At 40.8% G+C, this 72,089-nt stretch overlaps 1 protein-coding gene across 2 annotated transcripts; it reads right to left on the bottom strand.

Moving 5' to 3' along the window:
* Positions 1 to 25,363: 25,363 nt before the first annotated feature.
* Positions 25,364 to 59,612, bottom strand: ELOVL4 (ELOVL fatty acid elongase 4). Of its 2 annotated transcripts, none has more exons than XM_054279880.1 (6): positions 59,312 to 59,612; positions 39,454 to 39,641; positions 35,581 to 35,661; positions 28,819 to 28,990; positions 26,486 to 26,613; positions 25,364 to 25,978 (listed from the first exon to the last, which is right to left on the bottom strand). In XM_054279880.1, exons 1-6 carry the CDS (start codon positions 59,409 to 59,411, stop codon positions 25,703 to 25,705), a joined length of 945 nt encoding a protein of 314 aa, XP_054135855.1. In that variant the 5' UTR covers positions 59,412 to 59,612; the 3' UTR covers positions 25,364 to 25,702. The 2 variants fall into 2 exon arrangements, with proteins under 2 accessions (XP_054135855.1, XP_054135856.1); XM_054279881.1 differs by lacking the exon at positions 59,312 to 59,612 and adding an exon at positions 58,914 to 59,059.
* Positions 59,613 to 72,089: the final 12,477 nt, after the last annotated feature.

Here is a 72,089-nt window from a genome sequence, read left to right as displayed (position 1 = left end):
CACTGGGAAAGGGTTTGGGATTACATGTTACCAAGTTAAGAGGCAACCCATGAAAGGGAAGCTAACCTTTATTCAGAGCCAACTTTAATTTGTCCAAAATAACACAGGTTTTAAGTTCTTAAGGCTCCTGGGTGTTTAATTTATTTAACACATTTTAATAGCTTGATGGTGCATTAAAATTCAAAGATTTTCCCTTCCTCATGGTGATGAGGGTCTGAGAGGAGATTAAAAGTTGGATCTGAGGCCATTGTTATGTAATTAGACTTGTTTGGCCTTTTGTCAGCCAGCGCAATTGCTCCCTTGCACCTGTCCATGCAGTGTGATTTATAATTCAGCACAGAATACACAGGTTTTCTTGTCTCCACGTAATTGCTCAAATTTTTATTTGTCAAGTATTGTGGATCACAAGCATTTTCAGTTCTGCACAGGCAGGCAAATGCTGCTTAAAATAACCCACATCCTGCAATTCTTCCCTCAGGAGCTTATCCATGAACATTTTCAGTGTACCGATTAATGAGACCAACTTGCACTCATCTGATTAAAATATTTAAAGGAATACCAGACAAATTCAAATTGTCTGGTAAGTACTGGGCATGCTCTTCTCTGTCTTAGCTAACTCTTGTTCATTTTGATAAAAGATTGTGAGGAAATCTCAATAAATCAGAAGACTGCTACTGTCTCTAAGTCAGGAATGCTCTTCTCCATTGAAGGGGACAAGCTTTACCAGGTAACAGATGTCAGATCAGACCAAATACTAGCAAACAAGCAAAGAAATCGGCAGCAAAGCTTTTATACAATGCAAGCCAAAGAAGTATCAATTGCAAGAGAATTAAAAAATAGAAATAATTTTGTCTGTCAAAATGGTCCAAAGGTCTGTGATTCAAATGGAAAGTGGGAAGACCCAGTATGAGAATCCCAGGGTTTGACATGAAACCCTGTTAACCCACTTTGTTTTGTAGTGGTAAGCATGGGAGATACTTGGTAATGGGATGTTAGAGCAGGCATCAGGTGCTCTCCATTTCAGCTGGTCATATGTGTATCACACAGATTCTTCTTGACAAAGTCAATGGACTCTCTTCATCTGCTCATCATTTCTGATAGCAGCTGCACTCTTAAACCCAGGACTAATCTATTTATTCCTAGGAGTGTTACAAAATTCATGAGGGTGCAGAGTGAACTGCATTCAAATGGGCCACTCAGGATAATAGTTAATAAAGAAAAACAGTTCCTCTACAACTATGATTTAGGAACCCCAGTATTTATATATATGAATATGAAATCAATGGGTAGATATGTCTCCTATGCTCAGGACATGTAAGCAGGGAAGGGATGAATAGAGTGACTTCTGTTGAAACTACAGCTCCCAGAAATACATATCAATATCCTCACTTTAAAATAAATGGATGTGCCTCTTCATCCTCTACAACCTTCAGCCTCTTGAAATTCTGTGATCACCATCCCTCTGTGAAGCTGTGAAATGCTGACAGTGACCTTTTGGAAATGGGTAAGAGGAAGGCTGGTTTCTGAGTCTATAGAGGCAGGCTGGAGCTGAAACACAACTGCTGATCCTGTCAGCAGCATCCATGTCATGTCCCAGGTTACAGAAACAATCAGGAGCTTCCTGAAGCCTGAGGCACCCCCTTGGCAGAAAGTAAAGTGCTGGGCAAGCCTTCCTGTGCTGCATTTGCAAGCAGATTGTACAGCTTTGCCCCAGTCCTAGTAACCTTTCTGTGAGGATGGGCTGGGTCTGAGGGGGGGCTCCAGCTCCTTTCCACCAGCCAAACCAAAAGCAGTGAGGCTGGAAAAGCGAGTGGTACAAAGAGCAAGAACTAGACTTTCTTATTGGAAAGCTCTTCCTTTGTTTTAAATATACATGTAAATATTTGGTACCTGTAGTAAGAAAAGGTACTGTGAGGTCTAAGAAGAGCTTTCAATCCCACGACTTTCCTCTGATTTTCCTGCTAAGACAGAAAAGCGGCATACGGATGGGAGGTGTTTCCGATGGAGTCAGTAGTGATCAGAAGGAGGATGCAGCTGCCCAACAAAAACATAATTATTTAATCTCACTATCAGGAGAAAAGCCTGGTAAGACAATACTGACCAAGGAGGGAAAATTTAGAGCACTACAGATGAGTGCTGAGTGGGAATGAGACAACTGCTTGAAGATCCCCATGGAAGGAGCCACATGAGATGATAGTGACATCCTGGTCTCACCACACACCTCTGGGGGCTTCTAATCTTCCTGTAGAGATATCCACTCTGCAGTGCAGCCCTGGCACCTGTGGGGCAGGAGGAGGTGGCAGAAGGACTATTGAAAATGTGGGGTTTGATCACAGCTATTTGAATATGACAGTGAAAGTACTAATGATCCTACCAGGTTTGGGAGCTTGAGGTGAGAACCTCTGCCCTGTTACCATGGCTGATGGGACACTGAGCCTTTGCCACCTGCTGCTGTCTGAGCTCCCCTGCAGACCCTCAGGCTGCCCTGGCTGGGCTTTCCACACTGCCCATCCAACCAAAATGGGTGGGAGGAGCAGAAGGGAAGGGAGAAGGAAGATGAGAAGGCCAGGAGAGATTCCTTGAGGAGGAAGTGCAGGGCAGGTAATTGAGTGATATGGTCACAAATGAGCAGGCAACTTAGGCATATGCATGCAAAGTGTCTGGAACAGCTCCTGTCCTTCCAGGTCAGGAGAGGCTGCTCTGAGTGATGATTTTGCCAGCATGTGAGGGACATGCTAAAGAAGTTTCTCTTTAACCCACAAGCAAGGCACAAATAGTTTCTGATGGAAAACAATATTAAAATTGTTGATTTTTACAGAAAAAACCCCAACATCATTAATCAAACAAATGGCACTCTTAGGAACTGAGCAGTGTGGGGCTGCAGATAAATTGCAGGAGTTGTCTGTTCCCCCTATATCTTATAGCATTTCAGAATGGACATAATACCAAGCTTTATTATTTGTCAGCCCGGTAGGTTGGACTTGAAATGCAATTAAAATAGCACTTGAGAGAGCCATACATTTTAATTAATGGCCTGCATTGCTGAGAAGTTGGAAAACAAAGAGAGCATTGCCCACTAGGAATGAATAAATCAAGACAGATGCATTCCTGGCTGTCCATACATCAACATGATGACATAATCTAGTAGAGCAAGAAACCCATCTCTGCTGTAATATCGCTCGTTTTGCTTCAAAAATTCAGTGCAATGGGCACGTATGATAAGAGGAGGGCCAGTTTAACAGCCTCAGGTTTTAAAATTGGGACAAAATATATCTAAGGGAATGCTGTTCTGCTGCAGAGCTCCAAAACCAACAGGAGTCCCCACAAAATTCTGCCTGTCCAGCTCCCCTCTCCACTCTGCTGCTTCTCCTTTTTGTTTCCAGATCCTGGAGCTCTGGCCCTGAGCTGCCAAACCTGTAGCTAAGATGTAGCAATCCCAGGTGTGGGTGACACCTAAGAGTGGTGTGAAAAAGGTGTGAGCACGGTGGTATAAAGTCTGGGATTTGCTCCAGCTCAACACCTTCGTTCTCTCCCAAAAGCAAGGACATTGCCAGGAAATATCTTGGCTAATCTCTGCTACTCCCAATGGCACTGCTCCCGTGGACAGCTGGGAGGCAGTGGTTCCCTTTTTGTATGTACAATGTGTATGTGTAAATATATATGTGTATATTTATGCCAAAGACTGGTGCCAGACTTGTTTTAAGCATAGATCTGGTCTTCCTTAAGTATTTTACATGATGATCATCTTGTACATAACATTTACTGAGAAACATATTGAAACACTGAAAAACCAGCAATGCTAGTAAGTTTTACTAAATAAAGAGTAAAATGGGAAATGGTGTACATGATATAAGTTACAGAGACTTTCAAAAGTTTGTATATCCACTCACACATCACACACCAGTTATGATTTTGGCTAAGGATCAGGAACTACGTAGAAGAGATTTCTTCAACTTTTTACAGGGGGAAAACAAAACTGAAGCAGAAAAAAAAAGGTGACACATATATTAGTAAAAGCAGAAATGGAAATAAGGGACAGGAAAAATGAAAACCTGTCGACATTTTTAACCACATTTAGAGACCTCGTAAGTACAGAGTGCAGAGTTAAAAATTTGAAGAGGGCAGTATTTTTTAGGTAAATCTGCTTTCCTGAACTATGGAAAGTCCAGGAAAAACTAGCAAAAGAAAGGCACTTATGAAACAAGATAAAAGAGAAAATTGGCTGTTGTCAGTATGAGATAATGAACTTCACAGAAATATGTTGAGTTGTCTGTCCCCTTTTTCATCTCTTTGTGAATCTGCCTTTTTTGGACAAAAATGTGGGCAATTTTTGGAACTATAATCAAACAGCAGGCTCTGATCTAGACATCTTCAGCAAAACACAGAAAGGACTGGGATGGAGAAATGAGAAAATGCCACTTCATTAGTCAGTAGTTCTTCTGTATTCAAATGCTTTAGACAGTTTTGGTCACCTAATCTTTAAATACAAGGTTAAAAATTATGATCTTCAGAAAAGGACCAGCAAACAAATGAACACAGGGAAAATCTTTTCTTACTTCTACCTCGAGCTAGAAGTAGCTGGAGGCTTTCCATTCATGTCGAAAGAGCAGTCCAGCATTCAACACTTGTTCTGTCATGGATACCCAGCAGAGCACAAACTGACCTTTCTTTCACCTCTGCAGAAGTGTGTCCTCCCCTGAGCAGCATCCCAAGAGGGACACCAACACAGATCAGCCACATCCAGAGCCAGGGACAAAAAGGGGTTTGAATGCTTGTGCAGACTTTGATAAGATTGTGCACTGGTAGAAACCATCTCAGAGAAGAAACTGCAAGGTTCTGGATATAAGGAAATATCCAAAAGCTACCAGGAACACCCAAATATTGAAAGAATCATGGAATGTGCTGAGTTGGAAGGGACCCATGAGGATCGCTGAGTCTTACTCCTGGCCCTAAGCCATCCCCAAGAGTCACACCATGTGCCCAAGAGTATTGTTCCAATGCTTCTTGGACTCTGTCAGGCTTGGTGCTGTGACCCCTTCCCTGGGGACCCTTTTCTAGTGCCCAACCACTCTCTCTTATGCAACTTAAACCTCCCCTGACACAGCTTCACGCCATTCCTTCAGGTCCTGTCACTGTCAGCACAGAGAAGAGATCAGTGTCTGCCCTTATGTTATACCCATTGTTTGAGATGTATGGATTTTATAGTGGGCAATTACCAACTGTCTGTTTTTCTCCTTAACCCTGAAGATAAAAAATCAGATTTTTATTTGTGTTTTGTTTTTTTGCCTTCATCTATTCCCCTCTTGGAAATACCCAGACAGTAAGTTACCAGTGCTGGCTGATGGGACAATGGACTCTTCCTGTGGCCATTGCTTCTGCAGCTCACTCACACCACATTACTGAGCAATCCAGCACTGTCAGCCCATTGAGCACAAATGTCTACAATGAAGTGCCAGAGGGGCTGTAGGAAGGCATAAGCATCCCTCTGCCTGATCTACAGGTCTCAGCTAGTCAGGAGATAGAGACCTGTCCCAAGGAAGTTGTTGGCACATACATTTTTAGGAGGGGAGTTACATGTGCAATTGTTGGAGGCACTGGGACAAGGTAAAAAGAGATTTTTGCAGCCTGCCTTCTATCCCCTCTGCCTTTTCATTAAACATGACTGGAAAACATTTCCCAAGTGGAAAACATTTTTTTGTACTTTTTTTTTCCTCAGCTTTTAATAGCTGTTTAAAATTGCATCACTAAGGCTTTTAGCAACTGGCATTAAGATGTGTCCACTTCCATTTATGCCTGGGATCAGAAAAGGGTGGGTGTCCATTAATCCACACCTGTGTATTCACTGGAGAAGCAGCAAAGATTAAGTTTGATGTCTTCTGGGAAGTCTTCTTGAGGGTGCAGATTCCTCCTGCCAGAATCTGAGCAGAAAGAGAAATATTGTATTGACACTAAGACCTGTGCAACAAAGTCCAGACAGGCACTTTATCAGCCCCATTTCATTTTCTGAGGCATCAAAAAGCAGGAAGGAGGGAGATGCACATGAAAGATGATTAATGCTGAAGCAAAGGGACCTAATTAGAGTGAAGGCAGGGAATCTACATGAAACAATAAGACACTGTGTAATGACTAAAATAACTAATGTGTTGCTTTATAAACCATGACGAGCCACACATTTAGTGTTATTCTGTATTCTGAATTTTGATTGGCTCACATAGTTGTGTTTTTATTGTCAATTTTTATAGCAAGTCAAATCAAATTCAGTCAATCTGAGCCTCCAAATCTACGTACAATCATTGATGCCAAGGAGAGAATCCTCTTCTCTATTGATCAAAGAATGAAGGTGAACTTGAATTTCCAAGAACTTGAGACAGTTTGAATGAGGATTTCCAGTGAAAGTGGCATGAGCCTTTGGATCAAGTACCCAAGGTGACACACAGAAAATACAAGAAGGATTTGTACTTACTAGCCAGCTTCTTTTGTCATCTGTCCATACTGCTGTGGGCATCAGACCTGACTGTGTTCCACCTTAGAGCACCATGCCACTGGCCACCTTCTGCACGTTCACTGGCCTTGCCCTGCCTGTTCTGCAGGTGAAAATCATCCAGGAGTGTAACTGGTGAAGAAATGACAAGTACACACAGCCAGTGTGCTAGAGAAATGGGGAGATTTCATTATCCTGAGCTAAAAGAAGATAAAAGCTATTCACCCACATTTACCCTAGGCCATACCTTTGCTTTATCCCTGAGTTTTGAATCTGATCTGAAGGTGTATTTCAATAGAGTATTTGCAATGGGACAAAATGGGGAGCAAGCTAAATACTGGTGGGGGGGAGAAGATTTCCTGTTTGATTATTGCTAAGGAGGATTTCAGGGGTGCAGGCAAGCCTCCTGCATCCCCCCAGGACCTTTGGGCTTGGTCCTCCTGACCCATGGCAGAGAATCAGAATTTCTTCAGCATTCTGCAGACTAATGTTAAAGCAGCCAAGGCTTGGGCTGCCCCCAGGAAACTTGGGCTTTTGGGAAAAGAAATAAAAAAGGATGCCAGGGTGATTTAAGCAATGGCCTGGAGGACTGACCCATTGCCAGGGCAGAGGATCCCTTTGCAGGAGCATGAACTATGTCAGTGAGACCTGAGGCTTTCCTGTGGGAAAGTTCAGGGCCTGAACAGGTTAACTCAGAAAAAACATATTAGATCTTAAGAAATAGAATTGGTGGGCAGCTCTGCTTTGTGAAACAGAAAGAATACCCAGTACATGGCTGGATAATCCTGTGATATTTTGGAGAAATTGTGCCCCCTGCTGATTTAATTAGTTTTTTTAGCCTCAGCTCTAAACCTGGTGAGAGCATTCAAACATACTGATTAGCAGTCAAGGTCAATAACTCAGATGTCCCGCTGGATAGTAAAAATCTTCTCTTTCAACACTGAAATAAGATGCTTATTATTGATTTGTTGGAAGCAGAAGGCAAAAGATGAATGGCATATCCTTGCAGGGCCAGCATTCTGAAGCCATGCCTGGCATTTTACGTGTCCTTTGTAGCATTTAATGGGGAAATAAAAGCCTGGAATAAAACAAGCAGAAATTTGTGACCAGGGATTTGGTGGGTTTATAAAGCCTCTGTGTCTTATTTGCATGGTAAAATTATCGCATTTTCTACCAAAAAACAACAGCCAGTGACTACCCATTTAAGCTGATAATGACTGATTAACAAACAAACAACCAAAAAAAAGATCTCTGTGGAACAATAATCACTGCTGTTTTATGAGATGGGTGGTTATACCACAGTATCCCACTTCAACTCTCTCAATGGCCAGCAGTATGAAAAAATGCACTTTTTCCCCCCCTAGGAAACCTCTTCTATGCCAAACCAGCTTGCACAGAGGTCACCCCAAATGCAGGTCAGACAGCAAAAGAAGGAAAGAAAGGAAGAAATCCCAGCAATGTTGTGTCACAGGTGTGTGAATTGGACTCCAGCCAGCCCCACATCCCGCAGAGTGGGGCTGGATATGAGCTCACATTTCCCAGGAAAGGGCAACAAGCCCCCATTTCCCATGGCCCCATTTCCATCTGGCAGCCTGGGGCCACGGGAGCTGTGGTACAGATGTGGTCCGGATGGATTTAAGCTCGTCCAACACTTGGTTCCTCTAAAGCCCTGCTTAGTGCGCTTTCGGTGCTGCCCTGTGCTATTGTTAGTGCAACCATCAGGGACATTTCTTTTCGGCTTCCCTTTCCCAGCCGCCAGACCGCGAACTGTCTCCGCTAGGAGGTCATTGAGTACCCTCTAGTGGATATTTTGGAAAATATACCTCAGCTCTTTATTGGCCCCTGGAGCCTTGGCAGCAGCCCTCGGGAAAGCCTTATGTTTATAGTTAAGGCTATAACTATAGCCTTATAGTTATAAGGCTATAACTGTTTGCATGTGCTGTGCTTTCTGTAATTCATCAGAATTACAGAAAGCACAGCACATGCAAACAGTTGCAAACCCCTGCAAGAGCTCCTTCTCTTTAGTTAAATCAATCATGAAGGGCAAACAAGATTAAAAATCAATACTTCCAGACAAACTGCTTGATTTTTTTTTTAATCTAGTAGATGTGTTCAAGGCCTAAAATACCTGTAAGGAAAATCAATCTGCCCATAGCATTCAATTTCAGTTTTTGGATTAGCCTGAGATGGTAATGGGTCCCTGACCTGTGGCATCCAAGGACAGGCTCCTGGGAGGAGCAAGAATATATCCCTACAATTGGCTTCATTACCCTTTATTTACTAGCTTTATTTATCATCTGGGTTTTTTTCCTAAATTAGTTAGTGCATTTGCTTTTTGCTTCCCATGTTCTGTATGTGGTGGGTTAACCTTCCCAAACAGCCTAAATCCCTCCTGGCTGCTCACTCACTCACATCCCCATCCTCAGAAAATGTGTGAGAAAGGTCTTGTGTCACAGGAAGGACAGGGAGCTTGGTAGCTTGCCAGTTAGCATCACAGGCAGACTACAATTGGTGGAGGTGGCCAGAAATATTTTAAGTTATTGCCAATTAAAATAGATTCAGGTAGTGAAAAACAAAGATAAACAATAAAACAATACCTTTCTTCTCACAGGCTCAGCTTCATCCCCAACTCTTCTACTTCTTTTTACCCCCAGGCTGCACGGGGAGATGTGGGAAGGGAAGCTGGGGTCAGTCCATAGTGGCTGCTCTTTCCTCCTCATGCTTTTCCCCTGCTCCAGCATGGGGTCCTCCCTGGGCTGCAGGTCTTCTGCACAAACCTTCTCTGGTGTGGCTCCTCCTCAGTGCAGTGGATATGTGCTTCAGCTCCTGGAGCACCTCCTCCCCACCCCCTTCCTTCTCCTCCTCTGCCCTTGGTGTCCCCTCTGCTGTTTCTCATTTTTTCCTCCTCCCCTGCCCATCCACAGTTATCTGCTTTTTCTGATACAGCTTACCAGTAACATTTTCACTGGAGTGTTGAGCAGCATCAGTTTCTGTTTCCATCATCTGTCAGTCCAGTCTTGTCAGTCAGCAGTCCTGTCAGTTTGTCTTGAGCTGATGTCAGACTAAATGTTGTGCCATTAGCATGCTCACCTTTATGCCTTTTATCAGTGGCTTAATGCTAATGCTCTGTAAGACTGCAGGAATTTCCCAGGTACACCAGGATGTTCTCAAAATGAAGATGAGTAGGTCAATTACATTGCTGGCAGATTTGCCAGGCCTCCTGAGTATGTAGCAAGATTTAAACCTGCAGATTCTTAATGTCCTCACTTATAACTTAGCAGCTAAAAATATCACTTCTTTCATTATGCTTGAAAATACCATAGTGCTTCTTTCTAAATATGTAAGAGAAATCTCTGTTTTTCTGTCTGCCTTTTCTTACCCTTCTTCTTGGTAGGATGTCATTGCTGCCTGCTGTTTTTCAGGTTTCTCTCAGGCTTTCCCCTTTGTATGCCCCATTTCCCTTCTGAAGCACAAGTTCTGTGCTGGTCTGTTGGATATTTCATAAAGAATACAGACCTCTGTATGCACAGCTTAAAAGGCTTTGGGGCTCTCCTGGTGGCATGTTGTAAATTTGCCTCCTTTTTAAACATCTTTTCTTGTGTAGCTTTTGGCCATGACTCCTGGAGTTGGGCCTCATATGCCCTGTTCTTATGCCAAATTCTGAAATTTCAATTTCTGAACCATCCTGGTGGATGAGATTTTGTTTTTGGTTTTGATTTTTTTTGGAATCGCCATTATTCCCAGAAAGAAGTTGGCTCTCAATTTGTCATGTTTTAAAAGAAAACCAGACTGTCTCTATGTGCAGGTAGGTAACAGATGGGCCAGCTGAGCCTCAAACCCTCTCCCTAATCTCTTATTTCAGATCCTCCATGGTTCACCCCCTCCAGTAACAGCTGAGACACCTCCAACCCCCTTCTGCCCAGTCCCTGGGTTAGTCAAGGTGTCCAAAGAGTGAATGTTTGGAAAGGCACATTTTCAGTAATGAAAAGGGGTTATCTGAGAAGCTTCTTGGTCATTAAAAATTGGTGCTGGTCTGAGCAGGAACTTGGGTCAGAAAGTCACCAAAGAGATCTCCTGGGCTATATTGTTCTATAATTCCATGCAAAAATATGGTATATCACTTAATAAACTGGCTGAAAGTATTAAAGAGGCAAAGATAGGGTACAGGATGAAACACATGACAAAATTACATTGTTGAAAAAACTTTATTCTTTTAAATTATATTTCCTGAAGTAAAAAGTCTAGAGGAAGTGTGTAACCATCCTCTAAAAATGTTCTATTCCCTAATCCAATGATAATTTCAGTTGCTTTGAAGGTTTTCAATTGATGACAGTCTGCAGGGCTGGTGCCCAGGGATGCACCCAGCACATGATGACGTACATTTCTTTGTGGGCTCCTGTGTTACACAGAACCTGTCCTCTCTGGTGAGTGAGACACTGATAACACTGCTGTTTTGGAAGGAGTGACTCACTTGCATTTGCTAATAATGCATTCAGAAATCTTTGCCATTTCCAGCTGGGTTTCAGCCAGGGCTCTGAGACACCTACCAGACACTGGGGCTGCAGGAAGAAGTTGTCCAGCATCAGCACATGATAAAGGTGCTTTTTTAAGGAGCAGGCCTCAAAATGCACACAGCCTTGGCTTGTCAGAGAGCTCTGAAAGTGCACATCTCCCACCTGTGCTGCCTCTCCAGAGTTACTGAGTCCGTGGGTTTGGCTTTGAGAGTGTAGTGGTCAATATAGGAGGATTTCTTTTCCCTTTCACTTACTCCACTTTCTTGTGGCATTGGAAAACAGGGTGTATTGTGTTTGCACAGCAAGGTTTTGGTAGCAGGAGTGTGTTGCCCTGTTTTTTAAAGTTTTTCTAAGCCTTCTGATGTTTACATTCTTGTAATGAACTTTCTCCCACACTTTATGTAAATAACTTATTGTTTTGCATTCTTTTATGGAGGAGAAGAAATTTGATGGACTGTTGGTTTGTCCAGTGTCATTGGAGAGGTGGCACTGTCACCCTCCTATCCATTGTCACTTTTGGAAATCTATAAATGTTGGAGTCAGAAATTAAACTTTCCTCTTTTTTTGCCTTGCAGAGCTGCATGTCTGCGTCATTTTATTTCGTGTCCTATAGCGACAGGGGTCTACACCAGTGGCTTCTATGACAAGTTGCTAGAAGCCTTCCCCATGCCCATCAGAGCCAATGTCAGCCTGCTCCAAGAGGGACCTGCTGCTGGCCAAACTGAGACCATTGGTGACCATGGTAGCTCTGCTGCAAGAACACATTTAAGGAGGGGGAAAATTTACTGCCCAGGAGCAAATTTTGGCCAGAGAGGAGTGAGAATATGGGAGAGGAACAACTCTGCAGACACAAATATCCATGAAGAAGTGAGGGAGAAGATGCTCCAGGTGCCAGAGCAGATTCCCCTGCAGCCTCTAGTGCAGACCGTGGTGAGGCAGCTGTGCCCCTGCTGCTCATGGAGGTCCATGGCTGAGCAAAGATCCACCTGCAGCCCCTGGAAGATCCCACACTGGAGCAAGGGAAGAGCGTAAGGAGCCCCGTTTTGAGGAGGAAAGAGAGGTAGAAACCGTGTGATAAATTGACTGCAGCCCTCGTTCCCCGTGCCCCTGTGCCACTGGGAGGAAGGAGGTAGAGGAATCAGGAGTGAAGTTAAGCTTGGGAAGAAGGGAGGGGTGGGGAGAGGTGTTTTCAAATTTGTTTTTATTTTGCATTTCCCTACTTTGGTGTTAACTGGCAATAAATTAAAGTAATTTCCCCCAGTTGAGTCTGTTTTGCCCAGGACAGGAACTGGTGAGTGATCTCTCCCTGCTCTTATCTTGACCCACGAGCTGTTCATTGCATTTTCTCTCCTCTGCCCCAGCAAAGGAGGAGAGTGATAGAGTGGCTTTGGTGGGCACTGTGTATCCAGCCAGGGTGAACCCACCACCAGGGATGTGCCAGCTCAAGCACACAGGCTATTTTACAGAGCAAACAGAAGTGGGGTTTTCCCTGTGTGATTTCAAGCATGAGCAACAAACACATATGGCAAAAAATAAATTGGCTTAGCCAGCACTGCAAAGGGTGTGAGCTGCCACCCATAGTAATTTCAGAGTGATTCCTGCCGACTTCCCCTTGGCAAAAGCTCTTTTCAGTGAGTCATGCTCTCATCTACTGATGTTCCTGGCTTCTTAAACTGCACCACTAACCCTTTGCCTTGGACCAAAAATTTTCAAATTGCTTTTAAAGGGGTGCTTGTGTGTGTGTGTGTGTGTGTGTGTGTGTGTGTGTGTGTGTGTGTGTTTGAAAGGCAGGCAATCCCAGCCTGTGCCCCAAGAGACAGATCTGGCAATGGAAAGTCACCATCCTCCCTGGCCTTACTCACCTCCCTCATTCTTGCTTTTCCCCTTGAAGGGATAGAGCATGTCCTCCCTACCCACAGGCACCAGATGAGACACAGAGCTGCCAGGAACTCTCCATCTCTTCCTGGGAAGAGATGCCTTGCCCTTTCCTGATTAGACTTATGATGCTGACCCAAACAGAAAGCCAGGATGAGCAGGCACTTCCTCCTCCTGCTCTACTGCTGGCCAGAGGAGGGAGGCACCATGTTTCCAAACTCTCCTTCTTCTGTATCCCCCCATACTAGCTCAGATGCTCCCCATTTAAAAACTTTCAAAATCTTTTCTAAAATGCATCACCATTTTTGTTTTTCATTAGCACCGATGGCAATGACTACTTTTGAAGAGGCACAAGGAGCTCCCCATCTCTCCAGGCCTGCAAGTGAAGCTGCAGGCACTGGCATGGTGGGTGGCAGTGCTTTCCATGGCAGCAGCCTGTGAAGCCAAGCTTTCCCAATGCCTCCAGTGACTGATCCACTTAGGAAAGCAGCTCTTCTGGTTACATTAACTCTTTAATCCTTTTCTCTCCCTTTCCAGAAGTGACAGCTTTTCTGTTTGCACCTCCATTGCATCACCACTCCCCTCTACAGCTGCCCTGCATTTTTTTTTGCCTAACAGCATGTAATTAATCAGCTCAGGTTTGTAATAAAATATGACGCCCATTTAATAGACTGAGTCACTGGTAGAGCCAGGCAGAAAGAGCTGATGGGAAGGATGGCAAGGGAGATAACACAGGGCTGTCAGCAGGCGAGGGGCAGGCCTGCCTTGCACTGCCAGTGCTCTTCAGACGCAGCCTGGGCGACACCAAGACCAAGGCTGCTCACGTTTCCCTGTTGCTTGGTGAGGCTTTGGCATGTTTTCCTGCCTGAGCCAGTGCAGCAGGAGCCAGACTGGTCGGTCCTTTCCATAAGAGGTGGGCATGAGCTGAGGGTTAGGCTGGGAATGAGGAAGCACAGAGAATGGGTGAAGTGGAGAGGTGACTGCCAGCCCTGTGGGGCACATCCTCTGGACAAGGTGAAGGGGTTGGACCCCATGTGCTGATGAGCCACCAGTCCTATCCCTGAGCTGTTGCTGGCTTTTCAAAACACTTCCATATGTAGTTTTTTTTGTTGCTGGCTGTGGTAATATCACATCATTAATCTTCATTAGAGGGTGATAAAATACTTACATAAAACACCTCATAAAACCAGCTGATCACTGGCATTGTGCTATTCCAAGTGCTCTGGAGTTTCAGGACAGAGGAGTTCTGTGACCCTATAAAAATCTCCCTCCTGTGGCTCAGAGACAGGCAAAGCTAAGGAAGAGCTGAGCTGTTGTGCAGCTGAGAAAGGCTTTTGGGCCTGAACACAGGGAGCTAAACTGGTGTATCTGGGAATGCTCCTGAATAACACCAGAAAGATGCTGGACATTTTACAATTTACTTTGCAAGAACTGTAGAAAAAGTAAAAAGTGCAGCACCATGATTGGGAAGGTGGGTGTCTGTGTGTGTACATCTAGACATACATAGCAAAAATAAACTCTTTTTGGTTTTCTGGCTAACACAACTGCTGCTATGCTAGAAGCTTTTTAAGCAAAATGGTTTTAGCTCCATTTCCAGGAATTATGAATATTTCCATGTGATTGCTTTTCAGCTGTTCGTTAGAAAATGCTTACCTAGACTTTTTTAATGATGTAAGCTAATTACATCCCAAATTAAAAGAGACCTTATTAATGAATAAGATACAGGGATTTGGCATTTGATTTCAGCATTCAGCACAATTCCTGTTTAATGCTGTGCAAACGGATTCAGTCTCTTATCCCAGACCAGAAGCTGCAAAGCCATGACGGTACAAATCACGCGTTGCAGCACGTTCGCCGCACGAGAAGGTTCAGGGTGCTCTGGGCATGGGCAGGAGAGCAAAAGCTCTGCCAGTTCTCGGCGTTTCTCCACACCACCGTGTCCCAGGAGGCAGCAGTGGCTGCAGGATCTCATTTTCCAGCCCTGCCGTGTGACAAGTCCTGCACTGTGCCTGCAGATGCAGCACTAGCCCTGTATTAGCCTGCCACACTGCAGAAGGAACAGGATCAAAGGAGCGAGTCATCCTTACCCAAGTCCTTGCAAGTCTTGTTTCTGGTGGTTTACCAGGTATTCCAACCACTTTGTAAATGTCTCTCTTTTTTTTTTTTTTTTTCCCTTGGAAAAAAAAATTAGCAAAGAACTAGGGCTAACACAAATTACCTACTTTTCTTTTTACTGTTGAATTAATAATCTCCTTACTTTATAGCCCTGCCAGGAGGGATAACACTATTGTTAAAGCATGGCACCACATTGCAGAAAGGATGTCTGCTCAAAACTTGTTTAGTCCTCTCATCCTTGCCTGTAAATCACTGGAAAACATACAGAACCTCTCAGAGTTTGCACAGTGGCCATTCAAAGTAAACTGTAAGTCTTCTTATGGTCTCCTTTCCCTGTTAAGGTAAGGCAGAGCTAAACAACTGAGAGTGGTCTTTTACCAATGTTGAGGAGCTCTGGAAAGATCAGCTTTTGCTTTTGTGGTAGGCACCTGCCAGAAAAGCCATTTTAAGATTGCCCATCAGTTAAAGCTCTAAAGCCGTGGAGGTGGAGCTGCAGAAACGCCCTTCCTATTGATGCCAGAACATTATTTAGCTCTACCTTAGAAAACATCAGCAGTTAGGAAGGGCTCCAAGTTTTCCCAAGGAAACACTGTAATGAAATGCATCATCCAGCTGTCTGTGCCTTCACCACCCCTCACCTGTGTTCATCCCTTCATCCTGCAATCTGGTGACAGCTCACAGGTTGTGCAAACCTGCTGAATTCAAGTGCCACCCAAAAAATGTTTTGCAAGTGGATGCAGTTTCCAGCTATGGAAATCTTCCCTTTCCCCACTAAATCACCTGGAACAGATATTCAACATCTGCTATTTTTATTTATTTACATATTTAAATTGCTCCTCAGTCAATTCCATAAGTCCTCAAAGGTACACCAGACCCAAGAAATAGGATTGACCACTGATGAGAATCTTGAAATTTTAAAAGTGGTTCAAGGCCAAGTATTGCTATGATTTCTTATTCTTTCAACTTTCATAGGACAGCAGGGCCATCTCACTGGGAGTGGATTAATTCCTCCTTGCCGACATAAAATGTTCCTTTTGCTATGGAATTTCCAGTTTCAAGACCTGAAATTCTTGCATAAACATTCAGATTGCATTATAACAGCTGAAAAAAATAAATTAAGTAATATAGTTAATTAGCCCACCCTCACCTCTGATTGAGTGTATCATCAATCTCTTCTCTAAAGGATTCTTCACAAATGTAATGGCTACTTTATCTAAGCATCAAAGAGAAACAAGGTCCAGCTGGGAATTTAAAACCTGATACTTATTTTCTTAATATAAATAGCATTAATAAGCAAAAATGAGGGCATTTCTTAATTCAGTTGCTTTAGCTACTGAAAAAGAAGAGGGCACAAAAAGAACAGTAAGTAATACCCTCAATGAGCAGAGTTCAGGGATTTGTCTTTTCTTTAACTTATTCCTAAATGCTGAAGAAAGACATGACAAAGTTGTATTGAATTAAATTACTTTTAAAACTTACTTAAATCAGGAAATAGAACACAAACAATCTGTTGATTTTTTAATTTATTTTTCTGAATTCTTAGTTCCTAAACATAGCTTTGGCAGCTAATAATTTCTATATCCTGGCCTAGTCACTGTGCTGAAAAAAGCTGTTAACTATATTGACTTTGTGTCAGATTATAGAATCCTTTTAAATTTCTAATTTAGATCCAGAATGGACTGCTCACCAGGTCACAATGATGTTGAGAACTAATCTTGGTGTCTGGCATTATGCTTATAATGGGAAATTTGCTCAGTGAAGGAGGCACTGCACAGAATTCTGCTGCTGTTTTAACAAACAAGGAATTACATTGCCTCAAGATGTCATGCTGCCAAAATTGCTACACCAAAAATTAAATTGAGAACAGAATCTCAAATCCTTTGTCTGGCTAAAGCATCATATTGTTTTCAGCATCTTTGCAATGCAAAAGCAAGCAGACCACTAATGCTTTGTGCATCTCTTTGTTCCTAGAGCACGTTTCTACTCCCCATGAAAACATGCATCAAGAGGCAATGTGAAGAAAGTATCAAGAATATTTTTGTCAGATGAAAATACCCACTTATTCCACAGTCAGTTAAAATTCCTAACAAAACACATTACAAAGTAAATGGATTCCTTCTACTTAGTGCATCTCCTACTGAGCTCAGCAGCCATCTTCCAATACTTGCCCTGAATTGCAGAGGGTCCAGTGCTGCTCCCTGGTAGCCAGTGGCTGGACCAGAGTCACACTCAAGGTGTTGAAAGAATGAAAAATTGTTTCACTGCCAAAAATGTGTTGAAACATATTTTGAAAGGCACCCTGTGGGTCTGAGTATAAAAAAAATTACATTTTTAAAAATTACAAAATTACAAATTACAAATTCTTAATTTGAAATTGAAATTGTTCTTATTGCTCAGCTCAAGGATTTTAGTAAATCAATCCCTCTGTAGCTTTCAATGGGCTTCAGACAACACCTTCTGGATCCAAGAGATTTTATAGACTTGTGAGACAGGCAATTTATGCCAAGTGCTTATTAAGATGGTGCTACAGGGGATTCCACAGCACTGGTGCAACTAGAGGCATTAAGGAGAGTTTGAGTTACAAGTATTGCACATACAAGTCTCATATCTGACCCCTTATCAAAAACAGACTTAATAAAGTGCCATAAAGCCAGAAAAAAAGTCACCCATTCACTGGTCTGCAGCACAAAGGGGAGCTTTCTCAGGCAACACTGTCTAAGTTCAAAATATGTTGCCACTTCTAGTATTTTACTAAAGTAATTACTCCTTCATTGTAAAGTCTTCAAAAAAACCCCAAACAAACAAACATACCCCAAAACCAGTGAAACCAAAACAACAATTACCAAAAAAAAAGTGGAAAAAAATTAAAGATTTTGATCCTTATTCTTTTATTTTACTCCAACTTTCCTAGTGCAATGTGAGGTCTAGATGGTAATTAAATTAATAAATTCTGTTAGCATCATGGACTGTCCTTGGTGAAATCCTCACTGAAATAAGTGAAACTTCACCTAGAGAATACCAAAAAGCATCAAAACTCACAATGAGGGATTTTACCTGTACAAGAAAACTTACCTGACTTTAAAGCATAAATACCCAAAAGTCAGATTTATATAAAAATCTGATATTTATTAAATTGCCATCACAGAAGAGCTCAGTATAAAACCTCTAACAAGGTGATTTTACAGCGCAGCAAACTCTCTGTTTCTTGCAGCCAAAGCTCTGGTTATGAATGCACAGCGTACCTCCATATCACAGAATACAAAACTGGAGTTTGTCCTTGTAGCCCCATATTTGTAAGCAGGAAGACATAATTTAATAAAAGCTGTTCCTTCTATTATTTTATTGTATCCAGAACACTCAGTTTTGGAATCATTAAATGAAAGATATTGTTACTACTCAACCTGCTCAGAACGTGCAGCTGCTATTTGGCATTTCAGACTGCAAGAAAAGCCACTTCACATGCCCCAGTGACAAATCACAGCAGTAAACTATTCTCTGAACTCATCACAGTCTTCACCCAAGGAGCCACTCTAGCAGAGTAGAAAGACATGCACAGAGGAAGTGATTGAAGTAGGCAAAGAGGAAAAAAGGAGAATTTTTCAGTAAAGAGCTACCTATTACCTAAAAATCTCATTTTCTGAGTAAATCCCAACAATGTGGTGGTTTTTCCTATTTAAATGAAGCATTTCCAACATGTTTGGTTTATGTCAAGCAACTAAGAGCTGAAAAGTATTCCAGGCTCTTTACAAGTACGGCACCCAGGGACACATTTTCTGCAACTCTGTACCTCATGCTGTCAGCAGAAAATGTTCCAACACCCCCTGCCAAATTTGATGTTTTGAGAATAGGCAGAATAACAAAAAAAAAAACCCCATTCCTCATTGGCCCAGGGACTTCTTCAGTGCCATCTGCCAATTGTGTGGAAACCAGGTCAGACACCAATTTCCAGGTGAGAATCTGTTGTTCAGTAAGGAAAATTCCTATCAGGCTGGGTAGACCCAGGCTGCTGTACCCTGTGCCCAAGAGCAGCATTTGAGGTGCACCCAGAGTACCAAATGATGCCAAGGACTTGAAACCCTTGACTGTAAAACACCTCAAAGTTTATTTTAACATTTTACTTACTTGCAGATACTATAAGATCTTCCTATGACATACATCCCACTCTGGAATAATTTAGTAAGCAAGCACCTGACCTGAAGATACATGTACAAAAAAGAAAGCGGCAGCAGAAGCTCTGCAAAAAAAAAGTTTTTAGCAGTTATACATCAATTTTCAGCTTTTTTTAGGGCTTTGTGTTACTGCAAGAAGCTACTCAGAAGATCTGAAGATTATCAATGAGAAAATGCAGGGTGAGTTCTGCCAATGCAGGAGCATGATGTTTGTAATTACTTTCACTCCAAGCATTTGTAGTTAGATAAATCACTCTTGATTGTCATTTAAGACAAAGCAAACTTTCATGTACTTCAGAATGTAGTATGCACAAGGACACTACTTGTATACCATTACAGCATCTGTAATGAATACACAACAGTGACAGCTACAGTCATTTAACTCCTGCAACATCTAGGGGCAACAGCAAAAACCAGAGGAGAAATTACCTCATGTTCTCTAGCTTTTGGCCCAAGCTGTTTTTGTATTTCTGTAGTTTTCTCTCATAAATACACATAAACTCCAAAAAATACTAGTGTAACAGTGGTTTTCTCGTCAAACAAATTAAGGTTATACAACTGCAAGAACTTTAGCTCTCTAGCTAAAGATAAGGAGGACAGAAAACACTTCGAATCATTTCAAAAATCAAAGATTTCTTTTTGTTTAGCAGACTAAAACCTACCTGATTGATTTGAGAGATAGCAGTGATGCCATATGAGCTTGTATTGATTCCCACCTACTGAACCAAATGCAAACAGATTTTCCCCCCAAAGCAGCACTGGCTGTGTGGTGCTCTGGCAGGAACTGCCAGCACTGTTTTATAGGTGCACTAATCAGGGCCTGGATGATCTAGGGACGTAAACTTACCCATCAATAAATATCTTTGTAATTAAGTCAAATGTGATGTCACTGACAAGTCAGACAGCCAACAGAAAAGTGTGCCTGCATTCATTCTAGGTCACTTCTAGGCGACCTAGAAGTCCCAAGCATAAAAAAAGACACTGAAAGGCACTAGTCCATAGAGGAACTGCCTTCATAGCTGTCTTTGAGTACATGCTTCATGTGTGTGTCTGAGTAGCCGATAATCACCCACATTCAGTGCTTTGAGCTGAGCAAGAGAACAGATAAAAAAACCCTTCCCCCAGCAAACCCCAACTTCCCAGATGTTAAGAAGCAAGTGATATGAAAAAGAACATTGAACTTCAGAAGATCCAGTCCATTCTATCCAATCATCCAATAAATCTGATTTGACCATGTTCTTATTTTTAATTACTGGTGGGGAATAGAGTTGTGAGAAGGATGCCTGCAGAGAGAGCCTACCCCAACACATGTTGATCATCTAAAGGACAAATCTTGTTCTGAACACGGTGTATTTTCTGATTCCAGGGAGGATGCAAGCAGTGGATTGAAGCAATGGCTGAGAATTGTGCAAGACATAATTGACCACACCATATTTTGCTATGATGGCAGGCTTGATTCTCTACTACCTGACATCTGGAGTAGCTATTTGCACTGAGGTTCTAGGAGTGCAACACGGGTGCAACTTGATATTATAAGGCTGATTACAGAGATCATACTTGGCAGACAATGAAGGAACTTCCTGTACCCAGCACATGTAACCACAAACTGCACCCAATGCTAAAAGTGCTCCAGATTCTCTGGGATGAGAGGCTTCATTAACACCACACAGTGTCCAGCAAAAGCTAAACTTCACGGCTAATTGTATTCCTAATTGTTAACAATTCCAAGACCAAATAAGGAAACTTAGGGGATTTTTTTGTTTGTTTTAAGTGGGCATCCTATTTTCAGTCAGTTCCCTTAGGGTGATTTCAAAGTCACTCCACTATTATTTGGGGACAATATTAAAAAAAATAGGAAGTCCCTGTAACCTTAAAATAGGAGGATGCATCACAAAAAATGGTTTTCTCAAAGTCCTGGGTAATAAAACAGATTACATCACACAATCTGCACAACACTAAAATTAGCAGGAATCCTGAGGCAAGACGGGACACAGAAGAACATGCTACAGAATGTATAAAACCAAACTCAAACAGCATGAAAAAAGTAATGTTTATTTTTAATGTTTACAAAAGCATGAACACCTTATGCAAAAGCAGCACCCTGAACCATACATTTCCCTCAATCCTCCTGGGATATTGGCAGAAAGCAAGTATTTTCTCTGCTCTTTAGTGCTCAGCACACTCTGCTGAGGTAAATGGGAACCAACCCACTCATTTCCATGGAGCTCCCTCTGCTTGCATTAGCAAAGGGGCATCAGACTGCAGCGCAATGAGATGTCAAATGGGTGTCTTGCTTTAGGTATCATATTGGATTAGTCTGTGTTTCTAACCAAGATAAATACACTATCCAGATAGTTAATTAGCTCCCCATTCTCTTCAATTTTGACTGAAATACATCTCAGCCCACATTAGCTTCATGCAAGGTTTAACTTTATGCACCATGAACAGTTTTATTCAAGTTTTTAAGAGACAGCCAGTGCTTGTAAGCTATTTTAGGACTGAGATCTTGCATCACAAAAGCTGTTTGTACTTTCTTACCTCCCTTCCCAGCACATGCAGTTCAAGTGCTTACTCTGAAGAAATGTGCCCTTTAGGTTAACCTGAAAAAATGTGCAGCATTTTCATTTTGCCTTCACCTTTTTCTCCTGATGTGCAGCTGGAAGTAATTGATGGTCCTGTAATCAAATAGGCCATGCTTCTGAACTTACAGGGAAACATTTGTTTAATAGTTGGACTCAGTCATCTTAATGGTCTTCTCCGACCTAAATGGTTTTATGACTCTATGATTTATTTTTAGAAGTTTTCTGTCAAACAGAGAATATGACTGCAATGATTTCAAAGACTCACCTGGAGCAAGTTACTCATACTAAAATGATCCCTACCATAATACAGCATAATTCCCCAGCTACCCTGAGTTGAGATCTCTCCCCTCAGAATCTACAACTGATGCCTCAAAATATTTATTACATCAGTAGAAATGGCTCTGTCTTGTCTGCCATCCTATATCTAAAATAACTGACAAATACTATTTATGTTTGCAAGACTGATATTGGATCTGTGGAAAGAAAACTGCTTTATTTTCCTTCTGGAGCTAGAAATCATTCTATTAGCTCCTGCCAAATTCACATTCAAGAAATATAATGTACTTCACATATTGAAAGAATCTGCTAAGAACCCATACATATATACACACACACATACACTGTGTATGTGTACACATATATACACACATGTATAGATAATTTGTATTTAATTTTACACTGAAAAAGTGCTAAAATAATCCAACAACTGTCACTGCTAGAGATGAGGCTAAACGAAATGGTATTACTTATATGGCATCAAATATTTAGAGACTCTGGTCCAAGAGCTTCAGAACTCTTAGCAAAAAATTATCATTCATTGGCAAAAAAAGAGAAGTTTCAAATTGTTTGAATTTAATTTTTCAATCAATTGAAAGATTTAGAAGAACAAAACCCCAATAACCCTGTAAAGAATAATTCTACTGCAAAAGATTGTATAATTTGAATTTCAGAACTGTGTATAGAAATACACATTTATACATAATTTCATAGCAAAATTTTAAGCTTCCTTAGATTCAAAGATGACTCTAATGGATCTGTCAGTATTTCACATGTGCATTATTGCCTATATTTTGAAAAAAAAAAGCTGTACAAGTTGAGCCCTGTATTCTGTGAGTCTGGCTGCATAGTCAGAAACAGAAATATTGCACTCAAGGTCATGCCTACAAAAATGCACATTTAATAAGGCCATTATATTCAAGATTGCAATGGGACTTGAATTACATGAACAATCAAATATATCATAAATAGACCTAGGAAAGTCATACTGCAAAAGATGTCCTCAAAACAGCAGTGCTCCAGTAATTTATAACTGGGGTTTTTCCCCCCATGAAATGGCAATCTCTCAAACTGGTTTTATGCACAGGGCCAGACAACATGATGTGTATGTACACATGCATTCTCACAATGAGTTTTTCATGTTTTTTTAGAATTTAATGATTACCCCAGAATTTGATAGTAGATTTCTACTCAAGTTCTGTCAACAATGTTCAAGTTCCAATCAACTTTAATTCCCTTCCATGCATGATGAAGGGGAAAAATTTTTGACTTTCAGTTATTTAAATATTTACCATCATGCAAGACATAATTCTTAAGAATTAGTCAGAAAGTGTAGCAAAGACACAATTGAACCTGTACTGGAATACTCCTCAGTATGCTGTTTCAGAGCTAGATCACATTAAGAGTATCAGTTTAGCTGATCTGGCTTGTTGAATGAATGACAGAGCAAACAACCAATCTAACACAATTCAAGGAATGATACAGACTTAGAAGTTAGCTGCCCACATCCCATGGCAAATAGAAAGAAGCTACCTTTTAATCAAAGTGGGGTAAACGACCTTGAAATTACAGCAGGGTAACTACATTCACACCAGTCACTGCCTTGGAGTAGCAGGTGTGCTGTAAATCTGCTCTGTAGTTTACTCCTTTAGCTACTCCAAAGCTACAGAGCCAAAGTTACACAGCCAGCATTTTGGCTTGGTTAAGGGTAGTGGCATCTGTCCAAGAAGGAAGGGTAGATCCCCATCCCTCTTCCCCATGCCACACTATGCAAATATGCAGTTATGCAAATGCAAAAAGCATCATTACAAAGGCTGGAAGAATCAGAAGACACAGCAGATAAGAAACTTAATGGTCACATGCATTTGAGTTCAGCAGAGACAGTTTTTCACAACTCTACATTCTGCCCAAAAATCCAAAGTGGTGGTGATTAGGGATGAACCACCTCCCAGCTGAACCAACTCCAGCATTAGGAATTATTTTTTAATACAACAGACTATATCCAAAACTCTTTTTCCTAGGACTTGTTTTCTGGGTTTAGATTTTTTTTTAAATAGAAACAAGACAAACCTGAGAACCAGAATAAGTGACCTGCTTGCATATTATAAACAGTCACTGGATGATTGAGATACAAAAATCTATTAATGTGTCACTCACTTTATACTCACAGTTCCGTGTACTCTTTCTGCACCAGTGGTGCCGCTTGCCAGATACATGTTTATTGCTACCTCTGGATATGTTTTGACCAGAGCTGGGGGAGGAATACATTTGGACAGTAACAATGCAGCTCTTGCAGTGATGGCCAAGGAACACAGTAATTCAGGATATAGTTTCTAATTCCACCCATCTTCTACTCATTGCATGCTAAGCAGCTCAAAATGTATCTCTTAGTAATCACATTATTCAGAAGGTGTATAAATCTTTCCCTATTTTCTTCACAAAAGGAATGGTAAAAAGTCCTTTATGTAATATGTAAATGAAAATCCATCTAAAAGTCTCTACTTATTTTAGCAGTTTTGACTTACAATGGTGGCCTGTCTATCAGCAATACTTTGCCTGCAAGTGTCTAACAAATAGAGTTTTGACAGGTATCAAGCAATAGCAACGTTTTCCAGGTTTTATGTTTGCTGTGTTTAGTACTTTTAGACCCAATTCTCTCTCCCAATAAAGTGATGGTTGGTCTTGTAGTTAGCATGACTCTTCATGCACACAACATTTCTAAATGGAATTACATGCTGTTTTCTCTCCACCATAGCATTATCTTACCATTTTGAGTATTTTGACTCAGTGCCACAGATTTAATGCAGGTCACAGACAACAAGCAGCAAGCCTATTTTTACTGCTTGCTTCAACCAATATATTTGTTCATATTTACACATTCTTAAAATGTACTCTTGACTTGGCTCTACTAAAAGTACCACTCCAAAATTTCAGTTTACACTGAAATGATGACTTGATCAAAGGACACGAACAAAAATCCCTTTCACTCCCACAGGGAAACACACACTCTCCTGAATTAGTACTAACGGATATTTAGATTAGAGGACTCCGTATTTCAGAAACCAGTTATTTAATGCTCAATATTCTTTTCAGCAGATGAAGAGGTAGGTATATTTCCACACAAGAAAAATAAAACAAAAACCAAACTGTAACAGATACTCAATTAAATCAAGTAATGTCTGAAAAGTCAAACACTGTTCTGACAGCACATATTTTGTCTGAAGGTACTCTCCAAGGAGGAGAAGAAAAGTTGCACATTCTGATTAGATAATACGTCATAATTTGAAATTTAATAATTTTCTGGAAAGAAAGCACAAGTATTCAAATGCTACTTCCTTTCCCTCCCCCCCACCCCCCAAGAAATGTGGGTGCCAACAAAACTGCCTGTATCAATGGTAGTATTAACTTTTGGACTGCTAAACATGGAATCAACTGCAATTCTTCCTTACATTCACCAACACCAGCAGTCTACAAGTTTACACAGAGACCATATGCATGATAATTACATAATTACAATAGAAATTCAACTTTAGTGTTGTTCTTAAAACAATCTTCATAAATAATGAAAATATCTGTGTTCTAGCTCTTCAGTAACCTAAGGTTAATTGGTACAGATAGTGTTTTTTTCTTCCTTTTATAAACCAAACTGGAGGTTCCTCACTGCCAACAATGGTTAAGGCCTGGATCAAGTTACTCTCCTTTTGCTTTTCCCTTTTTCTGCTTTTTTCCATTTTCCACCACAGCATTATTTTCTGGTTTGCTTACTCCATTTGCAACAGCACCATTTGCTATTTTGCCATTCTTTACAGGTTCCTTGGGCAGCTTATATGTCCGATAGTAGAAGTTACCAAACAGGAAAATGAAGGTGATAGCATAGAAAATGACACCCCAGTGCATCCATTTAGGGAAAGGACAATCAATATAAATAGACATGGCTGTGTGGCCAATAGTCACATGGAACTGCACCTGAAAGACAGAAAATATAGAATCAAAAATGTCTGGATGTATTCTGTTGGTCTGAGCGCATCAATTTATACCAATTCAGTAAGTAATGAAAACAGCTGAACTGGGAGGTGGTAGGAAAGCTGTATTTGCCTGTCACATTCATGCAGACACATTTATGCTTGACCAGGAGCATCACATTTATTGTAATATCTGGCATGGCATCAGCTTTCAGAAACAGGACAATGAGAAGATAATGAGCAATCTGAATTTTCTCTATTTTGAATGTGCTTTTGTTATTCAGTTGAAACAACCAGCAAGGAAGCATTAGACTTTAACTCACACAACCCTTATATATGTTACACATGTTTTTTCAAAACTGAATAAATGCTTCCATCTCCGGGAAGTACTCTCATTGTGAAGTGTCAGACAGAGAACTTTTGTAAGGAGCAGCATCTGATCCAAAGCTCTGCAAATGCAAATCCACACAGAGGCAACACTTGTTATCCCAAAAGGAGGGGAATTACTTACCAATTGCAATATGGTCAAATATCGTTTCCACCACAGGTATTTCTGAAATTTAGGGCCACAAGCTGCCAATCCATAATACATGTACATAATGACATGAATAAACGCATTCATTTGAGCTCCGAAAAAAGCTGTCCAGGAACAGAAGGGAAGACCATAATGTCATTTTGGAAAAGAGGATTCTTTTCTAGTATTACTTGTATCATTATTTTTAATAGGAAAAATTACAAAACACAGGACATGTCAGGATTCCATCTCCAAAATATTGAATAGTATAATACAGACCTGGCTGTCAACATGTGCTGACACAAACAGATGTTAATGCAAGTAGTATGTCACACTTCAGTGTAACTAGTGTCATGGTTTGAAAGCCAAAGCTTTTTATAAGGTTTTTGTTGAACAAACATAAGTGACATCTATTCCACATTCGTTGTTGTAGTATAACTGTGAATGTTTTTCTGAAGGATTATCAAAAGCTTTATTTGACAATAAGGTATAAAGGTATAAAGTACCAGGCTCTGAATTTGAATCTTTTAAACTGTATTTAAATGCAAAAGGTTCACTTTTCAGCAAGAAGTCAAGAAACTCACATGGAAGTCTGATTAAATAGGGCAACAAAAGCCCATACGAAGCATGACTTGACTCATGTTTATAAGAACTTTAAGGCGTTGCCAGGTGACTTTGTCTAAATTAATAATCATTAGTTTCTTTATTTATGATTTAAAATATCCAGCATTCTTAAATATGTCAGTGTATAGTATAACATTTTCCAGAATGATCCACGTTAGATGCATGCTGACAGTTTCATTTGCATTAAGATCCATTTGCTTTGTCAAGATTAGCAGCCATTTAACAGAAGCACATTATATTTTGTTAAAGTATTCTTACACTGACAGAGAGGCTCAAAAATGCTCTAATGTATAAGATCCTGGCAATACAGACAATAGCTGCTGACATCAAACAGCTCAGATGCCCGTGTGGTCTGGACCAGTTGTTGTAATAGGGTCTAGTTCATAATAGACCTGTCTATGTAAGCAATGTGCCATCAACTAGAAAACAGAAGAACACAGACCTATCCACATTTATGCAGTGCTGCTACATAAATGCAGAAAAGCAACTGCTGCTTTTCCTTTTGCAGGCTCTAGAAACTAAGAGGCAGTGCTAGAACATAAAGCTTGAAAGAAATTTGGAAATAGTTGTAACTGTTGCATTAAAAACTGCAGACATTTAGCATGAAAATTCTGAAAAGGCAACAAGGGAGTGGGCCTTCTGAGATATCCAGGGAATTTCTAAGCAAGACTACAAGTAACCATCCAGTCTCCAATTATCTTATTTTATAAGTGCAGTTGCCATTAAAGATAATAAAACATCTGGTTGAGTACCTGCTTCCTGCATATTATGTGAGAGAAATTGAAAGGCAGTCAAGAGACACTGAATTTACATATTTCTTCCTTGCAATGTAAGTGGCCCCTCAGTACTAAATACCTATAGTAAATGGGAGCATAAACCACCCATGCATTAAGTGTTAGTGTGGTTCAAAAAAACCAAAAACAAAATGCCAAACCCAAAATATTAGTTTGGTGTTCATAATATGGTATTTTGTGTTTACTAATAGAGCACACATCAAAGGAAAGAGGGCATTTTCCCTGTACCCTCAGCTCTGCAGAGCTTTCAATTTGAGATAAGGCTGAACAATAGGAACAAGAGTACAATGTTGGCAATGAAGGGTGTGGCAAGTAAAATAAACAAAAATAAAATTATTTGATGAAGGCTTTAGAAGAGAAGCAAGGGGAAAAAAGGCTGATAATGAATTTAGACTTGTGTCATTATGAATAGGCTTTGAAAGTGAATTGACAGATTTATTGGCTCACCTCCAAGGGAAGGTTTTAGAATTTTATATTTGCCTCTCAATAAAAATAAAAGCAAACCTCAAACTCATATACAATGCCAAAATAACATCTCCATTGTCTTCATTAAATTTGCACACAGAATGTGGCCCATAATTAGATTTTGCAGCTCTCTGTATCTGCAAAAATTAAAGTTAAGCAAGATGCATACATCTTTCTGTTTCCCACAGATACAGGTACTTTCGAAGGCAGAACTCCAGGCTTGCAACTGATGCCCATGAGGAAAAGAAAAGAAGTTTTGCAATTCATTAGACTATTGCCCTGTTATCTTTTCCTCCCCCATGTTTCCCACAGAAGGAGGCCGTATGCATTAATAAACAGTTTTGTATACTATTAAGTCAAGTCTATAACATTTTCTTCTACTGCTCCCAAACAATAATAATTCTCCCTTCTGTCCAGTCAAAAGCATATGAGAGGAAGGGAACTCACCTTGTCCACCTGCAACCCACTTAATACCAATCCACCACAAGGTGAACATGGTGAAATGGTGATAGACATGAAGGAAACTAATTTGGTTAAATTTCTTCCTCAGGATGAAGAATACTGTATCCAAATACTCAATTCCTTTAGAGACATAATACCACCATAGAGCAGCAGCTATCTGCAATGAAAAACAGAGACTATGTAAGTTTGAGTGATTCCAAGCTGAATGGAATAAAGTTCTCACCATCTAGCTACTGTAAGAGAAGGACACTGCTTCCTTCCCTAAATCTTGGTTAAATGTTGAAGTGGAATCAAACATCTGACAGTATGAGAACAACAAAAAAATACTCCTTTCATCTGTTCTGGACATGGAAGAAGATTATGGGAGAAGATTATTCTTAGCTTGTTGCTCTCAAATCACACCTGTAAAAAAGAGCTGATATAGTTAAAAGCTCTGCCATATCTGAACAGTTTACCAGTTAAGCATGGGAAGTTTGTGTCCTCATTCTCTCCTAAGCTTTGCAGAAGTCTGCCACAGGGCTTCCCCCTCTAATGAGGCAACCCTTTGATGTGGTCAGAACAATGAGGCAGAAACATGATGATAAAATGAAGTTGCAAAGGTGAAACCTCCAGTACCACAGGCATATGGGTGGAAAGATATTAAAAAAAAGTTAGATGCAGCAGAGATCTCACATTCCTTATAGCAACATTCCCTCAGCTTCTTCTGGCCTGCTCAGTAACTCCCTCTGAAAAGCAGCATTCCCCCAGTGGCTCTCTGCTATTCAGGGAGTAGGAAAAATGAGACCACAGGAGCCATACAAACTGAACAGGTATCATCCATCTACCCAACAGGGAAGTACTACACACCCAAAATTCTTTTTCTCATCCACCCATCACAGCGCATCTTGCCCAGGATGCAACACAAACAGGGCTTCCTGCTGAAATTAGGATACTGTCAAAGCAAGTACAGCCCAGAAGCTCTGTGTAGCAATATGCTAATGCTATGATATGGGAGTATGGTGGTGGTAGGGACTCCCTCCCAGATCCCAAAACATAGCAACAAGTCTCGTTTTGGCATTGCAAGTCATCCAGCTTGTTATGCAAGGGTGGGACCAGATGGTGACTCACACTGAGAGTGGAAAAAAAAAAAAAAAAAGAGTTAGAATTGGTACCACCAGCAAGGAGAGCAGGCAATGTCACAACACACTATTTGTAAGATGTTGGCCTTGTCTTTCAGGACTCAGTTGATGGTAAATGAGACTTTCTTAACTTAATATGGTCTGAAATAACCCCACCACCTCCTCAGTCTGCAGGGAAGACAGAAGATAAAAGAATTAATACAGAACAGCTTCCCTTCCCAACTCCACACATACTTCTTGGGGAGAGAAGGGGAACCATAAAGAGCTGTAGAGAGCAATGCTATAGCCCTGCACAGTGTTTTCCTCCATCTCTCCAAAGCAGTGGGAAAGGACAACACCTCTCCACAGACTAAGTTTGTCATAGCCATAATTGGTCTGGTGAACAGTTTAGGAGAAATTACAGCAGAAGCAAAAACGCAGCACAGGAGAAGAGTGCTGCATATCTGCATTGCAGGCTCTGCAGTTTCCCAGAGGGACTGCACATCTCACTGATGCCAAACTGCAGCCTTCTATGTTATATATCCATTAATGAACACCCTTCTCTCTCTCTGAATGTGATTTAGCCCACTTCACATCTTGGGAAGAGGAGGCAGATTTTTTCACTTTTATATGAAGAGATATTAATATCTAAAGCTGGAGAGAGGTTTAATGACAGAAAAGTGACTCCCACAGATCTTGGAGTTCCCAGACACACAGGCAAGCTGCAAGAATAATTTTTATACATATATATCCGTATAAATTGCTCAATATCCAGTACTGCCTCTGGGACAGGTAGTCAGGTATTTAATAACACCCACATTAAGGTTTGTTCACACCCAATGGGTTAGCATAACAGTCCAGCATCTCTTACAGGTCTTTGCTAAAGTTGTACCTCTTACATAAATTGAGATAAGCATCTTTTCATTTCAGAAGCTGACAATAAACACTTTGGACTGTATAGCCATAAAATGACAATCCAGCACTGCAATACTTTAGCTCGTTGGAGGTCCTCTCTTCAAAGAAACTTTTAGAGAACCAGAAGGTCAGTCATAAGCAAACTGCCATAAAATCTTTTATAAAGTAAATGGACATTTTTGTTAATGAAATAAGGGAACAATAAGTTAAATAGCCCATAAGTGAATAGCCAATTTACTGTGACACAGAGCAAATTATGAAAATCCTACAAAAATACTTCTGTCTTATACCTAAAGTGCCACAAGTTCAGTATATGTTCTTGGACAAGTCACATAACACATCTCATTGCTCTTCTTTTGAATTGCACCTAGCAGAGAAAACAATTGCACTCCATGGGTAAAAATAATCTGAGCTTTTGACAAAAATGCTTCCTATCACTTTAGAAAAACAACAGGACTCTTTGAAGGATTATACCTGCTGATTTTGTGTTCCTGTAGATTTTTTTGCCTGTCAGCTTTTTTGTTCTGTTACTATCATCAAATTTTCTACCATTTACTCTCAAACATGATAGGTTCTGTGTACTGATGATCTACTTCAGTACTTCCAGTGACTTCTACAGATGTTTTCATCATTAGCTTATAGAAAAAAATGAAACAAATGTCAAGTCATTTGCCTGAGGCCATGCATAAAGTCAGTGAGAAAGGGCAGAAACAGAGAACAATATGCTGATATGTAAGCTCTGTCAGGAGCAGATGGCTACTATTAAATTTATTTTTCAAAGCATCAAAAATCATGGCCTAACCTTTAGCCTTCGGACACTGCATGCAAGAAAGATTTAGTTGAAAAGAAAAGGAATAATGCATTAAAAAGGCACATCCTTGTAATGAACAATACTAGTTACAACTATATATTTTCTGGTAATTTTCATATGTACCAATCTAAGTCTGTTAAAACACCAGATGGCACAGAAAGATTACATTACAGCCTAGGATTAAGAGGGTCAACAAGAGGTCCAATCCCATGTCCTCTGCCTGCTGCAGGGTTTTTGACTGGAGGGCTGTTTTATTACAGGATTCTGTTTCTGCAGCATTTTTCCTCATTTTGGGTTGGAGACATTTATCCATTAAGGGATGTGAAGGGACCCCTCCTTGGAAGGTCATAGCAATGTGAAAAATTAAAATCGCTTTTATAGTGAATTTTCAGTTATAGAATTTTGTTTACAGAACTTGTGAAGACAAGTTTACTGAATTTTAAAGTATATTATGTCTTTTTCATAAGAGGAAACCACTCAAGCTCTAGACATAAATACTAACAATGCAGATTACAATACAGAAAACAATTATTGCTTGGCTTCATGATTACAATCAGCACACTTAAAACAAGAACCAATTCACACAGGCCCATATTCCCAATTCTTCAGAAATGCAAATAAAATAGATTGACCTGGTAAAAAATAAAAACTTTTACCTGGTAAACAAGGACACACAAACATAAGCAGAGGGGGGAAATGACTACTGGCAGACACCAGCATACATTAAGTTAGACAGTGTTACAAAATCATTCACTTCAAATTCTGAAGCTCCCAAAGGAGTACTACAAAGCATGGATTTAACATCTCAGCCCTTTGCACTTATAATTTTGACTCTTAAGCTATAACCAAAAAAGTTTTTGCAAGTTACATCTGTAGATCCCTCTAAATACTTTCTTAGAGGTTTTCTACCCCTTTTCTTTCTGTCTACTATGAACATTTCATTTTTTTCCATAACAAAACCACTCAACTTCCCGCCAGCAGTCAGTACAGTGGCTGCCTACTACATTCAGCAGATAAGTCATTCACAAAGGAGTTTATTTCAGCAAATGTTTCGGCAACTGGGAAATTTAATTTTCATCCCTGCTTGCTCCAGTTGTCCATTGTTTCTTGTAGAACAGTCAGGGGAGCCTGAATGAGATTAACATGTGTAGGTAGGTGCAAAACATTAAGCAGGAGGACCAGCTTCTTCACATTTTGTGTAAACTACCTTCACAATTAACCATCAGTGAAAGCCAGAAGATGGATATAAAGTTGAAGAAAATATACAGACAAATACATGGAAAAATATTCCCCTAAAAACTGGCAAAACCAAAGAGGCTTTGTCTGACTAGAGAGGTCTCTGAACCACAAGTTGCTGACTTGCTAAACTGTACAGGGGAAGTGCCAACACCTGCCCTTACTCTGCTCCCTTGAAATCACTGGCTTACTGTCTTGATACATGATGTGGGTTGGAGAGGCAGAAAAGGACATTCTCTGGTATCCAGGATAGCCAAACTTGCTTTCTGGGAGCTCTCTGTAGTCTCTTGAAGGACAAAGGATGGTTCCTTGACCCTTTATTTTGATCAGGAGCTTTACACAGAGGAGGCCACTCAATGTGATGGCAATATCAGAGTGGCACATTTGCAAAAAGCCAGAAACAGGGCCCCTACCAAGGCACCTATGCTGCCATTTAGACTACTCTATACAATTAATTTCACATTTTTTAACATTTGTTCCAAATTTCAAAGCCCCAAATAAAGTCATATATGAAGCTCTGCTTTTCAGAGCATGTTTCATAATACCTTCTGGGCTCAGTGCTGTTTCCATGTGACCTAGTCCCAGTCTTCTTCATCTGAGCAACACAGGATTTATTTACTCATTCCCTTGCAAATATGGTCATTGCATTTGGAATTGATTCTACTGTTGCAGTGCAGCATTTCTCTGCAGAGCAAACCTGGTGCCAGTAAATGCTAGACATTTAGTATCTAGAGCTATTAAAAGGACATGAGAGATGTGCTAAAATACTTATCAATTCTATACTCAAAACTGCAAAAACATTTTAAAATTGCTTTTGCAGGTTTGTTTTATGAAAGATGATGGTGAACGAAATCTTGAGGAGGTTTGGATTGGGTTGGTTGGTTGGTTTTTTTGGTTTGGTTTTTTTTTTGTGTGGGTTTGTTGTTTTTTGGTTTTTTTTTTTTTTTTGTCTGACAGTGTCAAAAACCAGCATACCTCCTAAATCCAGAGCATGACATACTGTAAAGCAGGGAAGAAATGTATCCCAGAATCCTCAGTTTGACAAAGCACACTTGTGGAAAGTACAATTTTCTACTTGCAACTTATTTACCTAAACTGAGAATTCATTCAAAAGAACTACCAGAGAATGATCAAGATAAAGAGTCTTGACTGATAGCATACTATACACTTGTTGCAGCAACTTGAGAGGACTCCATTTTCCCTCCTTCCTCAACTCCCTCAGTTGCAAACTGAACATGCTACAACTTAAAACCTCAGGGATAAATTTTATGCAAATCCACAAAAATGGCAAATAATTTTATAAAATTTAAAAAAAAAAAAGAAAAAAGTCAGGAAATCAAAAGAGTAAATATTGCTAGAGCAATCCTTCCTATCTGGACACATTATATAGCATAAATACATTCTTCAGGTCATTTTGCCTTTAATTCATTGTATAGTAATACTGTGTTTGTCATAACAAACAAAATGGATGATAATTCTTCTGAGCAGGTCTGACCTCACCACTGCCTCCCACAAATAAGTGCACCTAAAAGTAAGGCTATGAAACAGACTACTACTTGTATTTAGCTAGTATAAAAATTCTTTCAATATATACCACACCAGTCCTCAATGTCATTCAGCTAAGTGCAAGAGCATTCTATTTTGCTAATCTATTAAAAACTCCAAACATGTCAAGCATTTGCTATACTCTGCTAGATCTAGTTTTCCCACAAAAATTTTAGCAGAATCATTCTAGTGACTGCCATAGTGAGAGCACTGTATTGGGAAAGCTGAAAGATTGCCAGCTGCAATAAGGCCAATAAAATTCTACACACAGAGCTGTTCTGCAGTATCAGCCATTATAAACAAGGTGTAAGACTCAAACCTTTTGCTCTCACTATCACCCCTGCCACGTGCACAAGCTTTTACTAACACTGTCCATGAACAGCCACTCACAGACAAACATTTTTCAAATTACCATAAACATAACACATTTTCACTGCATTTTCAGGGACGTGTCCTAATCTGTATATGGAACTTGCAAGAACAGCTGAGAGATTCTCAGGTGTCAGCTCTGCTGGAAGATAAGGTTTAGTATGTGAGGTAATCAACAGCATTACGAAAATGAACAAGGAACTGCACTTTGCTTTTAATTTGGGTGTTTTCCAAAACCCAGATATTTGAAATCTAAGATTATACAATGAAATCTACTGATAATACATTTACCAAATGCCAGCAAGGCCTCATAAAACCAAACATGGGTAAAGGAGACAAAGAGTTGCCACACCAGGATGGGTGAAGTGCAACCACAAGATAAGATGACAAATCTCACTTGCTTTGATCTAGCCAGGACACACCTCCTTTACTGTGGTTACCCTGGTATCCAAACTTCAGCAACTCTGGGAAGGAAAGGATGTACACAAAGTTTACCCTGCATGGTACAACTGTGGATGAAGCCAAGGATGGTATCTTTAAGACTCCCCTTACTTGCAGCAGTCAGATGCAAGCTAGCACAAATATGCTGATGCATTTTGATTAAACCTGCCACGTAGGATGCAGTCAAACCTGAAGTGGCCTGGGAGGATGTAACGGGACACAGCCATTGCTGACAGCAGCTGTGGAAACACTGTTCTCAGAAAAGGCTTAAACCATCATGTAGTGCTACATATTACACACATTCATATACAAACACAAAAAAGAAATACTCACCCTAACTTCATAAACATTATCTGAATAATCCACACTCTGGCAGACATAGCTGTAGCCTCGAGCTCTTGATGACAAGAACAACTGAAAATATTAAAGTCATAGATGAGAGGAAATATAATACATAAAGCACATTTATAACAATTATCAGCAAATTTCTTGCTACATCAAATTTACCAGAACAGAAATACTTAAAATATTATTAGTCGTAAAAAAGTTATTGAAGAAAGCCAATATTTAGTACTAACAACTTATTGTTACAGATTATTTATTTTTTTCTTGTAAATTAAAAAGTAAGTACTATTTTTTCCCTGCATGTATCTGCCCAGATAATGAGAACCTTGTACAACAAATTCCAGTATGACCTTAAGCTATTTGGACACTAATATTCTTTCTGATGGCTCTAGCTTCAGAAACAGAAAATACCTAATTGCTTCCACTACAACTGACAGAAATGCTATTCCCAGTATGGATTCAAGAGAACACTATTCAAGAGACAGGAATTGGATAATTTGGATCCACAATTCTAGGCACAGTATAACAACCAAAATCCAGAACATTCCCCCCTCACTTTGAACAGCCAAAGCTGAATACCCACTAAACACAGTGAGGGAAAAAGGATGGAGTAAAGTTCCCCATTTTGGCCAACAAAAAAGCAATTGAAGTGCTTCTGTAGAGCCTCTTTGTGTTCAGTTAGGCACATTGCAAAAATCTGGACAGGAGAAGACAAAATTGACATTTGAACAAGTTCCCACTGGAAAGAAGTACACTTGTCTAGAGTTGTACAAAGTTCAAGTAACACTGATCTTGACATTCATAAATGTCATGATCCAAGAATTTTAAAGCCACGTAATCCCTCTATTAAGGATCAAAGAGAGACAGAAGTGGAGCAGACATAAATTGGAGTGATAGAAAAAGATTTCAAAAAACCTGTCATGGACAGGCACTGACTACTCTTACCACTAACCTGACTTCCATCTTATTTACAACATACAAAACCTTGTGAACCTCTGGACTTTTTTTGCTGCACGTGTGTTAAAGGAGGGAAATGAAAGAACTGTCCACAGAAATTATTCTAGAAAAGAAACTGAATTACTTCTGCATCATCTAATTCCATTTACAAACTACTGTAACTCACTGGAACTCCAGCATGGTCCCACATGGGCATAAGCACATCCAGTACTAATAGAGAGGAGCAGGGAAAGTTTAATTTGCACTGGTACAGAAACCAACCCATCTCTACTGTGACCCACTGGATAACTCAACCAAGGTTGAGTTACTGCCTTGGTAAAAGGCAGTAAATTGACTTCACCAGACTGCCCTGAAGTAGAATAAGAAATTCATGATTCTGTGGCAAAATAGGGTCTGTTCCATTGTGACTTCTGCATGTTCTAAGCAAAATTTGCGCCAGATTTTGACCTAAACTTGAATTCAGCGTATGAGTTTTGCACTAGACTCATGTGCTGAGTGCTTTATGACTTTACTATTTAACATAAGCTCCCACAGATGAACAAAAGAGCTTGCCATCAGGATGGTTATTTAAATAACTTTTAAAGGTGTTTCACATTCAAATTCTGTTCTTAGCAATGTCTGGAAACTTTACAATCACTCACAAAATACAAGCAGTATCATTTTACTCATAACAATTACATTAAAACTGGTGTGAATTACAATAGTGGCACAGTGGTATTGTAAATTTTGGAAGCAGAAATTGCCTTGTTACAGGGAGCCACTGAAACTTGAACACCTTCCTGCTATCAGTCTCTACAATCAAGAAAAGTCTTGTTGGAAGTGCTGTATCCATTGCCTCAACATCCATTGAACAACAACCTACCCCTAGAACAGAAGAGGAAACTAGAACCTGTTGGATTTCTGGTGCTGTTTAGATGGTCTGGGAAAAGCTCAAAGATGGCCTTGGGCCTCTGGGTTCGAAAGGACGAGAGGAAGCTTCAGATTTGTTCTCGGTCTCGGTGTTTATTAATTGCTTATCTAAAAGATTTTCTCTTGGCCTGACAGAGTTCTGCTCAGAAGTCAGTCATGGGCACACACACTGAGAGCTCCTGGGGCGGTCGTCTATCTTTATACTTGGAGTTACGTATACAATATTTATCATTTTTCTCCAATACTCTCTATCTTTATTAACCAGTGTTCTCCTAGTAAGGTCTAATCTTGGAGTGCCAACTCTACCACAGAAGATAGAGGCTTAGAGGAAGAAGAAGAAGGAGAAGGGCACGCCCCAATCCCTCCATCTTGCCTCTCTAGACTCCCCTGTACAGGGATCTTAAACCCTGTATCTCACACTCCAATTAACTTGTCTCTTCACCATTCACCCCAGTGAAATCTTCCCGTCCTCATACTGATGTCATCTCCCATGTGGGATCAAAGTCCAGCCACCAGACATTTCTAGCAACATTCTAAGACTCCCGAGCCCCCCAGGGGCGGTCTGGTTCACCCTGCGCCCCAGTTCTGAGAGACTGAGATCCCACAAGAACCTCTGTGTATTAAGTTATGAGCTTGCAGCATATCAACAACAAATATGTATTTGTAGTCCCACTCAGCTTTATATTAATTCAGTGACATGGAAATGCTACAAACACATATCCTATAAGAAACATAGGTCTGAAAATTATTTGACTGCAAGTTTGATATCATTCAGTTTATGGATGAAACAAACAAGTTTCTTTTAAAAGAATATGTGAGAAAGACAGGCATTGCAGTAACACTGCAGAACTAATTTCAGGAGTTTCAGTTTTAACCTGCCAAGATGATTGGATTTAATCTCTTCCTTCAACTATGCTTTCATGTCAGCATTAAATTCTTTTGTACCTGTCACACTACTTAGTTGAATAATCCAAGAAAATAGTTTAGACAAAATGATGACTAAGGTGTGATGGCTAAATTTTACTAAACCATGTCTTAAAGAGAGGCCAAAATAATTTATGATTAATGATTTTATGCTAGGAGCTCTGGGAAAGGGTCAAAATGCAGATCATCATCAGATATGCCATTTTTTCCTGGCAAAAGTACAGAACAGACCAGGCAGTTCTGCAATGCTGTAATTTTAACTACGCTGTTCATTTGCTTACTTCTGGCAACAGATTTTGAAAATCTATGATCAGAGGTGTTCCAGGAAGACAACTCCTGATCCACATGAGCAGTCACAGCAGCATAAACTTAGCATCAGCCTTATTCTGTACAGTGATCCTTGAACAATAATTACCAAACTGTTAAGTAATCCCAGCTAGCTACTGCTACACAGCTGTTCCACTGCAGTGTTACCATTCATTCCCTCTGTCCAGAAAATCCAACAAAGGAAAAATGCAGCAACACTGAGATTTATTACATGTAACACACTCAGAACATTGCAAACCAAATTTTAGAAGTCTGTATCCTGTCATTTAAGGTTATAGTTCACTTCATTTTTATTCTCAAAGATAACGTCCAAACAAGATACTTTTCCTCACTACAGACAATGGATATCTGAATTTCTAAATATTATAAACACATTGAAAGAGTAAACAGCTCAATTTCTAACAAGATATGTTCTGATACCCTTTAGGATTATTAAGATGAAAAAAAATGCATCAGTTACGGGTGTTAAATTTACAGATTTTAGTCTCTCCAGTATTTAGACTAACATGAATCTAAGAAGAACTTGGAATACCTCAAACACAAATTCTCTCTATAGATTCATTTATTGTACTTATTCAAAAACAGAAACTACCTACTTATAGAAATACCTCAAAGGCAAACTCATCTTTAAAAGTCTGTGCAAAACATTGACTCTCAATAGACATCAAGAATATGCAACATCATTTTCATTTTGACATCCTCACACCTCAGTAAGAATTCCCTCTTGCAAGAGGGCATACACACCTCTTTGAAAATGAAGAAGTTGAGCAGAACCATCCCAAAGTTGTAAACAACCAACAGGAAGCGCAGCTGGAAGGGTTCTCTCGTCTTCATCCACTTGGGGCCCAGCCAGACAGTGAGGAGATAAATAGTGCTGATAGTCAGTGTTGGGAATGGAGACTGCATCAGGGGCCAGTCATCAACACGTTTGTCTGGGGAGCCAAGCAAACAGCAGTCAGCAAGGTCTGAGTAAAATGTATTCCATCATCACTTTAGGCACTGAATTTGTTAAGTATTATTTTCTCCTGGAATATCTGCATCAGATAGTGGAAACACAATGCACTCATTCTTTCTAGGAAGGTTAAAGAAAATAGTTTTTTAGAAAAAAAACACTATATCACATTACCTCACAGAGAGATTCATTATGTCATTCAAGCTCTCTTGTCCAGTTCTACAATCCAAAACAATAAAGCAAACAGAATCACATGAACCCAAACACAAATCAACCCACTAATCTCCCAAACAAATTTTGCTTATGATGAATACTGGCTGCAGCGGCAATATAACCAAATATTCATCACCATTGCAAATGAAAGATACACAGATTTGGCAAAATACTGATAAAACCAATAGCTTTTATTAGTTTAAAATTAGGCACTAGAAAGTTTCCTATAGAGTTTATACAGGTATGATGGTAACCTTTTCTACTTGATGTAGGTCAGTCTCATGTTTCAGACAGAATGCTAACAGTGTTACCAGAAAACAACCAAATAAAAGAGTTCTAAAGGGATGGTTCTAGTCAATCTGTGCTGCCATATGGGAGCACAGAAACAAAGGTTTTATTTACAGTCTTCTTCAGTCACTCACAGGATCCAGTCACATTATACATATTTCAGAGCTGAGAATATGCTATATTAAGTTCTAGATCAGTATGAAGAAAGCAGTGTTAGCTTGATGAACCAGTGGCACCTAGGATTAGAAGACAGCTCTGCTAGAGGAGGGAAGCAAGACTGCAGTGGCACCTCCTTGCTTAGTGCCTGTGCTGTCCCATGTGTCACACGTCCCCCCTGCCCTGAAGGCTAACATCAAGCTGTAGCAAGAGATAAAAGGTAACTGCTTCATAACTATCAGAACTTCAGATACTGCACAGCCCTATGATACTAACTGGATTATTTTCTAGATGCTTAGGCCAGTTACAGTTCCCATGGAAATCACATCACAGGGCTCCTTGGGAAGCTCAAACATCTGAAACACCTGCCTTCAGTCAAGTGTGGGCAAACTCACAAATGCAGCTGCCAGAGCTTTACCTAGAGGACAAGTTTCTTTCAGAGAACTGTAAGTCAAAGACCATGAAAAATCCCTATACCATAAATTAATTCCTGATCCCAGGCATACAACCAGCAAGTTAGAAACCCCTTCTTATCAAGAAAATAAGCAAAGTACAGAACACTGCTGTCATTACTTCTCCCTCACTTCTTTTGTGTTTCCTTTGTTGTACTTAAGGCCATAAATTAGAACCTAATTCTGGGAGAAAATTTACTGAGGCCCTCTATTTCTAATAAACAACAAGTACTGTGATCTAGGGAAAGAGGGCATGCAGAACACAGATTATTCTTACTTCCAGATGATTTAATAACAATTGAGCTGCACATTCCAAGATGCTAGGAGGCCTAAAAAGAAATGGAAAAGCAGAAAGAGAAGCCTAACTGCTTCCATTCTGTTAATGCCAGAAGAGAAAATTCATCCTAATGCATGGAAACTACAAGAAAGGACATTGATGCTGCCAGATGGGATTCAGCTGTGTGGCCACAGCCACCAAAAGAAGCCAAGGGCAAGACAGGACAAGGATTACAGGGAGAAGTGTCAAAACATCAGATAGATCAGCTGTAGAAACACAGGCAATGAAAGAGGACCTGAATAGAGTGAGAGAGGACAGTTAGCACTCAACTTTTCATCAAGCTCCTGAAACCACAGAGAGTATCACCTACCAAAGTTGAAATCACTGCTGCTTTGCAATTATTACACTCTCATATCCTTTACAATCTAGTTCCTTATTGCCTTTAGTGATTGTTCTACTAATCTGAATTTAAAACCCAAAGATAACACACAAAATAACCAAACCAAACAAACCTCCCCCCCCTCCCCGGCAAAAAAAAAAAAAACCAAAAAAAAACCCAAAAAAACCCCCAAAAACCAACCAACCAAACAAAAAACAACAAAAAAACCCAAACAAAAACCACTTCATCATCTACCTGGTACTAAGTAGTAGGCAAGGACTTATCATGAAACAAGAAGAAAGGTGTCAGTTCAGAGACAGCTCTGGGAATAGCCAATGAGTGCCATGCTTTAGCAAATCCAGATCTCCCTCTATTGTAGTGTACAATGAGTTAAGAGCAGGTGAGGCAAGAGACACAGGTGCTTTCCCAGGTTTCTAGCAATAAGGAATATAAAGAGGATAAAGAGAAAAAGGCACACTAGAGAGTCTGTCTTTTATTTTCTAACACAGTGTTTCATGATAATTTTACATACTAAAGTGGCAATACAAAGAAATGTGAAAGAGGAAGATTCGAATTTTAGCCATGAGGTGAATGCTACCACCCACTGCTGAAAACAGGAACCCATGACTGTTCCACATTTCTTTTTGTGTCAGGGGAAAAACATTTCTGGACTTCTAGATGGAAGAATGAGGATTCACCAGAGGGTGAAAGGAAAGACAAAGGGACAGCTTATACCAAAACCCAGCTGCAAGTAGGCTTTGCCTGACACCTCATCAGTACTGTGAACAATTCTTCCACCTCCTTTCCACAAATACTATAAATTGAAGAACCTCACTGGAGAAAACCAAGAGTTATATTTCATTAACTCTGACAACCACATAAGAGCACCTGAGAAGCTGCCATTACTCTTCCATGCCATGGTTTCAGCATGTTACTTTCCCTCTCCAAAGGGTTTTTGGACCGTGTGCCACCACATCTCAGAGAAGTCTTGAATTATTTACAAGAAAAACATATATTACTGATGCAAATCTTGAAACACACTGCCCAGGGTATCCAACATTGCCATTTTGGGGGCCTGACTTCTCCTAGGACATGTAATTACAAACACAAAATGCTTCTATGAGAGGGAACATGGTCAGAAATTCGGTTCTGGAGTGCATCCTGGCCAAAACAGTAGAGCAGTTTTGGCTAACTACAGTTGGCTAACTACAGTTTGGGTTAACTACAAACACCACCTTACATTTATTTTGAGGGCATCTAGGAGCTTCTGCATGTGATTATTTTTAACTTGTACTGTGGCATCAGGAAACATGATGCTATTACTCCCTGAACTTTTTCATCACAGCATCTCTCCTGGATAATGCGAAGTAACTTGCCTCATAAGTCAACTCCATTCTTATTGCACAGAAGGTTATACAAAACCAATTTCATTTCAGTTTACCTGTCAAGGGTGCTCATTCATGTTCTACACAGAAAACCCAGAAAAATTCAGACCCTTGCTCCAAACTTCTTTTCAGATGGTCTCTTTCAAAGATAAATTAACTATCTTTAGTTATCTGCACAAGTGACAAACATTCCAAGCTACTCCAACACTTTCCTCCTTCCCAGCCCCCAATCTATTTTAGCAAAACCAGTATAGTTTTGTGTCCTACTTACTAGCTGGTGCTGATGACCACAAAAGATTTCTGCAAATTACAGAGAACTGTGATAGCTTAAGGAGACATACGAGTGCATTAAATCCTGCAGTATTTCACACGCAATAGGGACATTTTAACCTCAAAGATGAAATAAGCTTGAAATAAAAAGGCCAGCTCCCTGAATTAAAAAAAAAAATCCTTCCAACTGCTGTGAAGCAAAAAGACCAATGCCTTTACCTGATTAGAATTGACAGAGATTGACTGAATCTTTCAGGGGATTAATGCGTTTGTCTTTCAAATCCCAAGACCCAGATTCTAATTTGATCACAAATAAAATGTCTGCTGTGGTGGCACAGCCTGTAGTACAGTGTTCCTCTGGTAGGGTGGGAAAAGTTTTACAACAAATACTTAGGGTTGCACATTATAGCAAAAACGAATCCAGCCTAGACTAAGGCATCTACTAACATCTTCTCAATAGAAAATAACTGTTATGTAAGGAAAAAGTAGGAAATATGCATATACGTAAGGCTTTCCTATCATTTTGTGTATATACAAAGTTCCACCTTGCAGAGACAAAAACCAGAAGAGCTTACATTTATATATTTATATGTAAGTATATTTATCATTATTTATATTTATATATATATATATATATATATAAATAATTGAAATTGCCCATAGGTACCTACCTTTGCAGGACATAATTCTTTTTGTGGGGAAATTAACAAGAAACACACAAATAGGCCCCTTTGGTTTCTTCATTCAAAGCAAGAAGAGCAGGACCAGTGAAAAGACCTGAATATCCTGCCTGGCAATGTCCAAAGAGGACATAATTAACCTACACTGAAATATGGATGGAAAGTGCAGATGAATTTCAGTAAGTAAGGCTGCAGTGATGGTGTTCTAGCATTAAAAATCACAATAAATTTTTGAGAAACATACTGTAATTGTTTTAATACGTAAGCATTTCTGTTAAGCATAGTTCAGCATTTTCTTTCTGATAGAAAAGATTTTAGATGGTTACATTTCCTGCATTTTTCTTAGCCTATAATAAATTTTTTATTTCCCCTTGAAAAATAGGCAAACAAATCCATAGCACAGTCACTTTGAGAGACTAGTGACTAGTTCACTAGAAAAATCCACTCTCTAGTTCACCTAGAGAAATCCTGAAACAGTACAATGGTGATTATCTTTGCTTTTAAAATCAGTTTTAGAGAAAATATTACATCACTAAAATACATAATTATTGCAATTCCCTGCGTTCATGTTAGGTTCAAAATAAATACTTATAAAATCTTCAGTTTAACAACATGTATTCCTTAGCTATCAGGTCGGTGCTCACTGATTTATCTGGAGAGACTTTCAAAGTTATTAATAGCTATTGATACTATTCTCAGCGCAAAGACACTTACAGTGCCAATCCAGCACATCCATCTGGCCGATTACATTTCTAAAGACACTGCAGAAATGACAGCGAGCATTTAAAAGTGGTTCTGGGAGAGCTCTCTGCAGAGCACCTCTATTTTAACAAAAGTACTCTCAAAGCCAACCTCAGGTTTAGGAAAGATTTTCTTAAACAAGTCAGATTTTGACTCCACAATAGAAGGAAGGCACAGCAGTATTACCTAATTGGAGTACTGTTCCATGAACCACAGTGTTTTAATTATCTAAGGATTTCCCACATCTTGTTCTACCTCTATAATTGAAATAATTACAAAACAAGAGACATATCATTAAAAAAAAAGAAGAGAAATATAACTTCACACACCATAAAATGTTTACCAAGTTTTCACACTAGATCCCTTCAGTGATTTTAGTGCTTGTTAGTTCCACTACCACTATAATTGAAATAACTACAAAATGAAAGCCCATATCATATTAAAAAACCAGGTGAGAAATATAACTTCACACACCTTAAAATGATTACCAAGTTTTCACACTAGACCCCTTCAGTGATTGTAGTGCTTTAGTGACCCCCTTTCCTCCCCCTTTTCTTTCTGGCTACAGGTAAATATTAGAATATACTTCTCTCCAAGATTTTTATTAGAAATACTGGTTCAGTCATGTTAATATTTACAAGTGAATACAAGATTCACTCTGGCTACACAACCCCTGCAGACGGGATCTGTTGAAAGTAAACTTGAATAAGCATCTACCTGATTAGACCCTATGCTTTTAAACTAAACTGCGTAACATATCAGAATAATTTGAAAGTAGATTTACTGTTAGCAGTTTGTAGAAATTCCAAGAAAAAAGCTCAGTCTCTGACTAACACCTCAGAAAAACAACAGCTAAAGCTACAAAATTAGCCTTTAAAACAGTACATGACTACATGGGCTGCACAGTTTCAGACTGAAGACTGATAATGAAGTAGCATTGCAGAGTGAAAATTGAGAGGCCATATATTTTTGGATGGAAAATCTACAGAATTAAAAATTTTCTATTCACTTACTATTATTTTAATAGAGCTGTTCATATGGCCCAAAATCAATTTTTCTCTTAGGTTGTCATTGCTTGAACTAACTTACCTGCTTTGCTATTGATTATTCATTGCACTCTATTCCTCAATTAGTGGAATTACAGAATCATTAAAGTTGGAAAAGACCTCCAGGATCATCTAGTCCATCCTATGTCTGAACACCACCATGTCAATTAAACCATAGCACCTAAATGCCATGTCCAGGCATTTCTTGAACACCTCCAGGGATGGTGACTCCACACTTCCTGGGGCAGCCCATTCCAACATCTAACCACCCCATCCAGTGAAGAAATTTAGCCTGATGTCAAACCTGATCCCCCCCCTGCACAGCTTCAGGCCATTTCCTCTTGTCCTGTTGCTCATAATCTAAGTTTATAAAGTTTCTTTATACTTTACAGGAGAAATCCTGTAATAGCAGATTGAAGCTACTGCACAAACTAAAATTATATCCCCACAGCCTCATCCATGTTTCAGGCAAAAGAAAAGCCCATGTCCTCTTAGGAGAGATTGTGCAGACATATTACTGCAGGAAAGCAAAATGACTGGGACAAAAAGAATGGACAGTTTATGCTTCTTTCTTATCTATCATACTTGGCAATGTCTGCAGTCTTCTGTCAGTATAGGTATTTCTAAGGAGTTTGACAGGACCTGTACTTCACTCAGAAAGAATGTAATATCATCTACAAAGGCCATGAAACTTCCATTAACACATGTACAGGCCAAGAGATCTTTCTTAGAAGAATTTCCCATTTTAATACAGGATATGTCTTTTCAGAGGCAGCAAGCCCAGTAGAACATATAGCAGCTTGCTGTAAAATGTTAACCAACATAAAGTTTCTTGCTACAGCCAAAGAAATTAGGATTAAATTTTAACTAGTTAATATAACTTTCTTTCCTAGACCCATCTTACTTTTCCTTTCTCATTTGGGTAGTTTTGAACAGTTATCAGGTCACTCACTAGGTGCCTTTTTTTTTTTTTAATTTTCCTTAAAGAAACGCTTCATCTCATTCACCTGCAGGCATACTTTCCTATCATAGAATCATCTTCATGGCTCATCTGTGTATACTCAACAAACATTTAAATTGGCCTTGCACTGGTTTCTCAGGAATTAGTCAAGTCCCTGCTGCTTTATGTCACAAAAAATTCTGTATTGTCATAATGTCACAGTATCAGTGGTGGTAATAACTGGCAAGAAAACAAAGATGTGAGTATCAGAGAATCATAGAATGGTTTGGGTTGGAAAGGACCTCAAAGATCATCCATTTCAAACCACTCTGTCATGAGCAGGGACACCTCCCACTAGAGGTTGCTCAGAGTCCCATCCAACCTGGTCTTGAATACTTCCAGGGATGGAGCATCCACAGCTTCCCTGGGCAACCTGTTCAAGTGCCTCACCACCCTTACAATAAAGAATTTCTTCCCATGTATGGTACTGGTAAAGCTAAGGATGACATGCAGAGGATGCTATATGGACAAAGGTTCCCAAAACTCAGGGAAAAATACTTTAACCAGGTCAGCTGTTATGCTTTTTTTTTTTTTTTTTAATTAATTATTAGATCAGTAGAGAGAAAGCAAGTTTTTCTTAATCTTTGATAATAAGTCTAAAAATCTGAGTTAAGTACTTCGCCTATCCTTAAGCTTTAACTAGTCAGGAACAAACTAATTAGTTCAGGTCAAGAACAAGAGACATCAAAATGCTTTGGCAAAGCATAGTCATTCTAACAAGCCATAAAACATAAAAGTAAGGTGCAAGAATAAGAGTACTCAGCCTCAAGCACAATGAATAATGAGAGCACATACCGCAAAAATCAAAACAATGAAACCCACATATTCTAAGTTTGCTGTACACAACCCTGTTGTGGTCAGAAATGAGAGATGCCTGCCCCAAAACCAAGAGGACTATGAGGCAAGACTAACAGGTACCACCCACAGCCAGTTGTGGCTTTGTTTTGAACTTCAGGGCTTTGTAATTGACTGCTTAGTCTTTTTTAAAGCTGAAACAGCAACATGAATACAAAATGCCACACAGCTAAGAGCAACATGTTCTGCAGCTAATGAACACCTGTGTAATGTGCCTGTGTTTCATAAACTCCCATTGAAGTAACACGAAGGCCAAATCCCAATTTGCTGTTAAAAGGCCAGGTGTATTTTAACCAGCCTTCTCATCATTGTAATCTTCTCAGGGCTCCTATCACTCAGTCATTAATATCATATTGCCTTTGTGCCTATATACAGCAATTACATTATGCACGTGTTTCAAGACAAGGATAGTTATGGAGTTACTATGAAGTTCAGGACACATGATAATTTACCATCAAGTCTCAGGATTTTCAAGTTCAAATATATTACCTTGCTCGAATTATATTTATCTCCTCCATTGATTATGATTACCTGTGGGGACAGTACAAATACTCTGCTTCAAGTAGTAATAAAAATATAATCCTCATTGAAGCTTATGCAAGATATGCAAGATACAAGCCCTTGAGCTATGAAGTACTCTTCTGGTTGCCAAATCTTCTTTTCCAAACATCACAAATGCAAGATGCATTCCCAATACAGTGATGCCTGCATGCTTTTTCTTAAGTATTGTAAGTTATGGAGTAAACAGATGAAAGCACACAAAACCCCCAACCCAACTACACAATGTAATTTTATAAACTACTTGCAGACTTTATGATCCAGCATATGTCTCTGTATTTATAAAGCAATAGAAGTACTGCACAAAACATACCTCATAAAGTTTTTCTTCTACTGAAACTTTCATTCAAACTTTTGTGTTTTTTGCCAAAACTATTTCGCATGTCACTGCTTCATACTGGGGTATGGCATTTCACACTGGGGTTTGGCACTATGAAAATAGTTGTAGAAGTATCAGTAAGCAGTAATGCAAACACAGGATTTATGCACATTCAATGTTGCAATCACAGATTAGTCTGTTGGCCCACCCAGAGTTTTATAATGCTGAAGGGGATGATCACAGGGTATGATGATCTTCTCCAAAGATAGATACTGGATTCCTTCAGTTTAAACATAAGTTCATTGAAAAATGCAAAAGATTATTAATATCAGTTGAATAATAAGTCTGCAAGGTCTTATCCACTGTGGAGTCAAGTGTTACATACTCAGCATACATGGAACAGTAAATTCAGCACTGACAGTAAATTCAGCACTGACTCATGTCTAATGTGCTAACACCCCGGAAGGATAGTGATGTTTAACTACACAGAAAATATAAACAACTTATGTTGATGCTCTTGTAATACAGTTATTTGGGGTTGTAGAGAGCATTTAGAACATTTAGAGACTTTTAAATGCAGTGCTTGAGCATGTATGAAAACCAGCAGTGGCAAGTGAAATCTAACTAAGAATAATACCAGAAAACTACTGGGTAAAATTTGCAAGAGGCAGCATAGAAAGCTCTCTGATAAACTACCTGGTTTTCCTGTTTGTATTATCACAAGGATGCTCCTCATCACTTTGGTCTTACAGAAGGATGAATGAGATGAGAATTTTGTTTTGATTAAAAACTACAAAAGGAGTTACTGAAATGCATTAGCGCTTCAAAGTTCAGAGGCAGAAGTAAATTTACAGTTGTGAGATGCATTAGGTCTTCTGTTAGCTTAACACAAATACATCAGTCAAAGCCTCCAAGGAAAAACAAAACTCTAAAACATTTAGAACTTAATCCCTCAACATCCCTTTAACATCAGCAAAAATGATGCATTGGAGGGGTGAGGAACCAAGCACACACACACACACACACACACAAAAAGACTAATTTTGAAATGTGGATTTTCAAAATAGGAACTGAATGACAAAATGTTTTTGACCCAAAAGTGATGAAAAGAATGATGAGTGTCTGAATCTTTCATTCACTAATACACAGTAGCAAAATCGTCAGTTTGGAAGCTACATAATGTCCATGTCCAAACGACTGCTACAACTGAGTCTTTTCACTTCCACAGTTGTGTTGCCTTCCATGCTAACACATGGCCCCAAGGTTCCCTAATGGTTTCAGCAATAAAGTTTCTCCCTCATGGCAAAAAATTCAGGGATCACTGAAATGGAGATTGGACAGAGTAGAAAAAAACCTGACCTAATTGTCAAAGCATTTTAGGGTACTCTGTGAGTATTTCTACTGGGCTCATCTGTGCCTGGTAAACCACTAAATATTAAACTGTGGAGAAAATAGGATTATGAAGTTCCTATTTACAGCCCAGCTAGTCAATTTAACTACTAAGTACTTTTTTTTTTTTTTTTTTTTAATGTTAACTCAAACCATTTAAAAACAAGGTGTTACAATGATATTCTAAGAATAGGAGGACATAAAATCAGGTCAGAGAGAAGACTTGCTGGCTCAACAGGAAAACTGAAAGACATGGGTTATAAATTCACTTCTTTCAGCAATATTCTAAGAACATTTAGAAAGCAATAAAAAAATTTTTCTTATTGGTCATAACTGGGAGAAGCAATCAAGGAGATAATATCTATAAGCAGATAAAAAAAGAAAATAGAAGAACACTATAGTCAAGCATGTAAACTAAGCACAACATATGCAAGAGCTGGAAGAAGACCTTTTTTAGATATAGCAGAAATAGATAAGAGGAATAGGAAAATATGATGGAAACAAACCAAACAGTCAAGGTTTCATGATTATGCTGAAACAGAAAGTGAAACCAGGGATGCACTGGTTTGACCCTGTCTGGAGGCCAGGGGCCCACCACAGCTGCTCTGTCACTCCCCTCTCAGCTGGATAGGTTACAGAAGATAGAAGAAAAGGGTTATGAGTTAATCAGAATCACAGAATGGAAGAGATCTTCAAGATCATCAAGTCCAATCCATGCCCAAACACCTCAACTAAACCACAGCACTGAGTGCCACATCCAGTCTTTTCTTAAACACATCCAGGCATGGTGACTCCACCATCTCCCTGGGCACACCATTCCAGTACTTTATCACTCCTTCCATAAAAAAATTCTTCCTAATATCCAACTTCTATCTCCCTTGGTGCAGGTTGAGACTGTGTCCTCTGGTTCTGTCAGTGGTTGCCTGGAGAAAGAGACCAACCCCCACCTGACTACAAGCACCTTTCAGGGAGCTGCAGAGAGCAATAAGGACAGGGAGAGGTCACAAACTGATTACTGTCACAGACAAAACAGATGTGACTTGGGGAAATTACTTGAATTTATTACCAATCAAAATCTGAGTTGTATAATGAGAAGTAGAACAAACCCAAAAAGCACTTTTTTCCCAAACCCACCCTCCTTCCAGGTTTAACTTCCCTCCTGATTCTCTACCTGTCATTGCCCTGCCAGTGGCAATGGGAGATGGGAAATAGGGATTACGGTCAGTTCATCACATACTATTTCTGATTCTGCTTCTTCCTTAGGAGGAGTCTTTCCCCTGCTCCAGTGTCAGGTTGCTCCCACAGGAGATAGTCCTCCATGAAATTCTCCAGCCTGAGTCCTTCTCACAGAGTGCAGCTCTTCACAAACTGATCCAGTGTTGGATCCTTCCTGCTCCAGCACAGGCTTCCCATAGGGTCACAGCCTTCTTACAGCATCCACCTGCTCAGGTGTGAGGCTCCCCCACAGGCTGCAGATGGAGCTCTGCAGCCCTATGGACCTCCACAGGCATCAGGGGCACAGGTACCTCACCAGGGTCCTTCCCATGGGCTGCAGGGGATCTCTGCTCCAGCACCTGGAGCACCTCCTCCCTCGCCTTCCTTCCCTGACTTCCATGTCTGCAGAGTGGTTTGTATCACATATTCTCACTCTTCTCTGCCTGCAATTACTTCTGTGCTATTTTTTCCCCCTCTTCTTAAATATATTATTGTAGAATCATAGAATGGCCTGGTTTGGAAAGGATATTAAAGATCAGCCACTTCAAACAACGTTATTATGAACAGGGACATCTTCCACTAGACTGGGTTGTTTAGAGCCCCATCCACCCTGGCTTTAAACATTCCCAGGCATGGGGCTTCCACAGCTTCTCTGGACAACCTGTTCCAGCATGTCACGATCCTCAGAATAAAGAATTTTTTCCTAACATTTCTAACCCAAACTTCCACTCTTTCAGTTTGAAGTGATTCCCCCTCATCTTCTCACTACATGCCTTTGTAAAAAGTTTCTTTCCATTTTTCTTGTAGGCTCCTTTCAGATACTGGAAGGACACAATTAGGTCACCCCAAAGCCTTCTCTTTTCCAGGTTGAACAATTCCAATTCTCCTAGCCTTTCCTCATAGGAGAGGTGCTCCATCTCTCTGAACAACTCGGTGGCCCTGCTCTAGATTTGCTCCATTAGGTCATTGTCCTTTTTGTGCTGGGACCCCAGAGGTGGAAGAGTAGAGAGACAAGAGTGGAGCGGAGGGACAGACTCACCTGCCTCAATCTGCTGGCCATGCTGCTTTTGATGGTGTGATTGTTGTCACAGAGATTTTATTACATCACTGACTGGCTCAGCCTTGGCCAGCAGCGGGCCCATCTTGGAATGGGCTGGCATCGGCTCTGTTGGACACGGGGGAAGCTTCTAGCACAGCCCTCCCAGTACCAAAACCTTCCCATGCAAACACAATACAAGGGAAGAATCCCATGGTACAAGCAGACACAATGCCACAGAGAGAGTGAACACTCCAGGACAGGAGTTAAGGATCAAACCACTGAAATTATTCAAGTACCTAAAGAAAGAAGTTGAGTTGCAGGCACGCAAGCAAAACAAAACCAAGAGCTACTGACGCCCACAGGCATCACTATCTTGCATCAAATGCAAGCCAAACTGAGGTAGCTTATTCTCCCTCACCTTCCATGAGAGAAAGGTAATCTAGTTCATGCTTATCTAGAGATCCAAGCACACACAAAATGAGCTAATAAAAACCACTCTGCGCTCCATTTATCTCCAGGCTTGCCTTGCAGCTACTTATTGCTTTGCCTACTAGCTAGGGTGCAGTACTCAAAACCCCAACAGGACTAACACCTAAGTATTGCCAAGCCTGAATTTCAGAGCTGCCTTCATTTGCATCCTTAAAATTCCACAAGACTTTGAAGTTCATACACTCAGATTCACTTGAGTTTGACAACACTGAGCTTAGTTGTACCCACTTGTCACCACACAAGATCCAGGAACTGTATTCAGCATCTACATCCTCCTAAGTGAGGTGTCAGTCAGACAGACCCACTCAAAGTGCTCCTTATGAAGCGCAGTGGTAGCACCAACTTGGTTTCCAAATACAGCTTAAGAAAGCGAAGCCTTGTCATATATTTACTAGTCAGAGAAGTCCTACCTTATGGATGAGATCTGTCCTTAAAATCACACTGTCAAACTTCTGTGCTCCAGGAACACTCCACTCATACCAACCCTCTTTAAAAGCCAAAGCTGTGATTCTTTTAATGGTCAATTCTTTTTAGGCAAATGAACTCTCATTTAGCTCCAGTTTTTCACGCCATTCCGGCATTCATTCAACCCCACTTGCTTTACCTCAAAAAACTCTTCAGTACACACAACAGCCTCTTCTCCCCACCTTAGCCCTGCATCCTAGCAAATTCTTCCTCACAAAGTCCTCTCCATATCTGTTTGGAGTCTTTTCATTCATTCACCTTCTATCTAAATGCTCTCCTAATCAATCAAGTAACTCCAAAAACCTGTCTGGACCAGCAGAGGAAAAACTGGAGTCTTGCCTCACCCACTCCTCATGACTCCTGATCTGCAAGACCTTAAAAGGAACTGCATCCTATGTTCCCTAAGCTTCTTCTACTACCTGTCCTTGTGCAGCCTTTGACACTCTTCCCTGGCTGCACAGGCAGCAGCACAGCTGCCTTGAATACAACCTCCTCTGGTGGTTCACATCTACAAGCACAGCCCTGCCACAGCCCTCCTCACCCTGAGCACAGCACGAGTGCAGGGTGACAGCTACAAACACTCCTGTCACGGCACTCCAACTAGAGACAGCCACCTATGAGCAAGAGTTCAGCCACTATCCCCGATCAATCTGTGTAACCTTGGAGTCTCCAGGATGGCTGCATGTGCTTCATAGCAAGGTATTTCAACTTCCCAAGAATTCTTCACCTCTGGTTGCAGTATGGGGCTCCAGGACCACATGTTGATTTACACCTCATGATGCCTCAGCTGAGAAACATGATTTGCTTAGAATTCTGCAACAGCAATTTGCCATGTGCTGAATTCTAAACATCTAGCCATTTGACCTTCTGCAGTAGGTACTAAGGTCATGCAATCAGCTTGGTTAAATTCTGTGTACAGCCATTTCCACGTCTTTTCCCATGGATTCTCCTTTAAGAGTATTCATAACAACTTATTTCCTTCAAAGGTTTCAAGACATGCTACCTACACAGCTTTAGAATGAATTTTCAAATACTCAGTTATGTTCTTGTCATTTTGTCAACACATTTCCTTTTCCTTCTGGAATATGCTGATGAGTGTTCAAACAGAAGTTTGTATTACATTCTTGCTGGTGCTCTTTGAAGGTTTTTTTCTGTTTCATTTCTTTACTGGAGCTGAGATTTGCATATCTTCCCTACAACTTCTCCTCTTTCATTTTAGGAAAGAGAAGTTGTCTACTCATAACTCAGCTTCTCACCCATAGAGTTTATTTTGCTTGATCCTACTCCCTCATGACAAAGGTCTTGAAGGTTGCTGACCCAAGGTGTCTAAGTAGACACTTCCCCTTCACTAATGTACTTTTCTGAATGATGTTTCCATTTCCAAAAATTCTTGGTATCTGTTTAGTTCTGACTACGTCTTTTGAGTTGTACAATCTGATAAAATCTCCTGATGATGAAATGGGGGTAGAATTTCCCTCAATCAGCAAATTGCTTTCAATACCAAGCATTATATTTTTTCTTCACTAATAAATTCCCTCCCTTCACTAACTGGCAATTAAATGTCAAATGAATCAAATAAACTGGATGCTCCTATTGCTCAGTTTAGTTGACAGCAGTCTCATATGATCTAGGCATTAACATTCTTTGCTTCCACAATCAATTTCTCCAAGTGCTGCTTCTGCCACAGGTTTTTTCCTTGTGTTTCTGCCACAAGACAGCCAGCCCAGTTAGACAGTATGTTTCCATTTCCAGTGTGTTTCTCCCTGTCTAATCCTTGTGTTTTACTCAGCCATGGCCACAGACTGAAAAAACTGGTCCCTTGAGAAGAATATTGTATCTGCAGGACAAGTATTGTGCCAAATCACCAAATCTGATGCTCAAACAGCCTTCTGAAAGTTCAGGAACACATTCTGCTTTGTTTCTGTGATACAGACTTCATGAACCTTAATCTCACCCTTCATTCTCTTTCCCCATCATCACCCTCTGAAGCACTTTCACCGGGATTCTACTTGCCTCCAGCTTTGGCACAAATCCTCAGCTACAAGGGACTACTTGCACTGAGAGTGTTCTGCTAAGCACCCCAGTGAACTTCTCAAGCATAAACACTTAGGATCCTTTGGTCATACTTGGGTTTTCCATGGGGGAAGGTACAAGGGAAGAAGAAACACGTTTTGTTCTGTTTCTGTTCCCTGGACTGAAAAAGAAAATGAACCTGAACGTCTTGGGCAATTTTTAAATTAGTCCCGAGATCCCTTAGCAAAAGTGGTCATGGCAATCACTGTTCTCAAGGAAGCTGCTCCACTGGTTCACCTTTTAGGCAAGCAGCTGTAAGTTTCCCATCTTCTCCATCCTCACTGCCTTACACTTCTGACCCAACTGATAAAACCTACAATTGATGTTGCTCCTGAACAAGATGCTAGGTAGAACACTACCCTACCACTAAAGTGAAAGTTTGCATCTCTCTCCTTTCCTACTGATGGAAAAAGTCAGTAATCTTATTAACTGCAACAGCTGTAAATAGTTGCTGTTCCAAAGCAGTCCCACGTGGCCTGGGATGGCCCTGCCTCCTTAAACTCTTGAGCTCCAAGAACAATCATTCCCACCCAAAGTCAGTAAAGCCTTCTGTTCCTTAGCTCAGTACATTCAAATTAAGTAGCTCCTCTAAATAAATATTTTTGTCCAGTGTTTCATGAGTCTTCTCTTCAAATCACAGTCCCCTACTCCCCCTCCCCGACTGACAATGGCCTCTTCGCCCACATTTTGAGATTTCCACACTCTTCTTTTCTGATTGTGTCCTGAGTTATTCATCTTAATAGTTCCCCTGGACTCAGCCTGGAACCTCCCTTTAAGTCACTTGCTCAGTCATCTAATCATACCCTTAATCCTTCCTGGCAAATCCAACCCCAACCAGCTACTCGAGCTGAGAGAAAGAAGGAAGCCCTGCCCTAGCAATTACATGGAGCTGGTCCCATGCCCTTACAGAAATAAGGACATGGAATTCCTAGATCATATTTCCTGATAGTAACTGTTCCTCTGACCATCTTTTTTTGCTCTTGATGACCGCTAAGAATATGTTTTTGACCCTTCTATCTCTTTTTGAAGATTATGGCTTCCTAAATTATGTCCTTCAGCCTCTTAGGTGAATATATAGTTACAATGGACTTTGGCCTTTCATGTAAGGGGGTCTGAAAACTAGTCACGGGTGGAGAGAAGCAAAGTAGCTTCTCAACAAATGAACAAGCAAAAGCATCAAGCTAATGCTGAAAATGTATTTGATAATATACTTGGGGAAAAAGTAACAGAACACTGCTATTATTCCCAAATGCAAGACTTAAAAAACCAAAACCACAAACCAATCAGATTTAGACAGCGTGCTTAATGCTAAAACAAATTGTAACATCCACTCAAAACCATTTAGGCTCATTATATACTTGGTCTTTTGGGGTTTCTTTGGTCTGAGAAAGGTCAGTTGCTTTTTAAATAGCACAAAGCAAGGAAAGGAAAACTATCAAATCTTTAATGTACAAAAATAAAGCAGCACAAGACTCAGTGGGATGTTCTGGCACAGTTCTACAGAAGTGTCATCACAGGAGTCCGAGGCAGCAGGAGAAAACACCTGCTGGCAAGACAGTCTTGCTGAATACAGAGAACAGGGCTGAAGACACACAGGTGTTCAATAAAAAAATGGAAGTGGGAAATTGAGAGAATAAGTGTAGGAGTAGTAGTGGGAATAAAATTTCTTCACATTTTGTTGTGTAATTTTGCTGTGTAGTAGTGTTTCAGTATGATTTATTGTGTAATGCTATTGCATAGCATCATTTGTTGAGCAACTTTGCTGCGTGGTATAGTTTTTTATTTAATGATATTGAACATTAGGCAATGGTGTTGCATGCCATAATTTGTGTTTTCTGTTGAGCAACATTACTGTCATGGCTCTTAACACAAAGGTGAATTGCATGAATTCATAACAGTGCTGAATTCACAATTTTAACATATAGAATGGCTTGAGTTGGAAAGGACCTTAAAGATCATCTACTTCCAACCACTCTTCCATGGGCAGACACACCTTTCACTAGGATTTCAGAGCCTCATCCAACCTGGCCTTGAACAATTCCAGAAATGGGCACCCACAAGTTCTCTGGGCAACCTGTTCCTGTGCCTCATCACCCTTGCAGGAGAGAATTATTTTCCTATTATCTAAACCTACTCTCTTTCAGTCTGAAGCCATTACCTTGTCCTATCCCTACATGCCCTTTTAAAAAGTCCCTCTCCTGCATCCCTTTTAGGTACTGGAAGGATGCTGTATGTTCACTCAGAGATGGCAAATGGAGACAATTATTTTTATCTGAACAAAGAAACATGCAGAAAAGCAGCAAACTGAGCAAGTATTTTTGCAAAACTTGGGGCATTAAAGATTATTTCACTGAACAGCCACACAGCATTGCCTCCTGAGTAACACTTTCTTATCCTGAGCCACCTTGTAACTACAATGTGACACCTATCACTACCTGACTGTAAAAACTACAGGAGAACCTTGTTCCACATACTACTGGCTATAAATAAGAACTGTAATGTGTTTTTCATGTGACTTAGGCTCTACTCAAAACTTGCCTTGCAGGGACCTGCTGTAATCCAAAATCGGAACAAGAAACTTTCCACGAGATAGGACTGATTACTTCATTACAATGGAATCCTACTTTAATAGCAGTGCTACTGAACTTAAAGCAAAAATTAAAAATTTTACTTTAGTAAATCAATAAGACTTACACATATTTTAGGGGCAATAACAATGTCATCCTACTACTGCTTAACATCCTCCAAAGAAGCAGAAGAAAAAAGTTTGCTCTATGTATAGTATCATAGTTAGTTACTTATTGTTACATTCTTTCCATTTACTTACTTTTTCTTCTTTTTTTTCCCCCTCAGATCAGTTTTGCTTACAATAGACATGGTCTATTGACAGACTTAAATAACATTTTTGAATTTCAGGAAATATATCAGAATTTGAAGTATTTTTTCAAATAAATCAAGTAACCTATAAGGTTATCAACTTTGTACCCACATCTATTTTTATATCCATCTGAAAATGCTATTGATTGATCAGAATAGCATCTCTTTCATTCTTTACCTGGCAGTCTATGAACAATTGTATGTTGCAAGAGTCAGAGAGCAAACACTGGTAGATTACAATGCAGTGCTGCTGCAAGCATTCCTATTTGCTCTCTATTCTGGCAGTTTTTAAAAACAGAAGAGAAAAATACGCATGCAGGCTCAATTTTTAAAACACAGCAAAATACAGAAGGTATGGAAAGGCAAATTGTGAAAAAAGTGAGCTCTTCCATCTATAACATAAGATTAATTTGTTATGTGGCAGATGGCAGAAGGGAAGGGGGATGGAAAAGCAAAGACTGCTGATGCAGTGAGCTTCCCGTCTGTAATGAAGGCCCCACATTCCCACCCATCACACTGCCACCAAACACATCCACACTTACATGCACACCAGTTTTGCTCTGGGTTTCAAAATAGCTAAACCTCATCGCTGCGTGGACAACGAAAAAATGAAGAAAACATCCAGAGGAGTAAATGATCCTTCTGCCAGCTGCCCGTGGCTACTCACAATAGCAGCTGTGAAAGCGACTCCTTTCATTTGACACACGAGACAGAACCATTCACGCTGACCAATAACACTGCCAGAGCTACCGGCCACTGCAGCAAGGCACCACCTCATTTGCTGTCCCAGCACCGCAAGCTGCTTTTGCACATTTCTCCGTATTCCGAGACATTTACTCTTCCTTCAGCATCTGCCACATTGCAGTCGTGGAGTGCCAATACAGGAGTGGAGCACATTGAAAACGGAAAACAGCAGGACTGACCCAAACACACAATATAAAATGACAAGCTGCTGCAGCGGCGGTAACAACCATTTCCTCATTGCTTTTGCTGAACTCCACGCGATGCCGACGCGGGGCTCCCACCTGCCGCAGGAGCCAAAGCCCGCCTGAGCTCCGGCACCACTTACCGGAGGGCCTCGCTTACCTCCGACATCAGATCCCCGTATGACGAGCCCGAGGCACGCCGCGGCGGCAGAGCACCGGAGGAACACGGCCCTGGGAAGCGGATTTCGCTCCGTCCCCCCGCGGGCGCCCGGGGGACGCGCTCACCTTGCCGCGGATCGATGCCCCGCGCACCCCGGGCCGCTACACGGGATTAAGGCAGATAAACAAACACCGCACCGAGCGCACCCGGAGGGCCGAGGAGGGCAGGCGGGGGTGAGGTGGGGGGGTCTGTCCCCGCCGCGGCCCCATCCCGGGAGCCGGAGCGCGCTCCGCGTCTCCCGGGAGATGGAGCCATTTTGAGCCGCTGCGCATCAGCGCCGGCGGGCGGGGGGCGCCGGGCACGGCGATGGCGGGGCCGCGGCCGCCCTAGCGCGTTACCTCGGATGCTCCAGGTCCAGCGGTAGAACTCGAGGGTGTCGTTCACCACGCTGGACACCAGGCCCATGGCGCTGGGGGGCTCGGCGGCGGCGGCACCCATGGTGAGCAGCAGCAGCAGCGGCGGAGCCGGCAGACCTGTCTCGGCGCGTTCGTCCGTGCCTCTGCGCCGGGGCTGCTGCTGCTGCTGCCCCTTCTACAGCCGGGGATGTGATTTAAATCTCTATCTCTCCGTATCTTCCCTCCAGACTCCGCCTCGCTCCCGTCACCGGCTCCCGTGCCCCGCGGGCAGGGCGGAGGGCGCGGAGGCGGGGGGCGGCGCGGCGGCGGCCGCGGCTCCGCAGCTCGGTGCTCCCGGCCCGGCGCTCCCGGCTCGGTGCGCAGCGCCCGGCGCGGTGCGGGCGGGCGGGGGCGTCACGTGGCCGCCGTCCCGCTGCCCCCGGCGGCGCCCGCGGAGCGCGGCCCCACGGCCCGGCCCGGCCCGGCCGCGCAGGCGCCCGCGGCCCCCCCGGAGCAGGTGCGGGCGGCGGGGACCGCTCCTCCTCCCGCCGAGGGCGTGCGGGGGGCGAGGAGGCGCGGGTTATCGCAGCCCGGCTTTTTATGTTCAAATAGGGGTTTTGATTTTTTATTTTACCAGAAAGGGGGAAAATGAGTGTTTCAGCCAACTCCTATCTCCTTTCTTTCTTTTCTCTTTGTATAAGTTTGGATCTTTCTTCTTTCTTCCCCTCTTGCTACCCCTTGACAGACACGCCGAGGGTCCGCCGTGAGCGATGCTGGTTTTACCTCCGTCTGTGCGTATCAAGGCTCTTCTGCTGCTTCCAGGAGCCTTCGCTAAGGTCCCTTCTCCTCCCAGTACGGGTAACACTAGCAACCGCAACGTGACCTCGCTTCCTCCCTGCCCCACCACCTGGTGGCACTTCCCTGACCAGCCTTCTCCAGGTGCCACCCAGCTGCCCTTCGCACACCCCCCCTTATCTCCTGGACCAAGGCCCCTGTGGTCGCTTCATGGAGCAGAGAGATGCAGCTGCCTGGAGTGTTGCTGGGTGCTGCAGGAGAAGCATCCATATTGCACCCTGTGTTTCAGTCCCAGCAAACCCTCTGTCTGGTGTAAAGGCACCACCTGCTCCTCACACCCTTTGCTTCTTATCTCCTTCTTGGCAGCTTGTCTGTGCCATGATCTTGCATAGTGCAGATGGATGCACGACACCCTCGGGAGCGAGGGGCAGGAGGGGACCTGCTCCACCCAAGCTGCAAGCTTTCCTCCTAGCAGGCAGCACATCAGATGGTGTCTGCCTCTCCCTCCTCCAGTGCAGCAGCACCTCTGTCACTTGTTGTCACCTGGTCTTGGTGAGCACAGCTCGCACTCCTCCTCCTGGGTGAGTCACCCCGGCTTAGCTCCTGCACTGCTCTGGCTGCTGGGATCCCAGCCTATGGACAGGAGAGGCACACGGCCATCACTAGTTACTCCACTGGAAGCAGAGTCACTGCACCAAAACCAGGGGGTTGGCAGTAGGGATCACCTACACTGGGGAAAGGAAGAGGAGCTATGTCAACACCTGGAGGCCTCGATGGACAGGGAAGTCCAACTTATCCCAATGCTGGCTGAAAGCTGGAGTGAAGCAAGGATGGCACATGCAGATGGATGGACAGCTGCTACTTCTCTCACATGAAAACAGTCAATCAAAATTCTTCATGAATTACAGAGACTTGAATTATGCCTTATTTTGATGGTGCTGATAGTGGCAGAAGGTCTGGTGAGAGCTCTGAAATGGATCTGTCACTGGGTAGGGCAAGGTGAACACCAACCTGCTTCTCAAGTTGCAGGCAGACAGTGCAGTGTTAGCTGTGCTTCCTGCGCCTCCAATAGGAGAAACCACTGGAGTGCATTCCTGGACATTTAGTATCTTGATATGTGGTTAGCATCCTCTAAAGCACAGCAGCTTCAGAACTTTTTGTAACGTTGTCATTTGAATCAAAAGGAAATCAGGAGATTGGGCCATAATCCTCCAATTGGCCGTTTGTGTTGGCCACATGCTTGAAACAGAACGGCTACTGAGCGAATCAACGTGACAGAGGTTTGCACTTCCCTGCCCTGTTGAGCAAGATGTGGACTTATGAGAGTGCCACCAGCACAAGGAGTGAAGATCCACAGTCTACCAAAGAACAAAAAAGGAACAAGACATATTAGGAATGTGAATACATATTTCTGTTAATAATTATTTATATTATAGCTTACATATATTTCTTTATTAGAATGCCTGTGGAAGTTTTTTTGCACAACTGACACCAATAATTATTGTTTATAAAATGTTTATATCATCCAATTTACTGTTTCATCTATTTCCAATTAGGTAACTTTTCTTGATGACAATTTAATCCTTTATATTAGCAATATGATTGTACATAGATAATTTCACAGAGCCATTAAGGCTTGAGAGGAGCCACAACTGAGTTGCAGAGTTTGGACAACAGGGAGAAGATGAACTATCTAACCAGAGTAACTTCCTCTGTGCTTTAAGATTGCCTTAAAAAACATGCTGAAATTTACGGCTAACTATTTTCATTAGTTTAACTTTCACCCTGCAAATATGTGGACATGCTTTTAAGATTAGGTCTGTGTCTGGGCTTCTAAACACATCCCGGCTAGTTTTCTACATTTGTGCACCCAGCAGGGTATGCTACCTTGAGAATGCTGAGACCATGTCTTCTACTCAAAGAGAGCAGAAGGAGGAAGGCATCCAAAAGCATAGTATCAAAATATCCTCCAAAGAAATCTCCAGCATGGTCGTCAGAAAATGACAATTTTTCAATATCATTAGTTGGTCAGTGTTGTCATTTTCTACTTGATAATCTACTCATTCCTAGAACCTGGACCTCTCAGATGGGCAAATTTCTGCTAGGAAAAGGCAGGTCTGTGGCAGCTGACTCCAGAGGAACACACACATGAGTTGCCAGCTGTGCTCCGGCCATTTGCCCAGTGCTGCAGGGTGCTTGTGCTGGCAGCAGGCAACTGTGTGCTTTGGGAAGGGTGCAGAAGGTAACGGGAGGTTGTGGAATAGGTGGCTCTAGGAAGCTCTCCTCCCAGTTCCCATTCCAGATACAAGCTGTGTGTATTTCTTCCAGATATTTTTGTAAAAAAAACCCCTATATCTCATTTCAGAGCTGTTTCAAGCCATTTTCTGCTTCTTCATGAAACAAACAAATAGCAATAGAAATGTTACAGCTCATGATGATCGGTGCCTTTAGTTGTGCTTGTAAAAAGTGCATTTATTCATTAATTTCAGTGAAGCATATGCTACCATGATGATTGATGAATCAGCAGATGCTTCTGCACTAGTTGAAAGTATTCCCACTCAGGTTTTGCTTCAGGTTAGCAATGAAATTGCTGTGAGGGGAAAATGCAATGCAGGTATATTTGGTAATATTTATGAAGTGTAGTAGGAAGAAAGCAGTCAGAGCTTTGTATGTTGCCGCCAGTGATCCCTCCAGGCAGCTCAATAAAAGACAAAAACAGCAGAAAAGGAACTCTGCCTTCCTACAAAGAGAATCACCACAACCAAAGAGAATCACCACAACCAGGAACTTACCTGGTGGGAAAGCATAAAATTGCTTGAATCAACACATTTGACAGATCTAAATGTTACAAAATGTGGTAAGGGACAGCCTATTCACTTATCAGTAAAGAAGGTGCATAAAGTATTGTATACATTGAAGCATAACCAAATTTAAATGATGAAAACACATTTAACTTTAGAAATGGGTTTTAATTACTTGAATTATTGAATTCTCTTGTCTTTTCATTTGATTCCATCAGTGTCTTGGGAGGGAAAATGATTAAATAAATTAGCACATTAATTTGCAGTGAATGGGATTTTCTTGCACAGCTTATCCAATTGATATGCTCCTTGCATTAAAACTTTCAAGTTGATATGCCTTATAAAGACTGCTAGCTGAGCCAAAAAAGCTCATTTGATCTTTGAATCAACAAGTACAGGCTCAAGTTTACTCATATGCATACTATAAAAGCTTAAAAGAAGCTGCTTTCACACAACCATAATATTTTAAAATAATAGCATTAAAACCAACTATGTGTCTTTCAGCACTAATTAATTTGTTTATTACGTAACATTCTGTTAATTCCATAATTTGAGGTGGGGTAACTCTGCACACAGGTATTCTACAGCACAGAGACTCTTCCATGGGATCTGAAACAGATCTGGCTTTTTGTTTTCTAAACCATCTGCTAGATGCCATCTGTCCTTTCATACATTTATCTGCATCAAAAGAATTTTTCCAAACCAAATATATTGGACTGATGCATCAGAAAGTGTCCAGAGATGCTAATGCTCAGTGCGGGCATTGGCCAAAACTCACCCTTGATGTAAGTTCCCACAAGGTTCCACCTTGCTGTTGTTACCAGCACTGGATTGGATCTCTCATATGTGTCAACTTCATGTTTTGAACATCAGCTATTTTTACTGTGGCTCTAACAGCAATATGAGAATTAAAGTATGTTTAATATCCTGGTTTAAATAGTCAAGGGCCAGACTGAACAGTCCCAGTGAAGTCAATGCAAGTTTTGTTTCCAAAGGGCTCTCTATACATACTGACATTTACTCTTCATCTTTTTGCATAAAAAATTGGTGCCAGAAGATGAGGGAAGTGGTGAGCAGCTTTCTCCCAAGCCATATCAGGCTTGACTCTCAAGTAAAAATATCTGTGATTTGACTCAGGATCATTATATTTAGGGGTTTTTTTCTAAACTGTAGAACAAACCCTGTTTACTGCAGTCTGGGCAGAGACTGGAAGTGTTGGCCTGCAGTGCTGGGTTGCATTTAGCTTAAACTGCTGCTCTTTGTTGCTTGTTCAGAAGAGGAGCCACTAGTCCAGTGTTTCCCAGCACCATTCTGAGTGATTAATTTATAATTGATTCCTGTGTGGGAAATGTCACTAACCATGAAGCTAATGTGGACATCCAGCATAGGAGATGTGTTGTGTACCCAGCAGGTACACATACATTCATAGCTTTACCTGCATTTCAGCTTCTTTTCAAAACTGAGTGTTCAACAGACGTGAGGATGACAGAAACCTGTATATATACTGTCTCGCTCTGCCTTGACGATACTTTTCTTACATGGTTTCTCATACTTTTACACAGCTAAGATTTTTATCTGCGGTGATATCTGTCACAGCATCTATCATTTGTGAGGTGTGGCAAGCACGCTTTTGCAATGAGGGCTTCATATGTGTACATGCTGGAGAAGGACGATGCTAAACTATGGGCTGATGTTTTGAGGGCACTGTGTTGAAATGACAGCAACATGTATAGTCAGATCTGCAGCAAGTCACTAACTCCCAAATCCAGCCTTTTCCATAGGTGTGTGTCACTGCTACTGCACCCACTTCACTGGGTGTGTCAGCCTCCTGAAGGCGTGGAGCTGTTTGTAGGGATGATCTTGCACCTTTGCTTCTGCGCTAGTAATGGCCTGAAATGTAGGGCACAGTCCCCTGCAGAAGCTGCTCATAGCAATGCAGGCAGGTGGAAGGGCGGTGGTTGTGCAAGCTGGGTGCCATCGTGCTGCCTCCAGCTGTAGCTGTGTGAGCATAGGTGGTAACCATGGTGCTATCCTTTATCTGTGTGCTGTGTGGAGGACAAAACTGTGGTAAAGGAGTTTATATATAAAGGCTGTGTCAGCCTCTGGGCCCCTGAACTGGTGTGACCTGGCTCCTGCTCCACCTTTCGCCCTGCCAGGGGGATACGCTGTGGATCTGCACGCTCTGAATGGACAAGCCTGAGTGCCAGTGCTCATTATAGGCGTGTTGTCTTATCCTCAGAAAATCATGTGAAAGTATTTGCCACAGGCTTACACATTTTATAAACAATAGGTCAGCCATATAGCCCTACTGAGGTAATCTGGGATGATTAATTTCATTTTAAGTATGGGGAAACCGAGCCTAGAGAAAAGTGATGCCAGTTCCAACCACTTGGAATGGAATAGAGCAGAAATTTTTGGCATGTCCTTTAAACTAGCTGTGTCTTGGTCATTCCCTGGTATAAACCCATGGTTCATGGGTCTTTTCAGTGCCATATGCAGGCATGAGCCTTGGGACACTACTTGGAAAGAACCTCAATATCCACCAGGTATTTGAAAGCAAGAAAGACACATATAAAACATAACACTTCCTGTGCTTGTGTAGTAAAATTCTAAATTTCTTACTAAATGTATGAAAGCTTTTGCTCTGAGATTTTGTGCAGCGACTACTGTAAATCTTTCAGTTGTCAGGATTTGCAGTAGAAAATTTTGTAGTGCTTGTGTGTATGTGTGTGTATGACACAACAGTGTTTCAAGAGAAAAAGCAAGAGCAGAAAAAGAGAATAGAACATATGAATATTTAGTTGTTGAAATCAGAAACACTGTCATTATCTTGTAAAGGGCCTTGAAATCATCATCTACCACATCCTGCTCACACTCAGCCCAAGCTGCCATGCATCCATCTCTCCTGCCTGGGGATATCCAGGCAGGGAAATCCCCAGGGAGGGCTGCTCTGCAGGCAGACTGTGTTTCCTGCTGGGATTTGCACTGCCCATTACAGGGTGTTGTGGCACTGGGCTTGGTGTTAGCCTCTGAGCCATCCATTCTTAGCGCAAGCAGCAATTAATGCTCAGGAAGATTTTACCAGGATTACAAAGCTCTGGTGGCAATGAAGTCACCTGTCCCCAAGGTAAGAGTCACAGCTCTACGTGGCAGATAAGTGGACTCCCAAAGGGAAAGCTGACACCATACACTTTCATGTTTTTTAAAAGACAATTATTGCATATGAGTAGATGCACTAAATAAGCACATTTTATCTACATGCACATTTTTTGAACTCTGCATCTACCCACAAATCTTTATTTTGCCTCGGGCCTTTTCTCAAAATATTAGGTCTTATCTATGTAATGGAGCAGGATGCTCAAAACCAAAACCTGGGAAGCCTGACATTGGAAGAGAATCTATCTGTTAGAGGCAATATTAAAGTATGTCCAAAGGACAAAGGCCAATCAGCTACTGTAATATCTGCCAAAAAATCACAAGTAATGAGATGCTCGTGGACACAAAAGGATAGCTCTGTATCTGAATTATTTCAAGAGTTCATGAATCAATACTTGGAACAGATCTTGTGTAAATGAGCAGGACTCTGCTGAATTCAGTAGAGTCTATATGGGCTCTAGCTTTATGGACACCTATTTTATATTGTTTACAGCAGAAACATCAAGCAGAAACATCAAACTTGTCTTTTCATTGAGAAAGCGGTCAATGTGAGGAAGGCCAAGGATGCTGCATTATACAATAAAATATTTACATTAGTATATTCTGAGGATCAATTTATTGATACATGATGAAAAAAACCCTTCTTTTTAGATAAGCTTGTTGAATAATAAAGTTTGGTTTTATTTCTGCCTAGCTGATTCTAATAACAAAAGAACCAGGATCATTTGGTCTAGACTTAGTAAGCCATAAGATTTGAAGGAGGAAAATAAAAGAGGCAAGAAGTGATATCTACTCTGAACTTAAAAGAAGGAGACCTCAGGGAGATTATTGTTGTGCAAGTTCCCAGGAGCTGCTCCTTTGAAAGAAAAAGGATCCCAGAAGAATGAGTCTCAAACCATGAGAAGCATCAGCTTCTGTCTGCAGGACATGATGCAGATGTGAGGCAGCCAGACTATCCAAATGGGGAACTCCTGACAGGGCTTAGAGCGGAAAAAGGGATCCTATGGGACACAGAAGAAGGCATGGGCTGCTCAGGATAAATACAGAAAGAATTCCCAAGTCTGAAAGGATTGAATTAAAAAACTGAAAGACTAGCCAGAGTAAAAAATGGTGAAGTACAAGAAAGAAGCAGCAAGAGGAAGAATAAGGCCAAGTGAACAGGTAGCCTATGAAGGAGTCAGAAAGGTGGAGGATTTTTCATTCCAGTTTTTATGGGCAAAATTTGTTCTCAGGCTTTCCATGTGTTTGGTGGAATATAACCGGTGTGAGAGGAAGACTGAGTTAGGGATGACTCAAGCAACTTAAACACAGAGCCAGGTAGGAAGAGTGACTGATATCACTGCAAGGCTGTTCCCTACCTCTTCCAGAGGTTACAGTGATCAGAAGTTCCTAACGACTGCGGAAGCAAATGCCACAGTCATCTTCCAGGATGACAAGGAGGAAGAGCTGCGGAAATAGAGACTGCCTGGCTTTACTTTCATCTTTGCAGAAGTTAGGGAGCAAATCCTTGTGTAAGCCATGCACAGGAACATTAGAGAGAAGAAAGTGATTGGGAAAAAGAAGTATGGATTTACCAATTGCAAAGTGTGCTTGACCAACCTCATTACATTCTTCATTGTAATGACTGAATTTGAAGATGAGGGGAGAGAAGTGGTTGCTCTTAACTTTGGGAAACTTTTGTCTCTGGTCTTACAGAATCTTTGGAGCTAAACTAGACAGACAGGGTCGGTGGGTTTATCCATTAGTTTAATTCACTAGCTGGGTGAATTAAAGTGAGTAAAAAAAAAAGGCTGGAACAACAGGCTGAAAATTATGTGCTGTCTGTTTACAAGTGGTATTCCTTGGGCATTCACTTTGGGAGCAGTATTGTTGAACATCTCCTTTCATGGCTTTGACAATGGAACAGCATGTATCTGCCACAAGTTCACAGATGATATCCTAATGTAGGGAGCAGTCATTGTGCTGGATGATATGTCTGCTGCTGGAGTCACCTTGATAAGCTGAAGAAATGGACTGATAAACATTTTCTGAAATCCAACAAAAAAATGCAGTCCTGCATCTTGGACAGAATTGCACCATGCAACAGTACCAGTATCCATACAGTAGATATGATATTTAATAGCATTCATTATACCAGCAGGCTCTAGGAAGGGTATCTGTAGGTACAGGGATAGCTCCAGGGCTGTATTCAAATTCCACAGAGGCTATTTAGCTACAGAAGGAAAATGATACTTTAATTTTTTTTAAATTTAATTTTACACAGCACAATATTGGTAGCTAAAGAAAAATGCAGTGCAGGACAGTATCTGATAAGAGAACCTATAAGAGTACCTATAAGAGAACCTATCTCCTGTATTTTGCTGACGCAGAGCTAAGGGAGCGCACCAGAAACTTCTGCCAAAGTGCAGGCCCATAACCCAGTGCCAGCCCGGAGCTGCCCAGTGCTGTGGTGCTCAGAGCTGCTGGTTATTGTGTCAAGAAGCAGATGAAACATCCTTCTTGGTTGCTGTCAGCATCTCTGCTCTGTTTTCAGCCCAGAGTGGCCGCTAGCAAATAGCCTCCACGTAACTTTCTGCAGCAAAGAAAAAGAAGTTATATCTCTGTGGCATACAAGAGTTTCCATTTCTCTTTTTTTTCTGAATTAATTACTTACAAGTTGTTACTTATCATAATTTTTACTTGCCAAAATTTCCAGTTGCAGCTTTTATATTTAGTCAGCCCTACTGTATAGATCAAACTATTGTCAGTAATCTCTATGTTGGAATTCAATTCATATTTCCTTATTTAGTAAATTGATTTTTTGTTGGACTGCAAACCAGATTAGTCCTATTTTGATGGTTAGTATTAGGCACATTGCAGATGTTATATCATTCACCAAAGTTCTTGCAAGTTTTTAGTGTATTTGTAGAAATGTGAATGCCAGATCTGTCAATGGTTTCTCAGAAATTATTCTGCTCCTTACAGCTGATGGTCTATTTGCAGTTATGCTTACTGTCACTTAACTACTTGTTAATCCATAGAAATTAAATTAACTGGATTTTACACCTCTAACTCTTCAAACTCATGTAATTCAGATGCTTACAGAAGGTTTATCTAATAGACTAGTACCATTACCTTTTTGATCAGACTTCTGATCTTCAAATAGTAAGCCTATCTAGCAAAATCTGTATTTCATAATACCTGGTTGGTGGCCATTAATTGCTTACATATTTTATTTTTGTTTTAATGAAATCAAATTTCTGCCTTTTTATGGAGTCCTGAACCTGAGCCATGTTAATGAGTTACACATTTGTGATATCAACCAATTTAATATTTGAACATGTTCTCTCTAATGCACATTAAATTAATTAGTGTTTTAAGATTAGAGAAAAATCAACTTTAATATTTAAGGGAGTCATTTGGCCAAGAATTTTAATGTTTTAATACTCTTGGACTCCGAGTTTTCCATTTCTGTGCTTTTTAGGGTTTTTAATATTACCAATATAATTAAAGATATGCATCCATTAAATTATAATATTACTTCAAGTGTTTCAAATGGGATTGCTTTACTTGGTGACTTATGAAGTGGCTAGGTGGGATGAAAATTGTACTCTGTTGAATGTGTACTGCATTTAATGTGTCAGAATTGACAGAAAAGTTTTTGTATGACAAGTAAAAATGAAATCTATTCCTAGATGTAGTTAGTTTTTTTTTTCTGATATATGCAAAATGACACAGGTTACAATGTTACATGACCTGAGCTATACTTTCAGTATATGCTATCTCACAGTACAAATGATTCCCAAATTTACTCAAATTCATTGATGATACAGATTAAGTCATACTGTAAAGGAATATTTGTGAATGTACAGGTGTAATGACTGCCACAAATATGTTACCCTACAGGAATGGCAATACTGTGATTAATAATAATAACAACAGCAGTTACAATACAGCCAGACTGTCCAACATGGTCATCATGGGAGTTTTGGAAGACCATTTTACCAAGAAAATCAAACACTAAACCAAATATAGCACTTACAGCAACTTTTACTGCCACTTGGGCTCAAATTCCACATGAATGTACAGAGATTTTTCTTGCATGACAATGTCAAACACGTTAAAATATCTTGCACTATATCCTAAAATGTGAATATTCTGTATGTCTAACACATGTATAAATGGAATTTCACCTCTGAGTGGAATACTATTAATTGCAAATAGAAATAGTTTATCTGTAATGCCACAGTGACTGGAACTGGAAACTTTATTCTAGAAATCACACCTACAGCAGGAACAGAGCCCTTACCATAGAGGCCTTGCAAAATAAGCTTAGATAAAAATATACTGCGGGCAAGTTGGACACTGGCAGTTTTAAAACATTCTGACATGGTTGCATGAGAAATGCTCTGGCCAGAGGAGGGAAGGTGAGGGAGAATGGCAGTTGGTCCAGGCTAAAGACTGCCAAGACAATATTCCTATATAGGTATAGTGAGCTCAAACAATGACTCACTGATCTCACTGATGTTCAAATGGGTACCTGAGGTGAGTCCACCTCTTTCACCTCTTCCTACACCTCCTTTCCTTCTCCCAAATGTGAACTCAGCTCTGCTGTTAAATTTAAATGGATTCTTGCTGCATATTCAATTTCTGGGGCTAGGGCTTGCCATGCATTCAGTGAAGAGACCTGAGCTCATGCCTGCAGAATTTGGAGTTTCTGGAGTTTCCAGGTGATTCTGCAGTGTTGTGTCTGTATGCTTAGAAAGACAGTGCAATAAGAATCCACATGTGCTATAATAAAGATGGGTATGCATTTGTATAATTTTTGTTATGTGGCTATCCAACTTGACTTTAAAGGATATGGTGGGTACAATATGGGTGATATTTTAGCCTTATCATTCTAATGAATAAGTAATAAATAGTAGCAGTTGCTTGATCAAAATGGTAAGTTTGTGCTTAGTCTCGATTTCCATTGTGCACCTACAAATTTTCTATGAGCTGCTCCAGGTTCCATAGCCAGTGGGGAGAAATAGAAACTTGTAGAGGAAGATGTTTTCTATCACCCTTAGATAAAAAGTCATTGACTGAGGTTTTCCATCTCTATCAATAATGCAAAAAAGCCTAGAGCAGTGACTAGTAGGTGTTAGGTGACTAAAGAAAATTAATCCCACCCTTATGTATAGTTTACTATTCAGGTAAACTTCACTCATTCTGAGCCAGTGTGTATATTCCCTGTGTACATACAAGCAGAATGTGCTGTCATAGTATGAATGATAAGAATACTTTTCATGTATCTATCTCATTCACCCCAGGATATCCTCTGTTTATCAACGTTAATTAATGTGTCTTCATAACAATCTTATGAGGAAAGAATTGCCCCCAATTTAGAGATGAAGAAATGGAGCCATAGGATGTTTAAATAAGTTGTCCCCAGTTGCACAGAAAACCAGTGGCATAAATGTAAATACAAGAGGATGCCTCACATTCATAGCCCAAAGATAAGGTAATCATAAGGTGTGGTTCCCAAATCAATACAAACAGTGTAATACAGTCCTTGCTTCCGGCCTATTCCAAGTAAATAGGTTGAGGTGTGGTGTGCACAAGGTAATTCCTGATGAGTTCACATCCATACACTAAACTGGGTACAGATATAGCCAGACTGAGAACAGAGCCACAGGGCAAGGGTCAAATACCTGTTCCACATACTTGACATATTTGTGTGTCTGTATGATTCATTTATTTTGATTCCAAGTAATCCAATCTTTCAGCAAGGAAACAATTTGATAGCCCTGATGAGAGGGACTAGGGGTACTGGTGGATGACAGGCTGGACAAGAGCTGGAAACGTGTACTTGCAGCCCAAAAAATCAACCATATCCTTGTGTGATGGTCAAGGGAGGTGATTCTGTCCCTCTGCTCTGCTCTGCTGAGATCTCACCTGTGTCCAGCTCTGGGGTCCTTAGCACAGGGGCAGGTCCAGAGGAAGGCCATAGGAGTGATCAAAGGGGTGGAGCACCTTTCCTGTGAAGACAGGCTGAGAGTGTTTGGGTC

The sequence above is a fragment of the Melozone crissalis genome, unplaced genomic scaffold, assembly GCF_028551555.1.
Source record: "Melozone crissalis strain CALT ecotype California unplaced genomic scaffold, PUWL_Pcris_2 ptg000027l_1, whole genome shotgun sequence".
Classification (NCBI taxonomy): Eukaryota; Metazoa; Chordata; class Aves; order Passeriformes; family Passerellidae; genus Melozone; species Melozone crissalis.
Note: the sequence above shows the minus strand (reverse complement) of the source record. Positions and strands in the feature narration are given on the sequence as shown.

Excerpts from the sequence above, each read along its gene's own strand:
- ELOVL4 (XM_054279880.1), bottom strand. The coding sequence starts at position 59,411 with ATGGGTGCCGCCGCCGCCGAGCCCCCCAGCGCCATGGGCCTGGTGTCC. Across the intron at positions 39,642-59,311 it reads CTGGACCTGGAGCATCCGAG|ACAAACGTGTTGATGACTGG; the intron begins GTAACGCGCTAG and ends TTGGCTCCCCAG. Across the intron at positions 25,979-26,485 it reads ATTTGACCATATTGCAATTG|GTGCAGTTCCATGTGACTAT; the intron begins GTAAGTAATTCC and ends TCTGTCTTTCAG.